Source organism: Eriocheir sinensis, chromosome 54 (genome assembly GCF_024679095.1).
Source record: "Eriocheir sinensis breed Jianghai 21 chromosome 54, ASM2467909v1, whole genome shotgun sequence".
NCBI lineage: Eukaryota > Metazoa > Arthropoda > Malacostraca > Decapoda > Varunidae > Eriocheir > Eriocheir sinensis.
The window spans coordinates 9,604,118-9,674,200 of record NC_066562.1 but is presented as its reverse complement, the minus strand read 5'-3'; the positions used below and the strand labels follow the sequence as shown (position 1 = coordinate 9,674,200).

At 45.1% G+C, this 70,083-nt stretch overlaps 5 protein-coding genes across 9 annotated transcripts in view; 3 read left to right on the top strand and 2 right to left on the bottom strand.

The window, feature by feature from the left end:
* The window catches only part of LOC126983737 (Kruppel-like factor 3), a 25,633-nt gene extending 14,129 nt beyond the window's left edge, over positions 1-11,504 (bottom strand). For 2 of the 3 annotated variants that reach the window (XR_007736211.1, XM_050836801.1), the window contains exon 1: positions 10,847-11,504. Coding sequence is in view for 2 of the 3 variants with exons in the window: in XM_050836801.1 (XP_050692758.1) it covers positions 10,847-10,981 (135 nt within the window). In the remaining variant the exon portion in view is untranslated. The remainder of the gene's footprint in view (positions 1-10,846) is intronic. The other variant, XM_050836802.1, reaches the window with a different exon arrangement.
* A 14,956-nt stretch (positions 11,505-26,460) lies between these two features.
* On the top strand, positions 26,461-34,599 carry LOC126983735 (aladin-like). Its single transcript, XM_050836799.1, has 10 exons — positions 26,461-26,683; positions 27,700-27,830; positions 28,061-28,245; positions 28,599-28,767; positions 29,203-29,362; positions 29,490-29,662; positions 30,234-30,464; positions 32,234-32,362; positions 32,736-32,820; positions 33,839-34,599. Exons 1-10 carry the CDS (start codon positions 26,564-26,566, stop codon positions 34,130-34,132), a joined length of 1,677 nt encoding a protein of 558 aa, XP_050692756.1. The 5' UTR covers positions 26,461-26,563; the 3' UTR covers positions 34,133-34,599.
* On the top strand, positions 29,752-32,174 carry LOC126983736 (uncharacterized). Its single transcript, XM_050836800.1, has 3 exons — positions 29,752-29,812; positions 30,565-30,663; positions 31,056-32,174. Exons 2-3 carry the CDS (start codon positions 30,605-30,607, stop codon positions 31,954-31,956), a joined length of 960 nt encoding a protein of 319 aa, XP_050692757.1. The 5' UTR covers positions 29,752-29,812; positions 30,565-30,604; the 3' UTR covers positions 31,957-32,174.
* Positions 34,600-42,172: 7,573 nt separating the features above from the next.
* Positions 42,173-58,638, top strand: LOC126983734 (thymidine phosphorylase-like). Of its 3 annotated transcripts, none has more exons than XR_007736209.1 (11): positions 42,173-42,259; positions 47,916-48,599; positions 49,212-49,292; positions 50,014-50,199; positions 51,257-51,415; positions 53,037-53,318; positions 54,425-54,546; positions 55,738-55,840; positions 56,487-56,602; positions 57,564-57,832; positions 57,903-58,638. XR_007736209.1 is itself a non-coding variant. In XM_050836798.1 (11 exons), the coding sequence occupies exons 2-10, from the start codon at positions 48,320-48,322 to the stop codon at positions 57,723-57,725; spliced, it is 1,491 nt and encodes a 496-aa protein (XP_050692755.1). In that variant the 5' UTR covers positions 42,173-42,259; positions 47,916-48,319; the 3' UTR covers positions 57,726-57,727; positions 57,833-58,638. The 3 variants fall into 3 exon arrangements, 2 of the variants coding, with proteins under 2 accessions (XP_050692755.1, XP_050692754.1); XM_050836798.1 differs by having other exon boundaries at positions 57,564-57,727; positions 57,833-58,638; XM_050836797.1 differs by having other exon boundaries at positions 57,564-58,638.
* Positions 58,639-61,376: 2,738 nt separating this feature from the next.
* LOC126983470 (uncharacterized) overlaps positions 61,377-70,083 on the bottom strand; it is a 51,333-nt gene continuing 42,626 nt past the window's right edge. Inside the window, 2 exon segments of the mRNA XM_050836169.1 lie at positions 61,377-66,945; positions 69,730-69,863. Coding sequence (XP_050692126.1) covers positions 64,531-66,945; positions 69,730-69,863 — 2,549 coding nt within the window. The 3' untranslated portion in view covers positions 61,377-64,530.

Here is a 70,083-nt window from a genome sequence, read left to right as displayed (position 1 = left end):
AAAGGAGGCAGAGAGAGAGAGAGAGAGAGTGTGGAGGAGAAGAGTTTGTAAGGAGAAGGAGAACGATGTGAAACGAAATCTACGACGAAGAAATAAGGATAAAAATCTTTCCTATTATTTTCTTTTGTAATGTTATAGGTCGCGTTGGTCACTACTCTTCTTCGCTGTCCGTTGTAGGAAAGGTTGACGCTATTAATAGAACGTTAGTCAATAAGTGGACATTTCGATTACGCGCTCTCTCTCTCTCTCTCTCTCTCTCTCTCTCTCTCTCTCTCTCTCTCTCTCTCTCTCTCCTTGACCCTAATTACTTGTACGCGTGGCAACACCTGTAATTAGCAAGCCACGTGACCTCATCCCCCCCACACCACCCCCACCCCCACACACATACTGAAGTCAGGTCACAGGTCAGGTCATCTTGGGTCACCTGAGTTATTGCAGGTTGGAAGGTGCTTAGGTGGATAGATAGATAGATAGATAGATAGAGGAAGACGTAGATAGATAGACAGACAGATAGATAGAGGAAGATGTAGATTTAAGAAAGATGAAGAAAAGAAAAAGAAAGGAATATAGAGAAAGAAAAGATAAAGAAGCAAAACGAAGAAAGGAAAGATATGGAAAAGAAGAAAAAGAGAGAATAAAAAGAAAAAAATAATAAAAAAATAGAATAGAAAATAAAATAAAAATAGAATAGAATAGAAAATATAATAGAATAAAATAGAAATAAATGATAATAAATTAAATAATAAAATAATTGATAAAATAAATAGAATAGAAAAAATAGAAAAGGTAGAATAAAAAAAGAAAAAGACAGAATATAAAGAAAAGATAAAAAAAAAGTAAAACGAAGAAAGGATATGTGAAAAAAAGATAAAGAAAGTTTGGAATAAGGAAAAGATGAATAAGAAAAGATACACAATATACTTAAAATAATGACAATAATAATACAGTATAATCTATTCATACACACACACACACACACACACACACACACACACACACACACACACACACACACGTTAGGCAAGGTATACATTCGTCCGTGATAAGTACGCAGTGAACAAGTGTTAACAGCACAAAAACTGCGCTAGATCGCCGTCGCATGACCCTCCAACACCCCCCCAACAATCTATAGTATGCAACTAGGGGTCTAAAATGGAGAAAAGTAAAGATGGCGCCACTATAAACACTTGTCTGCGCCACAACGGTCTGGGGACGACCATTAGGTCCTACTATGAAGGGCTACCGGCGCCACAGGCCAAGACGCAAAAAAGACCTGACTTTGTTTATAATGCCATGTTGTAGAGTTCATCAGGACTAAGAAATGCTATTATACAATGTCATGTCCACAATGGGTAAGCCAGGAAAACATCTTGAAGAGAACGAGAGCAGCGATAAAAAGACAGATATACAGACAAACATATACAGTGATGTTAGTGATAGTTTTACACGACTCCTGCATCTTGAACATAAGAACACAGGGAGACTGCAGGAGGCCCTATGTCCTACACAGGGCAGCTCCAGATTCCCCCCACTGCCACCTGTCGTCCTCGTCCATGTAGCTATCCAGTCTACTCTTAAAACAAGCTATCGTCCCTGCACTCGCTATGTGATTGCTTAGTCTATTCCATTCCCCCACCACTCTAGAGGAAAAACACCAATGAAAACTCGGTTACTCTTCACTGTGACCTTAAAAATAGTCGTAGTGGGAGCCTGAGACGTTGATGATATCTAGATTCATCACATAAGCGTACGGAACCACGAACACGGACCACGGACGAACGAACACCTTACCTTACCTGCAACCACGGACTCACTAACCAGCACTAATATCTCGGGCAATGCTCCACGTACCAATAAATTGAACAGATCATCATCGTCCTCGAATATCCACATTGTATCCATAGCAGCAGTAGTGGTGGTGGCGGGAACTGTATCCCACTGACTAACTGACTGATTGACTGACTGAAGACTGACTGATTCACCTCTGACCTGGCTCCTCTTTCCTCCTCCTCCTCCTCGCTACCCACAATCCACTCAGCCAATCATGTGTGCTCCTCGTCGCTAGAAGACATTTGATTGGTCGACGTGAATTGGCGGGGATTTTAAAGTGTGTGTGTTTGTGTTGGGGGGTGGAGGGGTTGTTTGTGGGGGGAGGGAATGAGTGTGTGGGGGAGTACTGTGTGTGTGTGTGTGTGTGTGTGTGTGTGTGTGTGTGTGTGTGTGTGTGTGTGTGTGTGTGTGTGTGTGTGTGTGTGTGTGTTTTGACATATAAAATTTCCGTTCTTTCTCTGTTTTCTCTCGTTGCATACTTTTCCTTTATTCTCTCCTCCTCCTCCTCCTCCTCCTCCTCCTCCTACTACTACTACTACTACTACTACTACTACTACTACTACTACTACTACTACTACTACTACTACTACTACTACTACTACTACTTCCTCCACCTTTCTATTTCTTTACTATCTTATTCATTATTCTATTTACTATTTTATTTGGTTGGTGTTTTTCATTTCTTCTTCATTTACTCGTCCATTTCTTCATTCTTTTCACCCACATTCATTCCTCCTTCATTCCTTCGTTAAGACTCTTTCCTTCCTTCATTTATCCATATTCCTCATCCATTCATCCGTTCAACTGCTACATCCGTTCCCTTGGTGGTTGGAACGTTAGGTTAAGTCTCAGGGGATGTAGGACCGCTGTGGACCCTTGTGTGTACGTGGGGACACCTGGGGGAGGTAAACTGTGGGAACCCTGAACGCATATGAACAGGTCAGGTTAGGTCAGGTCAGGTTAGGTTAGGTTAGGTTAGGTTACGTTAGGTTAGGTTAGGTTAGGTTAGACGTGAAGTTTTTTTGGCTGGGGTCGAAATTTTAAACCTACAGGCACTTCATCACATTTACAACATTTTTTATCATATTTACTCCTATAATAATCCTCTCTTTTACCATCGCTATCTTTCTTTTCTCTCTCTTTTTCCCTCGCACTTTTTCTTTTTGACATCATCTTATTTTCGTCTTAAGCACACAAGTTTGACAATGCTTTCGTAGGAGTTGTTTGTAAGTAAGGCAAAGGACGAAGGAATTTGAATAGAAGTAATGTTAGTATGGGAGGCTTCGGCTAATATGAAGTAGATGATAATAAATGAAGCTAACGTTTGTAAATAAGGTATATGATGACGATGAAGAAATTTTAATAGAAGTAATGTTAGAATGGGAAGCTCCGGTTAATATTAAGACAACAGACGGTACGGTAATGAAGTAGATGTTAATAAATGAAGCTAGCGTTTGTAAATAAGGTAGATGATGATGAAGGAATTTAAATAGAAGTAATGTTAGTATTGGGAGGCTTGGGTTGATATTAAGATGGTACGGTAATGAAGTCAACGGTCCCTGAAGTAATTTGAAGGTATGCACTGAAGAGATTAATAATTAAGAGACGGGATTAAGTGTTGCCAGGTCCGTGTGGTGCCTCAGCGAACAGGTGGGAACAAAATGACTCACTGAGGGAAATACTTGAGCCGATTGAGCTTAAAAGTAAACAATGACAAAAAAAGTGCGACTGGAACTGGTGACAACGAGAAAACTGTTTATTATTATTATTATTATTATTATTATTATTATTATTATTATTATTATTATTATTATTACTATAGATATACGTTGAAGATGAATAGAGATGTGAATGAAGAAATGACTGGAGAAAGAAATGAAAGAAGAAACGTAATAATAATGAAATGAATGAATGAATAAGACAGGAATGAAAATAATAGAACATGAATGAAGAAAGGAGAATATGCAAAAAAGAATGAAGGAGGAGAGGAATGAAAAAAATACATGAAGTAAGAAAGGAAGGAAGGACGAGAGAAAGGAATGAAGGGAGGAGAGAAAGAAAGAAAGAAAAGGAAGTGTGGAAAGAAGGAAGGAAGGAGGAGAGAAAGGAATGAAGGAGAGGAGAGAAAGGAAGGAAGAAAGGGAAGAGGAAGGAAGGAAGGAAGGAAGAAAGGAGGAAAGGAAGGAAGAAAAAGGAAGTGGAGAGAAGGAAGGAAGGAGGAGAGAAAGGAATCAATGAAGGAGAGGAAGGAAGGAAAAAAAGGGAAGCAGAAAGAAGGAAGGAAAGAGAAATGAATGAATGAATGAATGAATGAAAAGGTCAAAAAATTACTCAGGGGATTGGAAGGGTTTTAAATACGACAGGTCATCTGCCTTCCTCCACAAATCCCTTCTTTTTCCTCCTCCCTCCTTCCCTTCATCTCCCCCTCCTCTTCACTAAGCCCTTAATTCTCCTCCTCTTCTTCCTCTTTCTCTTCTCTTCTTTTATCGTCTCCTCCTCCTCCTCCTCCTCCTTCCCCAGTTCTCCTCCATTCTCCCTCCTTCCTCTTTCTTCTCTTCTCGTTATTCTTCTCTCCTTCCTCTTCTTCTTCTTTTCTCATATCGTCTTTTTTCTTTCTCCTCCTCCTCTTTCTTCCCTTTCCCTCCTCTTCTCCTCTCTGTTCCTCTCTTTTCCCTCCTTCTTTCCTTCATCTTCTTCTCCTCCTCCTCCTCTTCTTCCAGGTAGCCATAAGCCTCTCTTCCTCCTCCTCCTCCTCTTCTTCCAGGTAGCCATAAGCCTCTCTTCCTCCTCCTCCTCCTCCTCCTCCGCGCACGTGTTTTCCCTAAGGAGTGGATGAATGGGTGGGCGGGGTCATCAAGGGAGCACCTGCGCGATACCTGACCAGTGACCTGACCCACTGACCTAGTTTCCAAACCCCGACGGGCAATTTCAACACTTTTTCTACCAGGGGACAAATACATCTATCTGCTTCAATTCTTCTCGGCTCTACAGTGTTCTCTTCAATCCTTCAATCCTCTCCCTATTACATTATTATTTCCTCCTCCTCCTCCTCCTCCTTCTCTTGTATTCCCAGCATCTCTCCCTTCTGTCTCCTCCGTCTCTCCTTCCTCACTTTCTTCCTCCTCCTCCTCCTCCTCTTCCTTCTTCTCCCCCTGTCACCGTCTTCCTTCTATCCCTTCTTCTTCCTCTCCAAAAAATGACTAGACAAAATTAAGCTGAACTAAAATCACGAAACGTCTTAAAACTAAACGAAAATAAAACTACACGAGCAAGATGGCGCCACTTTAAAACACTTCCCCGCGACTGACCTAAACAAGAACCCGTCTGGAAAGTCTACCGTCGCTGAACGTTTTTTTTTTTATATATAACAAGGGAGACAGCTCAAGGGCACACACAAAAAGGAAACAATAAAAAAAAGCCCGCTACTCGCTGCTCCTGTAGTGAAAAAAGGATGAATGAAGAAATAAAGGTAAACTATGAAGAATATATAGACTCAGGTGGGCCAATCTTCCTCAATCCTTCCTACCTGAGCAGACTACAACCGTGGCCCCCAAAATCACACCTCCACGGCTCATTCATTGCCTCTGCCCGCCTGACCGCTAACCCCCCCCCCTTTCCTTCCCTCCCCACCCCCCTTCCCCTTCCCCCTCGTATCCTCACTCCCTCTCCCCTTCCTCCCTCTTCTTCACTTCCTCCCCCTCCCCACCAGTCTTACACTTCCCCTCTCGTATCCTCACTCCCTCTCCCCTTCCTCCTCCTCCTCCTCCTTCCCCTCCCCACCAGCCTTTCCCTTCCCCCCTCGTACCCTCTCTCCTACCCTTGCCTCCTCTCCCTTCCTCTTCCTTCCCCTTTCTTTCCCCCCATCCTAAGACTTGCCCCCTCGTACCCTCATTCCTTCCCTTGTTTCCTCCCCCTTCTTCACTTCCTTCCCCTTCCTTCCCCACCAGCCTTCCCCTTCCTCCCTCCTACCCTTCCCCCTCTTCCCTTCATACCCCTTCTTCATTTCCTTCCCCACCAGCCTTACCCTTCCTCCCTTCTATTCTCCCTCCTTCCTTTGCCCCTCTCCCCTTCCTCCCTTCTATGCGCCCTCCTTCCCTTGCCCCTCGCCCCTTCCTCCCCCCTCTTCACTTCCTTTTTATTCTTGTCTCCTTCCTTTCTCACTCCTTCCCTCCCTCCTTCCCTCTCCCTTTCCTTCTCCCCCATCCTAAGCGTTGCCCATACCCATTCTCCCTCCTTCCCTACCTTCCTTTGATCCCTCTCCCCTTCCTTCTCCCCTACCCTTGCCCCCCCTTCCTTCGTCACCCTTTCCCTGCCTAACCCTTGCCCCCTCTCCCACTTCCTCCCCACCTCCTTCTCCCCTTCCCTCCCCCCCCAGCCTACCTGCGCCATGAATGAGCCCACCTGACCCGCATTAACGAGTACAGGTATGGGCAGGTTCATTCATTCACTGTCTGTCTGTCTGTCTGTCTCTCCCTGGTTGATATTCGTCCTGTCTCCCTTCCTTCTTCCTCCCCCTCCTTCCTTTCTCTTCCTCTCCCCCCTTTTCCCTTCCTACTTCGCTGGCTGATTGACTTTTCTCCTTCCTTTTCCTTTGTCCCTTCCTTCTTTCATCTACTTGTCTACCTGTTCATCTACTGTTTATTTCTCGTCTTCCTCCTCCTCCTCCTCTTTATCACCCTTATCCTTCTCTTTTCTTTTCTATTATCTCTCTTTTCTATTCTGTCTCTTCCTCCTCTTCCTTCCTTCTATTATGGATTTTGATTTCTTCTCCTCCTCTTCCTTTTCCTCCTCCTTTTCATTCTTCTTTCCTAAGTCACTGTTTTCCTTCGGTCTCCCTCCTTCCTCTCCTCCTCCTCCTCATCATCTTCCTTCTCCTCCTCCTCTCCTATGTCACTGTTTTCCTTCGGTCTCCCTCCTTCCTCTCCTCCTCCCCCTCATCATCTTCCTTCTCCTCCTCCTTTCCTATGTCACTGTTTTCCTTCGGTCTCCCTCCTTCCTCTCCTCCTCCTCCTCCTCATCTTCCTTCTCCTCCTCCTTTTCATTCTTCTTCCCTACGTCACTGTTCTCCTTCGGTCTCCCTCCTTCCTCTCCTCCTCCTCATCATCATCTTCCTTCTCCTCCTCCTTTCCTATGTCACTGTTTTCCTTCGGTCTCCCTCCTTCCTCTCCTCCTTCTCATCATCATCTTCCTTCTCCTCCTCTCCCTATGTCACTGTTTTCCTTCGGTCTCCTCCTTCCTCCTCCTCCTCCTCATCATCTTCCTTCTCGTCCTCCTCCTATGTCACTGTTTTCCTTCGGTCTCCCTCCTTCCTCTCCTCCTCCTCCTCATCATCTTCCTTCTCCTCCTCCTCTCCTATGTCACTGTTTTACTTCGGTCTCCCTCCTTCCTCTCCTCCTCCTCCTCCTCCTCATCTTCCTTCCCCTCCTTTTCATTCTTCTTCCCTACGTCACTGTCTTCCTTCGGTCTCCCTTCTTCCTCTCCTCCTCCTCCTCCTCCTTTTCATTCTTCTTCCCTAAGTCACTGTTTCCCTTCGGTCTCCCTTCTTCCTCTCCTCCTCCTTTTCATTCTTCTTCCCTAAGTCACTGTTTTCCTTCGGTCTCCCCTTCTTCCTCTTCTCCTCCTCCTCCTCCTTTTCTTTCTCAACTTTGCTACTCTCTTCCTCTTGTCTCTCCTCCTCCCCCTCTTCCTTTTCCTCACCTCTGCTACCGTCTTCCGTCTGTCTCACCTCCTCCTCCTCCTCCTCCTCCTCTCTTCTGCTAATATTTGTTCCTCCTTCGTTCTTTAGGAATTTGCATTTTTATTACTTTTCTCTTTATCCTTGACTTTTCTTCTTCTTCTTCTTCTCTTCCTCCTCCTCCTCCTCCTTTGCTTCTGGTGTCTGCTTTGATAAATATTTGAATAGTATTAACTGACTCTCTCTCTCTCTCTCTCTCTCTCTCTCTCTCTCTCTCTCTCTCTCTCTCTCTCTCTCTCTGCTCATCTCCTCTATCTCTCCTCCTTTTCCTCCACCTCACCTCCTCTCTTCTTCCTCCTTCCTCTCTTCCCTCCTCCTTCTCCCCCTTTCCTCTCTTCCCTCCTCCTTCCCTCCCTCCATCTCTTCTATTCTTCCTGTTATCTTCCTTATTCTCCCTTTCTTTCATTTCCTTCTCGTTCTTTTCTCCCCTTCTCCCCTTCTACCACACGTAGATTACTAGTAGTAGCGGTAGTAAACAGACACCCTCGCCATAGACCGATAGGTCTTCTGGTGTCTGTTCTTCCTATGTATCCCTATGTATTCCTTCCTCTCTCTCTCCCTCTCTCCTGTAACTTTCTCCTCCATTCTTCATTCATCCTTTCTCTCTTCCTTCATTCTTTCTTTCCTTCCTTCCATCATTCATCAAATTTTCTTTAATACTCCCTTCCTTATTTCGTTCGTTTCTTTCATTCCCAAGTTCACCAAGACGACAAAAAAGAAGAAGAAAACAACAACAGCAACAACAATAACAACAACAACAACAACAACAACAACAACAGCACTAATAGGAATTTCCGCTCCACTTGCGTGCTTTTTTTTCTTTTTTTCTTTGCTTTTTTATTCTCCTTCCGGTGATGAGTCGCGTGTCTTCTGTTTGTGTTTGTGTGTGTGTGTGTGTGTGTGTGTGTGTGTGTGTGTGTGTGTGTGTGTGTGTGTGTATGTGTGTGTGTGTGTGCATAACTGACCTAACAAAGACTATGGACTTCGGACACACACACACACACATATGTACTCCATCCTTCCTTCCTTCCTTCTTTATTATTTCTACATTTTCTATTACTTCTTTTTCCTCCCTTCCTTTCTTTCCTCTTTTTCCTTCCTTCCTTTCCTTATTTCTGTATTTCCTTTTTTTTTCTTTTTTTACACATATTTTATTTCCGGACAGAGAGAGAGAGAGAGAGACATCATTATCTATGCATAAGGAGAAGGAAGAGGAAGAAGAGAAGGAGGAAGAAGAGGAGATAATGGAGGAATAAAAGGAGGAAGAGGAGGAGGAGGAGGAGGAGGAGGAGGAGGAGATGAAACAATAAAAGGAGAGGAAATTAAGAGATAGAAGGAGGAGGAGGAGGAGACGTTAATGAAGAGAAGGAGGAGGAGGAGGAGGAGGAGGAGGAGGAGGAAGAAGACTGTAATGACAAGAACAATAACGAGAATAATGATTAAAATAAAGAGAAAGAGAAGAAGAAGAAGGAGGAGGAGGAGGAGAAAGAATACAATAATAATAATAATAATAATAATAATAATAATAATAATAATAATGAGGATAATAACGTTAACAGTGATAAAGAGGAAGAAGAAGAAGAAGAAGAAGAATAAGAAGAAAGAGACAATAACAATAACAGTAATGAGACGGAAGATGAAATTAAGCATGTGACAAACGAAACACAAGGAGGAGGAGGAAGAAGAAGAAGAGGAGGAGGAGGGGGAGGAGGAGGCGAAGCTCAAGTGAATAATACCCCAACACAAAACGAACAAGCGAGGCCACATAGATAGGCGGGAAGGCGACGAGAGGGGGCGGAAGGCAGCGGGCGGGGAGCGAGGAGCGTGGCAGGGAGCGCGATCCTCAGACAGCCGCGGGAAGGTGGTCGCGTGCCTGTCCCAAGAGTCGCGCGCCGGGTATCTCCAAGGGCGGTATTCTCAGACTCACCCAAATCTCACCTCAACTATTTCCAAAGGCCTTAAAGGAGATCAGACGGGTTCTAATGAGTGCTTTTTTAGATTCATGGTACAGAAGAAGGGTCCACCAATCAGAAGGGTCATAAAGCTACCCCTGAAAATGCCCATCACTCCTACGTAAGCCTTGTCAGATATGTGTGTTTGGGGGTTGAGATGTTTAAGAATATGACCCCAAGCCTCTGTTCGCGCGTCACCCAGAATGTAAGAACTGTACTCCATGTGTTTCCTGGTCTTATAGTACCGTATGTAACCACAAGGAAAAAGGAGGAGAGGAGAGGAGAGGAGAGAGGAGAAGAGAAGGAGAAGGAACAAAACGAGGAGGAGGAGGAGGAGGAGGAACATAGGTATAGAAGGAAGATGAACATGACTTAAAAGAAAATAAGATAAAAATGAGGAGAAGAAGGAGGAGGACGGGGAATGGAGATAAAATAGATACTATATTGTTCTCTCTCTCTCTCTCTCTCTCTCTCTCTCTCTCTCTCTCTCTCTCTCTCTCTCTCTCTCTCTCTCTCTCTCTCTCTCTCTCTCTCTCTCTCTCTCTCTCTCTCTCTCTCTCTCTCTCTCTCTGCGGGTTTCTGATGTTAACTCTATGGAAATCTAACGCAGAATTTCACAACGGTTACACACGCCCACTTCACACACACACACACACACACACACACACACACACCTAACGCATTTATAACAAGAGTAAAAATATATGATGATGATAATGATGATGCTAAATAGAAATCAGAGTTCGTATTTGGTATTGGAAAACATTGCAATCCAGTACTTGTTATTTCTCGCATTCAAATCATCGTTACTACATAGAAATCTAAGTATATATTTTCGCATTCTCTTATGAATAAACTCAAGAGAACTCATAAACTTAAAAGAAGAAATACCTATCTACTTGACTCCAAATTAATGTCAGTCTGAATGATTACAGAGGTATTAAAATTTGCTAAGAGATGGGATTTGAAAGAACATTAGTATAACATGGAAGAGGAGGAGGAGGAGGAGGAGGAGGAAGGGTTCAACTCTACAGAAAGAGGAACATTTGGGAGAAAGAGATGAAGGATACCGAAAGAGGGAGGAGGAGGAGGAGTAGGAGGAGAGGAGGAGGAGGAAGAGGAGAGATGCATACATTTCTGAAGGCCACGGCGGTGATGGTGAATTCTTGAGAGGAGGAGGAGGAGGAGGAGGAGGAGGAGGAGGAGGGAGAAGAGAAAAAAATAACACGCATTTACGATAATCAACACACACACACACACACACACACACACACACACACACACACACACACACACACACACACACACACATATACACATGCACACTTACCGAGTCTGAGGCCCAGGGAGGCTGTGTCGTGGGTTCGTGTGGGTCGTTCATGTGGCCGTCGTCGCAGTCTGGTACAATGTGGTCATCGTCACTAATCACCGCTACACGACGCACGCGCTCGATCACGGCCTCCATCTGAGCCCAGCGACACCCTCTGAGCTCGGCCACGCTGCCCCACGGGACTCAATAACGCTGGCCGTCAGAATCCGCGTGAGAGCTTCGAGCCGCCTGGAACGTAGCGTCTCAGCCAGGCCAGAGCAATGCTAGCCGTCAAAATCCCCTCGTGGAGCCTCGTGCCGGCTGTATCGTAGCTTCTCTGAGCTTAACAACGGCGGCGGCAGAGTCCCCGTGTCGCGCGCCGTTCTGAACCGCGGAGGCTCTCTCAGTCGCCTCGTGGGATGTCGTGGCACCTGTCGTACCCTCTCGGGGCCGCGTCCAAGGTGCTGTCACGTTACCCAGAGATCAGCGTGAGGCGACAGGTAGAGGTTGAGGTGCACTTGTCTACGGAGAGGCAGGGAGAAGGGCGCGCTGAAGGGGGTCATGAAACTGCACGAGCGGGCGGGATGGGACAAGTGAGGGCGCGAGCGAGGGAGAGCGTGTGTTCCTCTGGCAAGGCAAACCGACTGACTGGGCACCGTGTTCACCTGCCCGACGTTTTCTATCCCAGCCAACCCTACCCCGCTAACCCGACCCCCGGACCATTTTACCGCCCCCACCACCACACCACACGCCACAACACCACCATACACCACCATACGCCTCCCCTACACCACCACCGCTCACCACCACGAGGAAAACGAGCTGCGGGTGCTGGAAGGGGGTGTTGAAGGGGTGATTAAAGTAGTAGAGAATATTATAAGTTGACGTCCATATTGTTTCCGGTTGAAGGAGGGGCGGGGGTGACAGGGAAGGGGGAGGGGGCAGCAAGGGGGGGTGAGGGTGGGCAACGGGCACGGCATGACCACCCTGATACACGCTGCCCTCCCGCCCCCCTCCTCCCCTCTTCCCCACCGCTCATCTCTCCTCCTCCTCCTCCTCCTCCTCCTCTACTCCGGCATGCAGAAGATCGGTGAGAGAGAGAGAGAGAGAGAGAGAGAGAGAGAGAGAGAGAGAGAGAGAGAGAGAGAGAGAGAGAGAGAGAGAGAGAGAGAGAGAGAGAGCAACGTACAGCTGATCCGTCTTATCATAACGCTGGTAATTTGTCGCACCAGATTAAGGAGATAGTACCCTTGCAAAACACACACACACACACACACACACACACACACACACACACACACACACACATTCTCTCTCTCTCTATCTATCTGTCTATCTATCTATCTTGCGAGTTTTATTGTTGTTGTTGTTGTTGTTGTTGTTGTTGTTGTTGTTTGATTATATTCGTTTTTTTTTTTTTTTTACTTATCTTCCTTCATTCCTTCTCCTTCTCTTCCTTCCTTCCTTCCTTTCTTCCTTTCTTTCTATTATTACGTATTATTTCCATTCCTCATCTTCGTCGTTTACTTATTTCTATTTCTACTTTTTTTTTTTACTTCTCTTCCTTCCTTCCTTCCTTCCTCTTATCTCCCTTCTTTTCTTTCTCTCTTTCTTCCTTCCTTCTTACCTTTTTGCTAATCTTCCTTCCTTCCTTCCTTCCCCTTTTCTCTCTTATTTTCTTTCTCTCTTTCTCCCTTCCTTCTTACCTTTTCACTAATTTTCCTTCCTTCCTTCCTTCCCCATTCTGCTCTTCTTTGTTTTCTTTATCTCTTTCCTCCTTCCTTCTTATCTTTCTTTCTCCTCCACTTTCAAATCAGGACAAATATTCATCTTAACAACAAAAACCACAACCACAACAACAACAACAACAACAACAACAACAACAACAACAACAATGAATTTAACAAAGAATAAATAGGACAGCTTTTTCTTCCTTCCTTCCTTCCTTCCTTCTTTCCTTTCTTCCTTCCTTCCTTCCTTCTTTCCTTTCTTCCTTCCTTCCTTCCTTTCTGTACTTCTTTCCTCCTTACTTTCCTCTTTCAAATCGTTCGTAATTCCTCCTTTCCTTCTTCTCTTCCTTCCTTCCTTCTTCAATTACTAACTAAATAATAGGAAGCGTACGTCCGGGGGCGCATCGCTACACTCACTCTCCGCCTCCATTTCTGACAGTCTTCGCACACACACACACACACACATACACACACACACACACATACACACACACACGCACGGACGAACACACTCACGCTTCGCTCTTTTTTTCTATATATGGCAAAGGTTATAAAAGGTTAGGTTTTAGGAAGCTTATGACAAATTCTCTCTCTCTCTCTCTCTCTCTCTCTCTCTCTCTCTCTCTCTCTCTCTCTCTCTCTCTCTCTCTCTCTCTCTCTCTCTCTCTCTCTCTCTCTCTCTCTCTCTCTCTCTCTCTCTATCTATCTATCTATCTATCTATCTATGGCCTTGGTTCGATCCCCGGTAGAAAAATTAATCATAGGGCCGCCAAGGAAAAGATATAAATTAAAGCAACGTGTCTGTCAAGGCTTCCTTACTCCCTTCCTACAGTGATTCATATAGATCACGAGACATGATGAGGGTAATTGAGTCACTGCGTAAAGCTATCGGTGGGTAAGTCATACGCGGATACGCATTGTACATCCTGAACCAAGAGGACGCAAGACAACCTTTCAACCCAGCCCAACCAACCCAACCCAAGATAGCACATGGCCTAAGACTACCCAAATGCTGTCCTGGTGACCGCCTGTCAACCTGGACTCTGACGACACTCTTTAAAGAGGACACTCTGGGAGGCAGCATGAGCCAGGCAAGACGGCACCACTATACAACACTTGCCCGCGACACCACTTGACCACCAGACCCCTCAGGAAAGTCTGCCGGTGCTATGGGCCCAACGTAAAATATATGTATGTATGAATGTATATACCACTTCTGCTATGGTAATCAGCGTTCGGTCATCGCCGCGGCGGAGACGGTGAGTAACGCGGCAAAACGTTCTAAGGCCGGCTTGGGAAATGTCCAGCGATTAAGTACTCAGCGGGAAGCGGTCCAGGAAGGAAAAACAGATCACTCTGCATTCTGGCCTCCGTGATGGGACTGCGAACGCCTGCACCGGGAACGCCTATGCCCCCCAAAGGGAAAGTGTTGGGGGTGAGGGGTTGTGCGAGGGGGGGTAAGCGTGTGAGGGGTAACACGTAAGGTTGCCAGGGTGTGTGTGCCCAATGCTGAGTGCCTCCCCCCATCTCACACACACACACACACACACACACACACACACACCTAAGAATACCCACATGGAAAAGAGGATCAATGATGAGCTCCGGCGGGCAGCGTGAGTCAAACAAGAAGGCGCCACTATAAACACTTGCCTGCGCCACAACGGGCTGGGGTCGACCATCCAGGACCTACCGAGAAAGTCTACCCCCGCCATTTGCCTATCTTTCCTAACCTAAGTTACTCTATCTAACCTCACCAAACCTACCCTAATCTTACCTAACAATACTTAATCTTATCAAACTTTACCTAAACTTACCTAACCTTGCCTAACACTACCAAATCTTGCCGAACTTTACATTCTCACCTAACCTTACCTTGCATTATCTAACCTTGCCTAACCTTACCTTATATTACCTAACCTTACCTAACCTTACCTTACATTACCTAACCTTGCCTAACCTTACCTTATATTACCTAACACCTTACCTTACCTTACCTAACCTTGCCTAACCTTACCTTATATTACCTAACCATACCTAACCTTACCTTACATTATCTAACCTTACCTAACCTTACCTTACATTACCTAACCTTGCCTAACCTTACCTTACATTACCTAACACCTTACCTTACCTTACCTAACCTCCGTCATCCACGCGTTGATAAGAGGAAGATAAGAAGAAAAGGAACGAAAAAGAAAATGAAAAAAAGAACATGAACGAAGAGAAACAAGGAGACTAATATGATGATGGTGACAATGATGATGATGATGATGATGATGATGATGATGATGATGATGGTGTAGGACTGTAGGTGAAAGTGAGCAGCCATGAAAAACTCTACGGAACTACCAGGCCCACCTCCAATTCCTTCCTTTTAATTACTATGGACCACCACCATCATCATCAACACCACCACCACCACCACCATCACCACCACCACCATCATCATCAACACCACCACCACCACCACCATCACCACCACCACCACCATCATCACCACCCATTTCACGTACATCACCATCACCTAAAATCCCTCCAGTATTTCCACCACCACCACCACCACCGTCACCACCACCACCATCACCATCACCACCACCACCACCATCACCACCACCACCACCACCACCACCACCACCACCACCACCACCACCACCATCACCACCACCACCATCACCATTACCATCACCATCACCACCACCATTACCATCACCACCACCACAACCACCACCATCACCATCACCACCACCACCATCACCATCACCACCGGTAATTTAATACAAGGCTTTCTATAGTAATTTTGGAGTCACACACACACACACACACACACACACACACACACACACACGTGGACACACATACACGCGCGAGAACCCTCCTCCCCCCCCCCCCCTCTCTCTCTCTCTCTCTCTCTCTCTCTCTCTCTCTCTCTCTCTCTCTCTCTCTCTCTCTCTCTCTCTCTCTCTCTCTCTCTCTCTCTCTCTCTCTCTCTCTCTCTCTCTCTCTCTCTCTCTCTCTCTCTCTCTAGGAAAGTTCTATAAAATTACAATAAGAAAAAAAACAAGAGATAAGAACAACTACAAAGATCGAACATTAGGGAAGGAAGGAAACAATTAAATAGAGAAATAACAAAGAAAAAAGTAGAATCGGAAGGAAAAAAGATAAACGAAAATAATCATCTCACTCGGAAAAATGTCTAAGAATTTATCGAACGAGACTATTTCTGGCAATTCTTTTTTTCTTCTTCTTTCCAGTAGTCGTAGTAGCCGAGTGGTGAGTCCGGGGACCGAGGTTCGAGCCCCGCCGATGCACACTTACACTTTCCAACCATCGCCGCGTGTCTGAAGGCTACCCACATGCTGCCCAGACCTTCAATCAACCCTAACTTTTGCGACTTCGGTCAAGAGGAGCAGCGGGGGGCAGCATAGGCCAGGCAGGAGTCGCACATCACAGCTGACACTATAAAAAAAATCCGACCGCGCTACTACCGGAAGGGGCCGTCCAGGAGACCCCTCAAGACAGCCTACCAACGTTACGGGAAAACCAAATAACAACAAGTAGCAGTATTAGTAGTAGAAATAGATAAGAGAGAAGAGAGGAAGAAGAAGAAAAAGAATAGGAGAGAGAAGACGAAGGAATATAAATAGGAGGGAAGAAAGAGGAATGACGAGGAAGAAGAGGAGAGTAACAACATTAGTAGTAGTAGTAGCAGTAGGAGCAGCAGTAGTAGCAGTAGTAGTAGTAGTAGTAGTAGTAGTAGTAGTGTGTGTGTGTGTGTGTGTGTTCTAATTCATCTGGTGTGTTACGCAAAAGAAGAGGAAGATAAGAAAAAAAAGAGAAAAAAAACATGAAAAGAGATAAACAACAAGACTTATACAATAATGATGATGATGATGATGGTGTAGGTGAAAGTATAAACACACACACACACACACACACACACACACACACACTCTCTCTCTCTCTCTCTCTCTCTCTCTCTCTCTCTCTCTCTCTCTCTCTCTCTCTCTCTCCCACGGTCGCCAGCTGGACGCACTTCTTACTCACCCATATTCTGGTGACCTCTTGACCCCCCCTTCCCCCCCTCTTTCCTCCTTCTCCTACGCCATATACATCATCATCTTTTTTGACGCTTCTTGGAAATGTGGCGATGGTGGTGGTGGTGATGATAGTGGTGGTGGTGGTGTTAGTGGTGGTGGTGGTGGTACTATTACTACTACCACTACTACTATAACTACTACTACTACTACTACTACTACTACCACTACTACGTACACACACACACACACACACACACACACACACACACACACAACAAGGAAAATATTACCACCAAAATTAGTCATTTATACAATCTACACACACACACACACACACACACACACACACACACACACACGCGCGCGCCTCCAACTTACAGAGGCTTCCCCACATCCGTTTGGGCGCTAATTATGAGCACTGTGAACCAAAGCAACAAACGAGGGCGGTGGTGGAGGTGGTGGGAAGCCCCGCTATGAATTATTATGACCGCTTTAACCTTCTCCTCACGTGCGCCCGGTGCCAGCGTGTGAAGGGAAGGCGACGTGGGCACCAATCAACGCTTATACCCCACACCACTACCGGACATGAATGAACGTGTGTGAGTGGGGGTGCGGGTGTATGTGAATGGATGAACGTGGGCACCAATCAACGCTTATACCCCACACCACTACCGGACATGAATGAACGTGTGTGAGTGGGGGTGCGGGTGTATGTGAATGGATGAACGTGGGCACCAATCAACGCCAATACCCCACACCACTACCGGACATGAATGAACGTGTGTGAGTGGGGGTGGAGGTGTCAGTGAATGGATGAACGTGGGTACCAATCAACGCTTATACTCCACACCACTACCGGACATGAATGAACGTGTGTGAGTGGGAGTGCGGGTGTATGTGAATGGATGAACGTGGGTACCAATCAACGCCAATACCCCACACCACTACCGGACATGAATGAACGTGTGTGAGTGGGAGTGCGGGTGTATGTGAATGGATGAACGTGGGCACCAATCAACGCTTATACTCCACACCACTACCGGACATGAATGAACGTGTGTGAGTGGGGGTGGAGGTGTCAGTGAATGGATGAACGTGGGTACCAATCAACGCTTATACTCCACGCCACTACCGGACATGAATGAACGTGTGTGAGTGGGAGTGCGGGTGTATGTGAATGGATGAACGTGGGTACCAATCAACGCCTATACTCCACGCCCCTGCCGGACATGAATGAACGTGTGTGAGTGGGGCTGCGGGTGTATGTGAATGGATGAACGTGGGTACCAATCAACGCCTATACTCCACGCCCCTGCCGGACATGAATGAACGTGTGTGAGTGAGTAGGTGTGTGTGAGTGAATAACATAAGAACATAAGAACATAGGGAAACTGCATGAGGCTGAGTGCTGCTAGATAAGGGTCCTGTATTTGTTTATATTTTATGCTTGCTCCTCTGTCCCACATGTTTCTCCTTTAATAATAATAACAATAATAACGGTTTTGTTTCGCCCAGCGGCATATATAAAAAAAACAAAAAAAAACAGGACAAGTAAACGAACAAGATCAACCTAATCAGTTATGTTCCTGCGTTCAAGCAATATGGGCTTAGATAGCTCTTATGTTTGCCGATTTCCGACCCCAAAACTGCCGCCTCGACCATAATAACTGCCTTCACATATACTTATCGTTAAAATGGTTAATTATTTATATTTCTTGGCAATAGTTAAGGATCAGAAACCGGTGAATACGACGCTCTGAGTACGATAATCTGGCATCGTTGAAGACTATACCCGCTGCTGGGGATCGCCTGTCAACCCGAACGGCACTCAGGAAAGAAGATCAAGAGGAGCTCCGGGGGACAGCGTGAACCAAGCAAGATGGCGCCACTCTAAACGACTTCTGCACGGCCCTGAAAGCAACCTACTCAGTCCAAAGCTAACGTATCCTATCCAAAGCTAACCTACTCTGTCTTAAGCTAACCTACTCTGTCCAAAGCTAACCTACTCTGTCCAAAGCTAACTACTCTGTCCAAAGCTAACCTACTCTGTCCAAAGCTAACTACTCTGTCCAAAGCTAACTACTCTGTCCAAAGCTAACTACTCTGTCCAAAGTTAACCTACTCTGTCCAAAGCTAACTACTCTGTCCAAAGCTAACTACTCTGTCCAAAGCTAACTACTCTGTCCAAAGTTAACCTACTCTGTCCAAAGCTAACTACTCTGTCCAAAGCTAACTACTCTGTCCAAAGTTAACCTACTCTGTCCAAAGCTAACTACTCTGTCCAAAGCTAACTACTCTGTCCAAAGCTAACTACTCTGTCCAAAGCTAACCTACTCTGTCCAAAGCTAACTACTCTGTCCAAAGCTAACCTACTCTGTCCAAAGCTAACTACTCTGTCCAAAGCCTACATACCCTGTCCAAAGCCAACCTACTCTGTCCAAAGTTAACTACTCTGTCCAAAGCCTACATACCCTGTCCAAAGCCAACCTACTCTGTCCAAAGCTAACTACTCTGTCCAAAGCCTACATACCCTGTCCAAAGCCAACCTACTCTGTCCAAAGCTAACCTACTCTGTCCAAAGCCTACATACCCTGTCCAAAGCCAACCTACTCTGTCCAAAGCTAACCTACTCTGTCCAAAGCTAACCTACTCTGTCCTAAGCTAACCTACTCTGTCCTAAGCTAACATACTCTGCCCTAAGCTAACCTACTCTGTCCTAAGCTAACCTACTCTGTCCTAAGTTAACCCACTCTGTCCAAAGCTAACTACTCTGTCCTAAGCTAACCTACCCTGTCTTAAGCTAACCTACTCTGTCCAAAGCTAACCTACTCTGTCCAAAGCTAACCTACTCTGTCCAAAGCTAACCTACTCTGTCCTAAGTTAACCTACTCTGTCCAAAGCTAACCTACTCTGTCCTAAGTTAACCTACTCTGTCCAAAGCTAACCTACTCTGTCCTAAGTTAACCTACTCTGTCCAAAGCTAACCTACTCTGTCCAAAGCTAACCTACTCTGTCCAAAGCTAACCTACTCTGTCCTAAGCTAACATACTCTGTCCAATGATAACCTACTCTGTCCAAAGCTAACCTACTCTGTCCAAAGCTAACCTACTCTGTCCAAAGCTAACCTACTCTGTCCAAAGCTAACCTACTCTGTCCAAAGCTAACCTACTCTGTCCAAAGCTAACCTACTCTGTCCTAAGTTAACCTACTCTGTCCAAAGCTAACCTACTCTGTCCAAAGCTAACCTACTCTGTCCAAAGCTAACCTACTCTGTCCAAAGCTAACATACTCTGTCCTAAGCTAGCTACTCTGTCCAAAGCTAACCTACTCTGTCCAAAGCTAACATACTCTGTCCTAAGCTAACTACTCTGTCCAAAGCTAACTACTCTGTCCAAAGCTAACCTACTCTGTCCTAAGTTAACCTACTCTGTCCAAAGCTAACTACTCTGTCCTAAGCTAACTACTCTGTCCAAAGCTAACCTACTCTCTCCAAAGCTAACATACTCTGTCCTAAGCTAACTACTCTGTCCTAAGCTAACTACTCTGTCCAAAGCTAACCTACTCTGTCCTAAGTTAACCTACTCTGTCCAAAGCTAACCTACTCTGTCCTAAGTTAACCTACTCTGTCCAAAGCTAACATACTCTGTCCTAAGCTAACTACTCTGTCCAAAGCTAACTACTCTGTCCAAAGCTAACCTACTCTGTCCAAAGCTAACCTACTCTGTCCAAAGTTAACCTACTCTGTCCTAAGCTAACCTACCCTTCTTAAGCTAACCTACTCTGTCCAAAGCTAACTACTCTGTCCTAAGCTAACCTACTCTGTCCAAAGCTAACTAGAGAAGCTAAACAACATTCCTTTCGCGACGCAGAGGTGCCGACAACAGCTCTCAGGCACCTTAGCTAAACCGGACTCTCTCTCTATCTATCTATCTGTCTATCTCTCATCACTTAAAAGGAACATGTACAAATCACAATTTTTCCTAACACTTGACTTCATCACGTCATCGCCACGTCGCACGCACACACACACATACACACACACACACACACACACACACACACACACACACACACACACACACACACAGGATTTTTTTCTTGCCCTTGAGGCGTAAACAATGAAGGTCTATATTTTCTTCTCATTTAACCTTACCTAACATTACCAGTCCTTACTAACCTCACCTGTACTTACCTAACACTACCAAACCTTGTATAACTTTGCCATCTCAAATATATACAAAATAAACTTTCAGATGGAATAAATTATTACACACACACACACACACACACACACACACACACACACACACACACACACACACACACACACACACACACACAGAGATTGACTCACCTTTCCCAATCTTACCTAAGCGGTCAGTCATTCACTCACTTAGCCTGGGAACACTGTGACTTTTAACGCCTCATCCCCCTCCTCCTCCTCCCCCTCTTCCCCCTCCTTCTCCTCCTCCTCCTGCATCTTCTCTACAGGGGCTAACATGATAGATAGAGGCGCACGTGAGCGGAAATGAATGACATGTACGCTTCCTGTGTGTGTGTGTGTGTGTGTGTGTGTGTGTATGTGTGTGTGTGTGTGACGTGATGGTGACGTGTATAGTGACGTCTTTATATGTGTCAGTGTGAGGTCATCTCTGTGTGTGTGTGTGTGTGTGTGTGTGTGTGTGTGTGTGTGTGTGTAAGAAAAAGACAAGCAATAAGAAAGCGTAAATGCATGGATAAATAGATAGATAAATATATAGAAAAAAGAGGAAAGAAAAAGAAAGAAAGGATACAAAGGAAAACAAAGAGAGAGAAGGAAAGATAAGATAAGAAAGAAAGAGAAAAAAAAAGACTGCTACCAGAACCTTATCACCCTTATCAGAGTTCTCCACCCACCCATCGCTAAGTGTCCTATCAAATTTAAACCCATTGATAAGAATCCTACAGAGCCTTACTAATATCTCCCACAAGTTCATCAGGCACTTAAAGCCATTGCCACGAGTCTTATCGCCCTTATCAGAATTCTTCATCCACCATTGCTAAGTGTCCTACGAAACTTAACCCATTGATAAGAGTCCTACAGAGTCTTATTAACATCTCCCTCAAGTTCATCAGGCACTTAAAGCTATTGCCATGAGTCCTATCAAGCTTAGACCCAGTATAGTCCAACCCTTTCAAATAGTGCGATTGGGTGTTCGATTCCGCGGGTTATTTCCTCCCCTTTTCTCTGCCACACGGTCCCAGCATCTATCCCTTCCTCTCATATGTTAGCTATAGGTGACAGTAGCTATAGGTAAGAGTAGCGGGCTTTTTTTTATTATTGTTTCTTTTTTTTTGCCCTTGAGCTGTTTCCTCTGCTGTAAAAAAAAAGAATAGCTAACACCAATATGATAACGAAACTGACCTATCTTTCGACCTTTCTTCCCTGAATTGACCTTTCTTTTGGCCGGTCATTACATTTATCTGTGTGGGAATAGCGATTAGCGGGCTTTTTTTTTTAATTATTGTTTCCTTTAGTTTGCCCTTGAGCTGTTTCTTTGGCTGTGAAAAAAAAAAAAAAATCCGACTTTTGTGGGAGCGGTGAGTAGCGAGCTTTTTTTTTCATTTTGGTTTCCTTTAGTTTGCCCTTGAGCTATTTCTTTGGCTGTAAAAAAAACTCCTCGCCTTTTTTTGTGGGAGCAGTGAATAGCGGGCTTTTTTTTTCATTATTGTTTCCTTTAGTTTGCCCTTGAGCTGTTTCCTCTGCTGTAAAAATAAAAAAAAGGAATATCTAACAGTACACTCAACACTCATGCCCTTTTTAATGATGTCACCCTTCTTGCATGAGTCACCCCACGACGTACCCTCCTCCTCGCCTATCCCTCCCCCCCTCGCCCCCACAGCTCGCTACACCGTTTTCCCGTTGCGTGGGGTCAATTTGTGTGTCTACGTGCGCGGCTTATCCGTGTTTGTTTATTTAATCTTCTCCTTGTCTGCTAACGTTTCCTGCATCTGGCCCGCCCTGCTCTGAAGAATGTCTATGGCATTTTCCTGGAACGGTGACGAAAAGAAAGGAAGAGAGAGAGAGAGAGAGAGAGAGAGAGAGAGAGAGAGAGAGAGTTATTATGACCATGGCCCATAAAACTACCCATGGAAATACTAACACAACCTCTACGAAAACCTTGTCAAACTATCATTAGGCTCATTAAACTACCCATGGTAATACTAACACAACCTCTACGAAAGCCTTGTTAAACTATCACTAGGCTCATAACACTACCCATGGAAATACCAGCACACCTACGAAAGCCTTGTCAAACTATCATTAGGCTCATTAAACTACCCATGGCAATACTAACACAACTTCTACCAAAGCCTTGTCAAACTATCACTGGGCTCATAACACTACTCATGGAAATACCAACACAACTTCTACGAAAGCCTTGTCAAAGTATCACTAGGGTCATTAAACTTCCCATGGAAATACTAACAATCTCTATGAAATCCTTGTCAAACTATCACTAATCTCATAACACTACCCATGGAAACACTAACACAACCTCTACCAAGGCCTTGTCAAACTATCACTAGGCTCATAACACTACCTATGGAAATACTAACACAACCTCTACCAAGGCCTTGTCAAACTATCACTATGCTCATAACACTACCCATGGCAATACTAACACAACAACCTCTACCAAAGCCTTGTCAAACTATCACTAGGCTCATAACACTACCTATGGAAATACTAACACAACCTCTACCAAGGCCTTGTCAAACTATCACTATGCTCATAACACTACCCATGGCAATACTAACACAACAACCTCTACCAAAGCCTTGTCAAACTATCACTATGCTCATAACACTACCCACGGCAATACTAACACAACAACCTCTACCAAAGCCTTGTCAAACTATCACTAGGCTCATAACACTACCCATGGAAATACTAACACAACAACCTCTACCAAAGCCTTGTCAAACTATCACTAGGCTCATAACACTACCCATGGCAATACTAACACAACCTCTACCAAAGCCTTGTCAAACCATCACTAGGCTCATAACACTACCCATGGAAATACTAACACAACCTCTACCAAAGCCTTGTCAAACTATCACTAGGCTCATAACACTACCCATGGAAATACTAACACAACAACCTCTACCAAAGCCTTGTCAAACTATCACTAGGCTCATAACACTACCCATGGCAATACTAACACAACAACCTCTACCAAGGCCTTGTCAAACCATCACTAGGCTCATAACACTACCCACGGCAATACTAACACAACAACCTCTACCAAGGCCTTGTCAAACCATCACTAGGCTCATAACACTACCCATGGCAATACTAACACAGCCTCTACCAAAGCCTTATTTGTTTTCTACTGTTGCACCCGCCTTGTTCTTTCTTATTTCTTCTTCACTGCTGACCGTGAATCCATATTATTAATGAAGTGCATAGCGTCAGAGCAGCTGCCTGACCTCATCACTGACCACAGTTGACCTCCACTGACACGCTGAGGGTATACCTACCGCCCGGGTCACGCGCGAGGTCTGACACTAAAGTTACCCCTTGAACTAGAGAAAATGGAACATATATTTAAGGGTAGACTTAAAAAAAGGTAAAAGTAGTGTCAAGTCTTCCACTGGGCTTCCCTGAATGTTAATACCAATAGAAGTGCAGCGACTTGCCTGATGGGCGAGCCTCCGATAAGTCACTCTGCGATTGACTCCTTCAAAAATAAGCTCGACCGTCACTTCCTTCAACTTAATATCAACTAGAGTAGAAATGCAACGTTTTGGAGTCTTCTGATTAATGTAAAATCACTTAGGTTTAAGGACAGACCACCAAGTCTGGACCATGGGGTCTGTGTGGTCTGATTTTCTATGTAAATCTATGTAAATCTATGTAAATCCCGTCTCGCTGGTCGTGGGTTCGATCCCCGGCGCCGGCAAACCTTTCCTTGTCTGGATGAACTTCTCGTGTGTTTCATTGTGGTCGCGTTGGAGTGTAGAAAAGTGTAAATCCTTGGTGTTTCACAATGACAGCAGTTTTACTTGTGTTTCTTGTTTATCTGGCCGGGCGTGGTTTCCCCTGCAGTCACCCCTTGCCTGGAGAAAACGGGACGTACTGTAAACAAACAAACAGTAGGCCTAACCATTTGAAAAGTAACCCGTGACACGCCAGGCCTCGTCAATAGACCGACTTGTTCGGCTCGGATGTCGTCAGCAGAAAGAGTCGGTCTATCGGCGCTCGGTAGGCCGCCATTGACAAAGGCCCGTGCTCCCCCTGTAGGCCTAGGGAGGAAGCAACTTTTTTTTTTTTTTGGTATTGATTGATTGATAGTTTATTGTTGCAGGTGATTGATTGATAGTTTACTGTTGCAGGTGATTGATTGATAGTTTATTGTTGCAGGTGATTGATTGATAGTTTATTGTTGCAGGTGATTGATTGATAGTTTATTGTTGCAGGTGATTGATTGATAGTTTATTGTTGCAGGTGATTGATTGATAGTTTATTGTTGCAGGTGATTGATTGATAGTTTATTGTTGCAGGTGATTGATTGATAGTTTATTGTTGCAGGTGATTGATTGATAGTTTATTGTTGCAGGTGATTGATTGATAGTTTATTGTTGCAGGTGATTGATTGATAGTTTATTGTTGCAGGTGATTGACTGATAGTTTATTGTTGCAGGTGATTGATTGATAGTTTATTGTTGCAGGTGATTGATTGATAGTTTATTGTTGCAGGTGATTGATTGATAGTTTATTGTTGCAGGTGATCGATTGATAGTTTATTGTTGCAGGTGATTGATTGATAGTTTATTGTTGCAGGTGATTGATTGATAGTTTATTGTTGCAGGTGATTGATTGATAGTTTATTGTTGCAGGTGATTGATTGATAGTTTATTGTTGCAGGTGATTGATTGATAGTTTATTGTTGCAGGTGATTGATTGATAGTTTATTGTTGCAGGTGATTGATTGATAGTTTATTGTTGCAGGTGATTGACTGATAGTTTATTGTTGCAGGTGATTGATTGATAGTTTATTGTTGCAGGTGATTGATTGATAGTTTATTGTTGCAGGTGATTGATTGATAGTTTATTGTTGCAGGTGATTGATTGATAGTTTATTGTTGCAGGTGATTGATTGATAGTTTATTGTTGCAGGTGATTGACTGATAGTTTATTGTTGCAGGTGATTGATTGATAGTTTATTGTTGCAGGTGATTGACTGATAGTTTATTGTTGCAGGTGATTGATTGATAGTTTATTGTTGCAGGTGATTGACTGATAGTTTATTGTTGCAGGTGATTGATTGATAGTTTATTGTTGCAGGTGATTGATTGATAGTTTATTGTTGCAGGTGATTGATTGATAGTTTATTGTTGCAGGTGATTGATTGATAGTTTATTGTTGCAGGTAAACAACAAGGGAGAAGGGAGGAACATATGCCATCCCAACCCCAGGCAGGACAGAGTGTGATTATACAACTATTAGTACATGTGTAGGGAGCACCATGAAACTAAAAAGACACAATGGTAGGAATATTTCGTTGGGGATATAACCTTTGAGCAACGAACAACAGCATATCATGTTCCTCATTAACCCGGAAGCAGCGGGGATCATGCTTCTTAATGATACCTCTAAGCGAGAAAAAAATGAGAAAAAAATTATCACTCACACAAACCATTTCATAATATATATCGAAGCATTTGTGATCAGTTTATGTATCATCTATTTTGGGGGGTTTAAATCATGGCACAAATTTGGCCTGTCGCTGCTACACGGTAAAGCCACAAATTTGGCCCGTCGCTGCTACCGGGTTAATAACAGTGTCCCAAATGGTGGACCGTGGAGGAGGAACAGAGGAAACCGGGCCGTTGTGGAGGAGGTCGTGTTGGTGCAGTAACCGACGTCAACATCAGTCCTCTTGGCGCGGGAGCTTCATCTTCTGCCGTCACGTGCTGCCATGATCTCCCTGGACCACCTGCCGCCCCCGCCGCCCCTGGGCCAGGTGACGGCCTACGAGAACGACGGGCGGCTGTGTGCGCGTGGCGGCCCCGAGGCGACCACCACCGCCAGGAAATGGGTGAGGGGGCTTATTTTGTCCTGTGTTTGGGACCTCCTCTTCTTCATCCTGTCTTCCTCATCTTCTCTTTCTCCTCTTCTTCTTTTCTTCTTCTTCTTCCTTTGGGCTGTATCGCTTCGTGGGTCCTCCTCTTCTACTTCTTCTTCTTCCTTTGGGCTGTATCGCTTCGTGGGTCCTCCTCTTCTACTTCTTCTTCCTTTGGGCTGTATCGCTCGTGGGTCCTCTTCTACTTCTTCTTTTCCTTTGGGCTGTATCGCTTCGTGGGTCCTCCTCTTCTTCTTCTTCTTCCTTTGGGCTGTATCGCTTCGTGGGTCCTCCTCTTCTACTTCTTCTTCTTCCTTTGGGCTGTATCGCTTCGTGGGTCCTCCTCTTCTACTTCTTCTTCTTCCTTTGGGCTGTATCGCTTCGTGGGTCCTCCTCTTCTACTTCTTCTTTTCCTTTGGGCTGTATCGCTTCGTGGGTCCTCCTCTTCTACTTCTTCTTCTTCCTTTGGGCTGTATCGCTTCGTGGGTCCTCCTCTTCTACTTCTTCTTCTTCCTTTGGGCTGTATCGCTTCGTGGGTCCTCCTCTTCTACTTCTTCTTCTTCCTTTGGGCTGTATCGCTTCGTGGGTCCTCCTCTTCTACTTCTTCCTCTTCTTCATATTCTCTTTCTCCTCTTCTTCTTTTCTTCTTCTTCTTCCTTTGGGCTGTATTTCTTCGTTGGTCCTCCTCCTCTTCATCCTCTCCTTTTTCTTCATCCTCTTCTTCATCTTCTCTTTCTCCTCTTCTTTTCTTCTTCCTTTGATCTGTATTTCTTCTGTGTCTCCTCCTCCTCTTGATCCTCTCCTCTTCTTCCTTTGTCCTGTATTACTTCGTGAGTCCTCCTCCTCCTCTTAGTCCTCTCCTCTTCTTTTTCTTCTTCCTTTAACTTGTGTCATCTCATAGGTCCTCCTCCTCTTGATCCTCTCCTCTTCATCCTTTATCCTGCATCACCTCATAGCTCCTCTTGATCCTCTTCTTCTCCGCCTCCCCCCAGCTTGGCGAGGAGCGATACATTGAGGTGGCGGTGGGGCAGGAGCCGGTGAGGAGTGCCCACAGCAAGCAGGAGGCGCGGGATGCCTTCTACGCCCACAAGGAGACACCCTGGCAGCGGATCATGTGTGCCTAGTGAGTATTGAGCGTTCGTAATAATAATAATGATAATAGTTAGTATGAGGATAATAATGTGTGTGTTACGGAGCGGTGAGTAGCGGGCTTTTTTTTTTTCTCTGCACTCTTTCTGTTGCCCTTGAGCTGTCTCCTTTGCTGTAAAATAAATAAATAAATAAAATAAATAATAATAATGTTACCAGTCACCCATAACCCTATACTGACCCCCTCCCCCCCCCCCCCTACAGTTACGAGGAAGGGTGGGGTGCGGCACTTCAAGAGGCCGTGCGGTGTGAGGCTGGTGGAGGGCGGCTGCAGCGGGCGGTGGTCCTGGTGGCAGCTGTGGGTGTGAAGGTGGCCGGCCTCCTCACCCGCCTCCAGGCCCTCCTTCCCTCACCCGCCAAGTCACCCGCTGTGTCCGCTGCACCGCTGGGTGAGTAGAGGAAGAGGAGGATGGGTGAGGAGGTGAATGGCCTTCCCCTGTAGGCCTACCTTATTTTTTTTTATCTGTTTGTGATATTTTGATTTTTGTGTTCTACCACATTCAATATTTCTTCCATTGTTTGTTTTCCTTTGGTTTCGTGTTCTGCCGAGATAAAATTCTACCTTAGTTTAGTTTTCCCTTAAATTTTATCCTCTGCCACTTTCATTGCTACTTCATTTATTTGTCCTCTTTTGATTTCATATTCTACTGTGTTGAAATTCTACATTAGTTTATTTTTCCTCTTGTTTCGTATCCTAACCTACCCTAACCTAACCTAACTTACCCTCATTCTTCCCTCACAGTCCAGCGCGGGGGCGGGGGCAGCATCACCAGTGTGTGTTGGCACCCGCACACCAACACACTGGCGGCGGTGGTCTGCGATGACACGGTGCGGCTGTTCATGGCAGGACACAGTGTTGCGCCCTTCCTGAAACACCGGCACCAGCGCGGTTTGACACAGGTTGCGTGGATGTGAGTGTTGCTGCCCTTGCCTTCCCTCTCTCCTGTGCATTCATTCTTTTGTTATATGTTTTCCCTTCACTTAGTCCCCTCCTCCTCCTCCTCCTCCTCCTCCTTCTTCTTCTCCTCTTTCTTATTTCTTCCTTAATTTTATCTTCTTTTCCTCCTCTAAAATCTCCTCTTCCTCTTTGTCTTTATCTCCTTTTACTTATCTTACTCCTCCTCCTCCTCCTCCTTACTCCTTTCTTAACTTTATCTTCTTTTTCCTCCTCTAAAATTTCCTCTTCTTCCTCTTTGTCTTTATCTTCATTTACTTATTTTACAACTCCTCCGCTTCCTCCTCCTCCTCCAACCCAGCTCCTTCTCCTCCTCCTCACCAGACCCTTCTCTTCTCTTCCTTCACTCCCCTTTTACCTCCAAACTCACCCCCTTCTCCCGCCCACCCAGGCCCTTGTCGGCAGGTGTGCTGGCCATCGGGTGTGAGTCAGGTGTGCAGCTGTGGGTGCTGGACCCCAACACGGTGGTGGGGCGCCCCTCGGGGTCCTGCGCCACCCTCCTCACCCACCCTGCCGTGACCCCTGTGGCCGCCCTCACCTGGCACCCCAAGGTAAGGTGTGTGAGTATGTCTGTTTATGTGTGTGTGTGTGTGTGTGTGTGTGTGTGTGTGTGTGTGTGTTCTTTATTTGAGTTATATTATTAATGTTTTTTCCTCTCCTTCTTTCTCCACACCCCAGGGTAACCTCCTGGCCTGCGTGGGGGGTGGAGGGGCGCGCGTGGTGGTGTGGGATGTGTGGCGGGAGGTGGCGGTGGTGGTGCACGGAGGGGGCGCAGGGGGGGCCGCCACTCAGGTGCTGTGGTCCCCCGATGGCTCCAGGCTGCTGGTGACCTACGCTGGCAAGACCATGAGGTGAGGGGGGTAGGGGGAGGGAAGGGCGGGACGGGAGTCGGAGGGGAGGGGAGGGACAGTAAGGTAGGCAGAGTAGTTTTCACTTAACCCGTCCGCTGCGATTGGCACGGATTTCGCCTTCACTGGTAGCCTGGTAACATACACTCCCAGGTCTTTCTCTGCCTCTGTGGTGGATAGTGGAGTGGTTCCCATGTGGTATTGGTGTGCTGGATATCCCTTCACTGGTAGCCTGGTAACATACACTCCCAGGTCTTTCTCTGCCTCTGTGGTGGATAGTGAAGTGTTTCCCATGTGGTATTGGCGTGCTGGATATCCCTTCACTGGTAGCCTTGTCACACACACTCCCATGCCTTTCTCTGCCTCTGTGGTGGATAGTGAAGTGTGGTATTGGTGTGCTGGATATCCCCTCCCAAGGTGCAGGACTTTACATTTTTCTTCATTGAATTGTAGCAGCCACTTTTTGTTCCATTCCTGTAGCTTAGTGAGGTCTTCTGGTAGGGCATCCACAGCCAAGGGGTTAAATCAAGGTACTTCATCACCACCCTCACCGCCTCACCACTACCCCATACAGAATCTTCGAGACCCAGCGCTGGACCTACGAGCAGTGGAGCCTCGAGTCACCCGTGCAGTCAGCCGTGTGGTCAGGTCAAGGCCACGTGCTACTCTTCGTGACCCAGGCCGACCCAACCCTCTACTGCCTGACCTTCGTGCCGGGAGAGGGGGTCGGGGGCACACAGGTGGCTGCCCAGGTGGCTGACCTCACGCAGATTATTGTGACCTGCAAGGATGGTGAGGAGATGAGGTGAGTGCTGTCCATGGAAATACGTTTGAAGATTTAACCCGTCCGCTGTGATTGGCACGGATTTCGCCCTCACTGGTAGCCTGGTAACATGTACTCCCAGGTCTTTCTCTGCCTCTGTGGTGGATAGTGGAGTGTTTCCCATGTGGTATTGGTGTGCTGGATATCCCTTCACTGGTAGCCTGGTAACATACACTCCCAGGTCTTTCTCTGCCTCTGTGGTGGATAGTGGAGTGTTTCCCATGCGGTATTGGTGTGCTGGATATCCCTTCACTGGTAGCCTGGTAACATACACTCCCAGGTCTTTCTCTGCCTCTGTGGTGGATAGTGGAGTGTTTCCCATGCGGTATTGGTGTGCTGGATATCCCTTCACTGGTAGCCTAGTAACATACACTCCCAGGTCTTTCTCTGCCTCCGTGGTGGATAGTGGAGTGTTTCCCATGCGGTATTGGTGTGCTGGATATCCCTTCACTGGTAGCCTGGTAACACTCCCAGGTCTTTCTCTGCCTCTGTGGTGGATAGTGGAGTGTTTCCGATGTGGTATTGGTGTGCTGGATATCCCTTCACTGGTAGCCTGGTAACATACACTTCCAGGTCTTTCTCTGCCTCTGTGGTGGATAGTGGAGTGTTTCCCATGGGGTATTGGTGTGCTGGATATCCCTTCACTGGTAGCCTGGCAACATGTACTCCCAGGTCTTTCTCTGCCTCTGTGGTGGATAGTGGAGTGTTTCCCATGCGGTATTGGTGTGCTGGATATCCCTTCACTGGTAGCCTGGTAACATACACTCCCAGGTCTTTCTCTGCATCTGTGGTGGATAGTGGAGTGTTTCCCATGCGGTATTGGTGTGCTGGATATCCCTTCACTGGTAGCCTGGTAACATACACTCCCAGGTCTTTCTCTGCATCTGTGGTGGATAGTGGAGTGTTTCCCATGCGGTATTGGTGTGCTGGATATCCCTTCACTGGTAGCCTGGTAACATGTACTCCCAGGTCTTTCTCTGCCTCCGTGGTGGATAGTGGAGTGTTTCCCATGCGGTATTGGTGTGCTGGATATCCCTTCACTGGTAGCCTGGTAACATACACTCCCAGGTCTTTCTCTGCCTCTGTGGTGGATAGTGGAGTGTTTCCCATGTGGTATTGGTGTGCTGGATATCCCTTCACTGGTAGCCTGGTAACATACACTCCCAGGTCTTTCTCTGCCTCCGTGGTGGATAGTGGAGTGTTTCCCATGCGGTATTGGTGTGCTGGATATCCCTTCACTGGTAGCCTGGTAACATACACTCCCAGGTCTTTCTCTGCCTCTGTGGTGGATAGTGGAGTGTTTCCCATGTGGTATTGGTGTGCTGGATATCCCTTCACTGGTAGCCTGGTAACATACACTCCCAGGTCTTTCTCTGCCTCTGTGGTGGATAGTGGAGTGTTTCCCATGTGGTATTGGTGTGCTGGATATCCCCTCCGAAGATGCATGACTACATTTTTCTTCATTGAATTGTAGCAGCCACTTTTTGTTCCACTCCTGTAGCTTGGTGAGGTCTTCTTGTAGGGAATCCACAGCCAAGGGGTTAAAATGGAGATTAGACAAGGTGGAGAACAGATACTGAATAGCCGGATCATCTCAAAAGCTGCCATGTGTCCGGACTAACTGACCTCATGTGTCCTCAATGTTTCTTATGTGTCCCTGTGTCCTTATTGTGGAGGTGGAAGACTAGCTGAAATATTTTATGAATCACCACCAGTACTCATAATCCTCACCTCCTCCTCCTCCCTGGCAGTGTGGGCGGGGCGGTGCGTCAGCTGGCCTGGGACCCGAGGAGCGAAAGGCTTGCGGTGGTGTTCAGGGATACCGAGTGTGTGGCCCTGCTGCACACACACCCCTACCCCTCCTTGCACCTGGCTCCGGGGTACGTGTGTGTGTGTGTGTGTGTGTGTGTGTGTGTGTGTGTGTGTAACTATATCTCTTCTGTCTGCTGTTCTCTCCCTTTTTTTTTCTTCACACTCCCTGTTTCCCTACCACACACTTCCTCCCTCCATCACACTCTTCCTCTTTCCCTCCCTCTCTTCCTCTTTCCCTCCCTCACACTCTTCCTCTTTCCCTCCCTTCCTTCTTCCCTCACACATTTTCTTCCTCTTTCCCTCCCTCACTCCCCATCCTCACACACTTCCTCTTTCCCTCCCTCACACACTCCCTCTCCCTCACTCCCTTCCTTACACACTTCCTTCCTCCTTCCCTCTCTCCCTCACTCCCTCCCTCACACTCTCTCGTCACCCTTGCAGAGGCTTCATCAGAGGCGAGGCGTTCCAGGTGCCAGTGAGCGTCAACTTCCAGCAGAACTTGTCCACTGGTGCTGTGTTGAGTGTGGTGAGTGGCCCTGTGGTTGACTGACTGACTGACTGACTGGATGGCTGACTGACTGGTTTACTGACTGGCTGGATGGCTGACTGACTGACTGACTGACTAACATACATACTCAGAAGTTAGATTTTTTATACCAGTTTTATAAGTTAAGTTTAAGGATGGAGGTGGCAGGGAAAGAAGGAAGGAAGGAAGAGAAGGAGGAGGGTAAGATGTTAGAAGGAAGGAAGGAAGGAAAGAAAAAAGGCAACAGGTTTGAAGGAAGGGAAGGAAGAGAAGGAAAGTGAAAGACATATAAGAAGGAAGGAAGGAAGGGAAGAAATATAAGGAGGAGAGTAAGATGTTAGAAGGGAGGAAGGAAGGAAGGAAAGAAAAAAGGCAATAGGTTTGAAGGAAGGGAAGGAAGAGAAGGAGAGTGAAAGACATGTAAGAAGGAAGGAAGGAAGGAAGGGAAGGAGAAGGAGGAAGAAAGGAAAGAAGGAAGGCAACAGTTTTGAAGGAAAGGAAGAAAAAGAAGGAGGAAGAAAGGAAAGAAGGAAGGTAACAGTTTTGAAGGAAAGGAAGAAAGAGAAGGAGGAAGAAAGGAAAGAAGGAAGGCAACAGTTTTGAAGGAAAGGAAGAAAGAGAAGGAGGAAGAAAGGAAAGAAGGAAGGCAACAGTTTTGAAGGAAAGGAAGAAAAAGAAGGAGGAAGAAAGGAAAGAAGGAAGGCAACAGTTTTGAAGGAAAGGAAGAAAGAGAAGGAGGAAGAAAGGAAAGAAGGAAGGCAACAGTTTTGAAGGAAAGGAAGAAAGAGAAGGAGGAAGAAAGGAAAGAAGGAAGGTAACAGTTTTGAAGGAAAGGAAGAAAGAGAAGGAGGAAGAAAGGAAAGAAGGAAGGCAACAGTTTTGAAGGAAAGGAAGAAAGAGAAGGAGGAAGAAAGGAAAGAAGGAAGGTAACAGTTTTGAAGGAAAGGAAGAAAGAGAAGGAGGAAGAAACCAAAATAAGATAACAGGTAAATGAACACACCTCACCCCTTAATTACAGGTGTGGACAAGTGGACAGGTGAGCCACATCCCCATGCGCTACTCCTCCCGGGACGAGCCACACCCTGCCACCACCCCTGCCAACACCTCCACCACCACCTCGCCTCTGCACCACCACCACCACCACCACCTCCAGCACCACCACCACCACCAGTTAGCTTCCACCTTCACCTCCCTCCCACACTCTGGCTACTTCTCTGAGATCTCCCCCGCCTCTCCTCCCTTCACATCTCCCCCCTTCACATCCCCCATCACCTCCCCCATCCTTGCTAGGCAGTTTGCGTCCCCCCAGTAAACAAAGAGGCGGAAAGACAGACAGACAGATAAATAGATAAATAGATAGGTTAGTTTAGTTGATGAATAGATGCAAAGGTAGGATAGGGTAGTTGAAATAGATAAAATTGATAGATAGATAGAAAGATACTGGATTGCAAATTACTACAATGTCTATTCTTTGATATTGATAAAGAAAAAAAATACTTAAGGTTTGTAATATGTAACTTTCTTCCTGTTTAAGTAATAGTAAAATAAGTTTGATATTTCCATTATTATTATTATTATTATTATTATTATTATTATTATTATTTTTATTGGTATTGTTTTTGTTCTTATAATTGGTTCCTATCTTATTATGTCTTACTATTATTATTTTTTTTTCCTTATTAGATTTTGTGAATGTGATAATGTAGGCCTATTCTCTCTCTCTCTCTCTCTCTCTCTCTCTCTCTCTCTCTCTCTCTCTCTCTCTCTCTCTCTCTCTCTCTCTCTCTCTCTCTCATATATATATAGAAGGGTGGAAACTTTTGTAAGCATTGTCAAAAAAAATATTAATAAACTAACTAATCTTTTATCTTATTTTCATTCCCTTTAATTAACCTTTCCATTCTTATTAGTCTATCTATCTATCTATCTATCTATCTATCTCAGTCACAGCAATAAGCAAGTAGATATAAATAACACTTCAAGATCACTTATATATACATGACATTGATCAGACCTAGCTTTCGGCCACTCCTCTAACTCTTGATAGGAGCAGCGAGTAGCGGGCTTTTTTTTCCACTTGTTACCCTTTTTCATCCCCTTGAACTGACTGACTCATATGCAGTAAAAAAAATAAATAAATAAATAAATAAAAATCTGCAATATGTTTTTCCTGCAAGATACGTTTTCCTCAGTAAGCGTAATTATGCTGCACTAGATTCTAAAACTGTAATTCCTGTACCACTTGATATAGAGACAGATGTTGCAGACTCGTAATTGCAGGGAGGATATATTTTGTGACTCGCGACCTCTCACTCCTCTTTCTCCTGCACAACTTTCTTTATTTTATTTTACAGCTAAAGAAACATCTCAAGGGCAACAAAAAATAGGTGTAAAAAATAAAAAAGCCCGCTAATCGCTGTTCCCACAAAGACAAAAGTAGCGACCGGCCAAAAGAGAGGTCAATTTCGGGAGACGGAAAATGCAGACTCGTAATTTCAGGGAGAATACATGTTATGAATCACCTCCGCTTCCTCTTCCTCCACTTCTTTCTCCTCCTCCTCCTCCTCTTCCTGCTCCTCCTTCGTTGATGTGACCATGGACCTTGGAGGAAGTGCAGAATTAAAGGCCACAGTGGGATTTTGGAGCAGCGATATTTTCTCTCCTTTTTTTATGTTACGGGGAAGACAAGAACTGTATCCTTAGCTGTAATAAATAAATAAAAAATAGAAAATGAGCGGCCAAAAGATAGGTCAATTTCAGGAGACGGAAAATGCAGACTCGTAATTTCAGGGAGAATATATGTTATGAATCACCTCCGCTTCCTCTTCCTCCACTTTCTCATTCTTCCTCCTCCACTTCCTGCTCCTCCTTCGTTGATGTGACCATGGACCTTGGAGGAAGTGCAGAATTAAAGGCCACAGTGGGTTTTTGGAGCAGTGATTTTTTCTCTCCTTTTTTTATGTTACGGGGAAGACAAAAGAACTGTATCCTTAGCTGTAAAAAAATAAATAAATAAATAAATAAATAAAAAATGAGCGGTCAAAAGATACGTCAATTTCGGGAGACGGAAAATGCAGACTCGTAATTTCAGGGAGAATATATTTTACGAATCACCTCCGCTTCCTCTTCCTCCACTTCTTTCTCCTCCTCCTCCTCCTCCTCTGCCTGCTCCTCCTTCGTTGATGTGACCGTGGACCTTGGAGGAAGTGCAGAATTAAAGGCCACAGTGGGTTTTTGGAGCAGTGATTTTTTCTCTCTTTTTTTTTATGTTACGGGGAAGACAAAAGAACTGTCTCCTTAGCTGTAAAAAGTTAAATAAATAAATAAAAAATAGAAAATGAGCGGCTAAAAGATAGGTCAATTTCGGGAGACGGAAAATGCAGACTCGTAATTACTGGGAGAATATATTTTACGAATCACCTCCGCTTCCTCTTCCTCCACTCTCTCCTCCTCCTGCTCCTCCTCCGTTGATGTGACCATGGACCTCGGAGGAAGTGCAGAAATAAAGGCCACAGTGGGTTTTTGGAGCAGTGATATTTTCTCTCCTTTTTTTATGTTACGGGAAAGGAGGGAGATCAAGGGGCGGCGCTTAAGATACACAAGTTCCGTAGCGCGCAGTGAAACCAGGCAGCCGGGTACCGTAGAGTGTGTTGACGCGGACCTTTGGAGAGAGGGGAGTGAGGGTGTGATTATATTCTCATTTTTACTGGTTTATTCTTACTTTGCTGACTTACTATTACTTTATACTGGTTTAATTTTACTTTTCACTGGTTTAATTTTACTTTACTGGTTTAATTTTACTTTTTACTGGTTTAATTTTACTTTTCACTGGTTTAATTTTACTTTACTGGTTTAATGTTACTTTTCACTGGTTTAATTTTACTTTACTGGTTTAATTTTACTTTTCACTGGTTTAATTTTACTTTACTGGTTTAATTTTATTTTTCACTGGTTTAATTTTACTTTACTGGTTTAATTTTAGTTTTCACTGGTTTAATTTTACTTTTCACTGGTTTAATTTTACTTTACTGGTTTAATTTTAGTTTTCACTGGTTTAATTTTACTTTACTGGTTTAATTTTACTTTTCACTGGTTTAATTTTACTTTACTGGTTTAATTTTACTTTTCACTGGTTTAATTTTACTTTACTGGTTTAATTTTACTTTTCACTGGTTTAATTTTACTTTACTGGTTTAATTTTACTTTTCATTGGTTTAATTTTACTTTTCACTGGTTTAATTTTACTTTTCACTGGTTTGATGTTACTTTTTACTGGTTTAATTTTACTTTTCACTGGTTTAATTTTACTTTACTGGTTTAATTTTACTTTTCACTGGCTTAATTTTACTTTACTGGTTTAATTTTACTTTTTACTGGTTTAATTTTACTTTTCACTGGTTTAATTTTACTTTACTGGTTTACTTTTACTTTTCACTGGTTTAATTTTACTTTACTGGTTTAATTTTACTTTTCACTGGTTTAATTTTACTTTACTGGTTTAATTTTACTTTTCACTGGTTTAATTTTACTTTACTGGTTTAATTTTACTTTTTTTCTGTTTTTTCTCATACTTTTCCTGGGTTACTTTCCTGACTTTCCCCCTTTTCTGGTTTACTCTTTCCTAACCTAACCTAACCTAACGTGACCTGCCCCGTTCAAAAGTGCGCCTCTCATACCAAGAGAAAAATAAACAAAAACAACCGGGTACCACAAAATGACCATAAACACCCAAGTAGGTCGTATAATAAGTCCTGATTATGCACAGTTATTAAAGTAGGCTACAACATTGCGTAAGGGTTTAATCAATTGCGAGTGGAACTTGTTAGCGATATAGACGCGGCGAGATACTGGAGCGATAGCCTTGTGTTGTGTGTGTGTGTGTGTAAATAATGAGTCAGTGAATGGATGAATAAGTAGATGAATGGGTATAGAGGGAATGCATCGGCGAGCACTTATTTATCTGTTTATGTAGGCCTATGTATTTCTCTTTCATCATCATCATCATCATCATCATCATCATTGGCTCTCACGCGCCAGTTTCGTGTCTCCGTGCGAACGTTTCCTGTTTCGACGGACTAAGAACTGAAGGAAAAGAAGGAAAACAGGTAGAAGGAGAGAGAGAGAGAGAGAGAGAGAGAGAGAGAGAGAGAGAGAGAGAGAGAAGATTTTTGTGAATGATTCTTAGATGCCCGAGAGTAAGCTGATCAGACGATATCATATTGAGATCTAGGTTTCATTTTCTGCATTTTTTTATAGTTTTTCTGAATTCTTCCATTTTCGAGACATTTCGTGAAAAGCTTCGGTCATTCTTGGCAGCAACTTCTCCGGCATTTTATCTGTTTATAAAGTCCACATTACTACGACCTTCCCGGGGGCATCGTGGTGCAGTGGTTAGCACACTCGGCTCACAATCGAGAGAGCCCGGGTTCGATTCCCGGGCGGAGTGGAAAAATTTGGGCGGCTTTCCCGATACCCTGCGCCCCTGTCCACCCAGCAGTGAATGGGTACCAGGTATTAATCGGAGGTTGTGTCCCGTCTCCTGGGGTCTGTTCCCTTCTCCTGTAATTCCTTCCCTTTCTGTCTCTCTCCGGCACATGACCACAGATGTTGCGCCGACTAAACGAAACTTTCCAACTTTACCCAGCAGTGAATGGGTACCAGGTATTAATCGGGGGTTGTGTCCCGTCTCCTGGGGTCTGTTACCTTCTCCTATAATTCCTTCCCCCTCCTGTCTCTCTCCGGCATATGACCACAGATGTTGCGCCGACTAAACGAAACTTTCCAACTTTACCCAGCAGTGAATGGGTACCAGGTATTAATCGGGGGTTGTGTCCCGTCTCCTGGGGTCTGTTCCCTTCTCCTATAATTCCTTCCCTTTCTGTCTCTCTCCGGCATATGACCACAGATGTTGCGCCGACTAAACGAAGCTTTCCAACTTTACCCAGCAGTGAATGGGTTACCAGGTATTAATCGGGGGTTGTGTCCCGTCTCCTGGGGTCTGTTCCCTTCTCCTATAATTCCTTCCCCCTCCTGTCTCTCTCCGGCATATGACCACAGATGCTGCGCCGACTGAACGAAACTTTCCAACTCTCCCGGGGACTTCTCACTTATCGGCGCCGACCTGAGTCACGGTATTTTCACGCGGGGGTCGCTGAAACACCTCCGTCAGGGCCAAGTGTTCGGGGTATATAATTGCCGACGACTGCCTTGGAATAAGTGCTTTGGTTACAAGTGTGTGCAGGGCAGGACGGAATATTTATTGGCATGAGTCAGCGCCCAGCCCGGTCACCTCCACCTATAATTTCTCCCCTCTTTACCCTCCCCTCCCCATCTTCCTTCCCCTTCACCTATAATTTCTCCCCTCTTTACCCTCCCCTCCCCACCTTCCTTCCCCTTCACCTATAATTTCTCCCCTCTTTACCCTCCCCTCCCCACCTTCCTTCCCCTTCACCTATAATTTCTCCCCTCTTTACCCTCCCCTCCCCACCTTCCTTCCCCTCCACCTATAATTTCTCCCCTCTTTACCCTCCCCTCCCCACCTTCCTTCCCCTTCACCTATAATTTATCCCCTCTTTACCCTCCCCTCCCCTCCCCACCTTCCTTCCCCTTCACCTATAATTTCTCCCCTCTTACCCTCCCTCCCCACCTTCCTTCCCTCCACCTCTAATTTCTCCCCTCTTTACCCTCCCCTCCCCACCTTACTTCCCCTCCCCAACTTACGTCCCCTCACAGCCCCTCTCCACGACCCCCTCCCCATCATCCTTCCCCTCGCAGCCCCCACTCCCCCTTCTCTCCCCAGCTTGAGACGCCACACTTCTGTTCATCCCCCTCCCTCCCTTTCAACAACCCGCCGCCCCTTCCTCCTGAGGCTGAAGCTTAACGCCCATTCCCACACATGTGCAGGAATGAACCCATATTTAAGAGCGATAACGAGAATGTATTAACTATCGTTTGCTTAATGGTGTGGCGCGAGTTGGTGACGGGAAGTGCTGCCTCCCACCACTTGTGCCGAGGTCGCGGAGTGAGGTGAGACAGAGAAAACTGGGGATGGGTGGAGAGAGAGAGGAAGGAGGGAAGAACGCAGGGAGAGTGAAGGGAATATGCTGGAAGAAGGAAAATGGAAGGAATCAGAAGAGGAAAAGGGGAAGATGAAGAGGGGAAGAAGGAAGGGAAGATGAAGAAGGGAAGATGAAGAGGGGAGAGAGGGGTTCGATAGGGCAGACTGAACAGAAAACAAGGATATTGAACACTAATGCTATGGACTAAAGGGGCTTGGATCTCAGTGGCGGAGTGACGCAGACCAAATAAACAAGGATATTCAACACTAATGACTATGGACTAAAGGGGTTTGGATCTCAGTGGCGGAGTGACGCAGACCAAATAAACAAGGATATTCAACACTAATGATATGGACTAAAGGGGTTTGGATCTCAGTGGTGGAGTGACGCAGACCAAATAAACAAGAATATTCAACACTAATGACTATGGACTAAAGGGGTTTGGATCTCAGTGGCGGAGTGACGCAGACCAAATAAACAAGAATATTCAACACTAATGACTATGGACTAAAGGGGTTTGGATCTCGCTAGCGCAATAACAAAGATTCAAACTCCAACTATATGGGCAATTGGCTCGGAATGGAAAGGGTAACTGCGTGGAGGCTTGCTCGAAGGGACCGTCCTGGGTGGAGACAGCGGGTGAGTGAAGCAACACGCCCCCTGGTATATTTTTTTTTACAAGGGAGACAGCTCAAGGGCACACAAAAAGGAAACAGTAATAAAAAAAGTCCGCTCTCACAGTTAGTTAGTTTGTTTGAGTGAGTCTTCCATGCTCGTTACTCATCTTTTTGGAGAATATGCTTTGCTTTACTTTATACTTGCAGTAAGTGTAATGTCATATTTTTGTAAGGAAAGGAAAATGTATGTAGGAGTCAAAAGTGTGGGCGGATAAGTGTTAAGTGTTAAGTGAGAGCCCGCAGTGACCGTTAGCTTTCTCACCGTCAGAACACTTTAGGGGCTATTACACTGGGCAAATTTTCCGTGGATCTTAAGTCAAACCACGATTTCCGCTGGCGTGGTTCTCATATTTCCCTGGTTTTCTGACGTGTCCACGATCTTCCAAAGCTACGGTAGATTTCACTGAAGGACGACGGTATTACTCATCATCATCATCATCAGCAATAACAAGAAACAATTGAGAACCACGTTAGCGGAAATCGTGGTTTGACTGAAGATCCACGGAAAATATGCCCAGAGTAATAGCTCCTTTATTTGGCCATACGTTTGACTCCATACATTTTCATTTCCTTACAAAAATCTGGCATTACATAAGTTGTGCAGCGACTCTGGTCCCTGTCACTGGAGGGGGTTCAGGAGGCGACGAAACCAAACCATTCCGCCCTGCATGGCCTGCTTGGCGCGACACTGATGGGAGGCTGCTATGGGTCTCGCCCAGAGTGAGGGGTGCTGGACTGCCCTGACCTGACTACCGGGGGCGCTGAGTTCGGGGAAGGTTAACATAAGAACATAGGGAGACTGCAAGAGACCGAATGTCCTACACAGGGCAGCTCCAGATTCCCCCCCATTGCCACCTGTCATCCTCGTCCATGTAGCTATCCAGTCTACTCTTAAAACAAGCTATCGTCCCTGCATTAACTATGTGATTGCTGAGTCTATTCCATTCCCCCACCACCCTACATATTACTAACCCAATGCCTGTCTATTTCCCTCCTAATTCTATAGTTTTCTAATTTAAATCCATTCCTGCGTGTTCTATCCTGCTGGCTAATTCGCAGTACTTTACTTATATCGCCTTTGTTGTAACCCTTGACCCATTTGAATACTTCTATCAGATCTCCCCGCACTCTTCGTCTTTCTAGTGAATGTAAGTTTAGATGTTACTGTCTATCTTGATATGGGAGGTTCCTCAGCCCCTGAATCATCTTGGTCATCCTCCTCTGAACTGATTCTACCAAGTTGATGTCCATTCTGTAGTGTGGGCACCAAAACTGGACAGCATAATCTAAGTGTGGCCTAACTAACGCTAAATAGAGTCTGAGGGTTATACGAAACGCAGCTCTGCAACAATTACATTAATCACAACAATTTGCCGCGGGGTGACACGGCACGGGCCATCGGTCACCTGGAAGGAAGGTTAAGGAAGGAAAGGGAGACCAGGAAGGAAGGGCGAAGACGGAAAAGGGTGTGTAAATAGGAAGGGAAGTAGTATTAGGTAAGAGTGGGGAGGGGAGGCTGAGGGAGGGAGAGATAGGGAGGCGGGGGTATAACGGAGGGAGGGAGGGGGGGCACGGGGGGCAGGGGCGCAGGTGGGTATATAACACGCTCAGGGTTGTCATTGCGAGGCAGTGGTGGCAGAGTCCGGTCTTGGAGAGTGACTTCCACGGCCCGGTGTCTGGCTCGTCCTCCTCCTCCTCTTCTTCGTACGTAGGCAAGTTAACTCATTCTAATTCTCCTTTTCCTCTTTCACTGGATTTTCTCTTTCTTGCTCTCCTCTTCGCGCGCAAGCATCTTACATCCCCTACTTTCTCTTCCTAGTTCCCCTCTTCCTCGTCGTTCTTCTCGTTCTCCCGTCAATGTTAATGGTAAGACGAATGATCAGACTACCACTAGGGCCATAAAACTACCACCTGCGATGCTCGAGACTCCCGCGAAGCCTTGTCAAATATATTAGCTTCGGCGGCATGGGTTCAGACCAGGGCGCCAGTCAGTCAGTCAGTCAGTCACCCTTGCCGTCGTGAATCAGTGAGCCGCAGTGGCCGAGGTAGGTATATAGATAGATAGATATATAGATATTGACCACAAATGTACATAAAACCAAAACATCATACATAAATCGGAAGTTATTTAAGAATGTTAATTTCGTTAATATGACAACATTTCCAGTTTGTAGTCCACATTCAGTACGTAAGTCAAATCTTTATATAATCACTAAAACATACAGAGATCTGGTGTCGTTACTGGCTTAAAAATAGTTAAAAAAATATCAAAACTTTATACACGGGAAGAGTAGTGACCGGGAGAGCAAGGACCCGTGGATGCTTTCTGCTCTCAACAACCATTCCCAAAGGCCACAATAGGGATGAGACGGGTTCCCATGAGAGTCCCTTCACGTTCACGGTTCAGAAGACTTGTCAAACTATCCCCAGGCTCATGAAGCTACCCATGGAAATACTAGCATAACCCCTATATACGAAAGCCTTACCAGATGTGGGTGTGTGTGCCGGGAAAATCTTGAAGGTGGGATGCTGGGTATATCAGAGGAAGGATGCTGGGGATGGTATGGACATGTATGGAGATGAAGAGATGACGAGTATATCAAGAGGTAAAGAGGAAGGACAAGGAGGAGATTCATGGATGCTGTGAGGAGGGGCATGGGGGAGCGGCAGAGGACAGGAGGAGATGGAAACGGGCGGTCCGCTATGGTACTCTCTAACGGGAACAAGCGAAACATCTGGGGCGGCGTTGAATCCTGAATGACTTGTCTGTAGTGAACGTTTTTAGACAAGTGTGCGTGTGTGTGTGTGTGTGTGTGGTGTGTGTGTGTGTGTGTGTGTAGTCAACCGTTACTGTGATAAAAAGTAGTCTCGTTGGTGGCGTGGACGAGATAAGTTTATATTATTAGACTGAAAGAGTAAATACGTGTCTGCCTTCTTGTGCTCACACCTAACGCCCGCATCTGCAAAGTAACGGTGGATTTTAATCAGAGGTAGTTTTCATTTCCTATATTTTTATTTTTACCTTTTTTTAATTTCCTTTACTTTCCCTTTGAATTTTTATATCCCTTACTTGCAATTCGACTTCTTTTTAATTTCCTTTACTTTCCCTTTGAATTTTTATATCCTTTACTTTTAATTCGACTTCTTTTTAATTTCCTTTACTTTCCCTTTGAATTTTTATATCCTTTACTTTCCCTTTGAATTTTTATATCCTTTACTTTTAATTCGACTTCTTTTTAATTTCCTTTACTTTCCCTTTGAATTTTTATATCCTTTACTTTTAATTCGACTTCTTTTTAATTTCCTTTACTTTCCCTTTGAATTTTTATATCCTTTACTTTTGATTCGACTTCTTTTTAATTTCCTTTACTTTCCCTTTGAATTTTTATATCTCTTACTTGCAATTCGACTTCTTTTTAATTTCCTTTACTTTCCCTTTAAATTTTTATATCCCTTACTTTTCCTTTGAATTTTTATATCCCTTACTTTTAATTCGACTTCTTTTTAATTTCCTTTACTTTCCCTTTAAATTTTTATATCCTTTACTTTCCTTTTGAATTTTTATATCCCTTACTTTTAATTCGACTTCTTTTTAATTTCCTTTACTTTCCCTTTAAATTTTTATATCCTTTACTTTCAATTCGACTTCTTTTCTTTCCTCGCCTTTTATTCAGTATGATTTATCTTTCATTTTTTCTCTCTTCTTTTTACTTTCAATTTTGGTTTTTTTTCCTTTACTTTCCCTTGAACTTTTTATATCCTTTATTTTCAAACTGACTTTTTTTTTCCTCGCCTTTTATTCATTGATAATACTAGAAGGCGAAGCGTGTGTGCGTGTGTGTGTGTGTGGGGGGGGGGGGGGGGGTGCTGGTGACGATCTTAGAGGAACGGTGTGTAATGCAATGGAAAAGTCAGGAACATACTTAAGCTGCGCGTGGTCTCGGTGCTCATCTCCGTCACAATGCCCCTTAAGACCTGTGGGGGCCAGTGTGACATCCTGGCTACCGCAGTTTACCTTCCCCAGGTGTCCCCAGGTAGACATTTATCCACCAGCCCGAAAAGAAGGATGAACAGCTGGGTGGGTCTGGATGCGAACTCGGACCCACTGACTCTTGGCTGGGCACGGTAACCATTGCACCACGGAGACGCAAACTGTGTGGCGCCGTATAAAAAAAGAAAAGAATAAACGAACAAAAAACTACGAACATCACAGAGTTATTAAGAGGTTGGCAATGCGTTTTGACTTCCCTAATAGAAGCGTTTAAGTCGTAGGAAGGGACACGAAATAGAGAAAGGCGACGAAGGAAAGAAAAAATAAAATAAAACAAGAAAAACTAACATAGGAAAAAAGATGAAATAGGGAAAGACGACGAAGGAAAGAAAACAAGAAAAAAAAAAGAAAGAAAAATTAACATAAGAAGAAAAATGAAATAGGGAAAGGCGACGAAGAAAAAACAACAACAACAACAAGAAAGAAAATTGCAGTAAAAGTTAATACGTCAGAGAGAGAGAGAGAGAGAGAGAGAGAGAGAGAGAGAGAGAGAGAGAGAGAGAGAGAGAGAGAGAGAGAGAGAGAGAGAGAGAGAGAGTTTGTAAGATTGGATGTGATTGCTATGTTGGGTACATTATCTGGGGGGTGGGGGAGCAAGGGGAAGGGAGGGAGGGGGGGTGTGTGTCTGTGTCTCAAGTAGCAAGGTCAGGGCCAGAAGTTAGTTAGTTTATTTATTTATTTTATTTTGAGTTTTTTACTTTTATTGTTTTTGTCGATATTGATTTTGAGGATTACTACTACTACTACTACTACTACTACTACTACTACCACTACCACTACTACTGCTACTACTGCTATTACTACTACTACTACTACTACTACGAGAGAGAGAGAGAGAGAGAGAGAGAGAGAGAGAGAGAGAGAGAGAGAGAGAGAGAGAGAGAGAGAGAGAGAGAGAGAGAGAGAGAGAGAGAGAGAGAGAGTTTACACAGTTCTTTCCACACTCTGTCACTCGATATCAATATTTCCATTTCGCAGCCACTGTTTAATCTCCTTCCTCCTCCTCAGTTTCTCAAGATGTCAGTATTTCCTTTCCTTTATCCGCCCTGTCAATTTGTGGTTCTTTATTTATTTTACATTTTTTTTTATTTTCTTTAATTTCCCTTTGATTTTTTTTTTATCCTTTATTTTCAAACCGACATCTTTTCTTTCCTCGCCTTTCATTCAGTGACTTCTTCTTCATTCTTTCACTCTTTCCTTTACTTTCAACTTTGGGTTTCCTCTTTTTCTCACATTTTTACAACTTCCTTTCTCTCTCTCAAGTGGAGTCGACGAGAGTGAAGTCTTCGGTGAGGTGCAGAGAGTCGATAACACGGGACTGACCTTGAGGTAGTCTGTCGGCAACGCAATCTTCTATTTTTTCCCTTCATTTAGTTCGCTTATCTCAAGTGGAGTCAACGAGGACGAATCATTTGAGGAGAAAGATACATTCTGTCTCTTGAGGAGGCGTCTGAACAACATCAACTTATTTCACGACGTCGACACTTATGCACAGTGAGGTGATGGCGCTGTTCTGGGCGGCTGCTGATGTCGATTGCCTCTAACCGGGAAGCAGCGACGGGCCAAATTTGTGGCTTTACCGTGTACCAGCGATGGGCCAAATTTGCGGCTTTACCGTGTACCAGCGATGGGCCAAATTTGCGGCTTTACCGTGTACCAGCGATGGGCCAAATTTGTGGCTTTACCGTGTACCAGCGATGGGCCAAATTTACGGCTTTACCGTGTACCAGCGACGGGCCAAATTTGCGGCTTTACCGTGTACCAGCGATGGGCCAAATTTCTGCCTTGATATAAACCCCCCAAAATAGATGATGCATAAACTGATCACACATGCGTTGATATATATTATGAAATGGTTTCCGTGAGTGATGATTCTTTCTCATTATTTTACTTAGAGGGGCCTTTAACCTAACCTAACCTAACCTAACCTAACCTAACCTTTAACCTAACCTAACCTAACCTAACCTAACCTAACCTAACCTAACCTAACCTAACCTAAGAAACATGACCCCCGCAGCTACTGGGTTAACATGCTTACTGTGCGAGGTGGGTACGAGGGGGAAAGGGTACAGCCTGGCCCGCTAACGGAGACTTACATAACCTGAGCCCCTCCCCTTTTTTTACAGTAAAGGAATCAGCTCAAGGGAAGAAAAGGGAAGACACTGAAAAAATCCCGCTAATCACTGCTCCTATATAAAACAGTAAAGAGGAGGGGTGGAAAGAGAGGTCAATTTCGGGAGGATTACATTGGATTACATAAGGGTTCATAGACGGGTTTCAGGGGTTTAAATCTCGTGCTATATATATAAAAAAAAGCGTCCATCATATATTTACTGTGCAATATTAACCTTTTTTTATTTTCCTCTTTCTCCTTTTATTCTTTATCTTTTGTTTTCTTTATTCTCATTCTTTCCTTCTTTATTCCTGCTATTCCTTTTCTTTATCCTTTCTTTCCTTTACTTTGTTTTCTCTGTGTTCTGTCCTCCGTTTCACTTTGGCTTATGACATCAGCTATTTCTAAAGGTCAAAGAGGGGGTCAGTCGGGGTCTAATGAGTGTTTCTTTAGGTTCACGGTACAGAGGAAGGGTCAAACTACCACCAGGGTCATACAACTACTCCTGGAAATGCCCACAACTCCTACGAAAGCCTTGTCAAATATGTGTTTCTTTAGGTTCATGGTACAGAGGAAGCGCCAAACTACCACCAGGGTCATACAACTACTCCTGGAAATGCCCACAACTCCTACGAAAGCCTTATCAAATATGTGTTTCTTTAGGTTCATGGTACAGAGGAAGCGTCAAACTATCACCAGGGTCATACAACTACTCCTGGAAATGCCCACAACTCCTACGAAAGCCTTGTCAAATATGTGTTTCTTTAGGTTCATGGTACAGAGGAAGGGTCAAACTACCACTAGGGTCATACAACTACTACTGGAAATGCCCACAACTCCTACGAAAGCATTGTTAAATATGTGTTTCTTTAGGTTCATGGTACAGAGGAAGGGTCAAACTACCACCAGGGTCATACAACTACTCCTGGAAATGCCCACAACTCCTACGAAAGCCTTGTCAAATATGTGTTCTTGGGCGGCGAAATGTCTTATAAAACGCCCGTAAATCTCGGACTATTTATTAAAAAAAGCGTTCATATATTTACCGTGGAATGTTAAGGGTTTTGGATCCAATGCCATTTCGGGGGATCACACAGCCAGATTTGGTTCTTCATTGATGTTATTTTGTATTGACTTAGATTTCAACCTTTGCTGCGTCTATTAATCATTGCTGTATCTTTTTCTTCCTTACACAGTGAAGGAACCTCTCGACTACTGACTGCTGTGAGGGAAGCGACGAAGACAGAAGAAGAAGAAGAAGAAGAAGAAGAAAAAGGAGAAAACTCACACCGGTACAAACAACAAGCAAAACATTAGAACCACCAACTGATTAAAAAACAAAACAACATCGACACAGCTAAGAGGAAGGTGACGAAGACAGAAGGAGAAGTTGAGGAAGAGGAAGAAAAAGAAGAGAAAGTAGTAGAAGACGAGGTGGAGGAAGAGAAAGCTGCAGAGAAAGGTCAACAACAACAACAAAAAAAACATTAGTACCAGAGAAAAACAAAACAAAACGGACATTAACCGATAAAACCAAAATACTGCAACCACCACCACCACTACCAACAACAACAATAACCAAAAACAAAAGAACTTAACAATGCCACCAAATAAGGACAAAGTTGGGGGCGTCAGTGTTTCCAACGGGACCGACATCACAACCAACAACAATAACACCGAGCCGGGTATCGAACAGGAGGTCACCCCGACACTGGACACTCCACCAGAAAAAGGAAAGCCTAAAGAAGCCGCAGGAACCAAGGAGATGATGGTCGGGGACTTGCTGGAGGTGAAATTAAGCGGCGGGAAGTGGACGGAAGAAGAAATTGAGTTCCTGGTTGAAAAGATCACAGATTACTCCCTCGATGACGTCCAACTGGGTGAGAGAGAGAGAGAGAGAGAGAGAGAGAGAGAGAGAGAGAGAGAGAGAGAGAGAGAGAGAGAGAGAGAGAGAGAGAGAGAGAGAGAGAGAGAGAGAGAGAGAGAGAGAGAGAGAGATGGTAACAAAGTACATCCTGGTTACACTCAATAGGACGCAGGTGTCGGGAAAGGCCTAACCCTCGCATTGTTAAACGTTCGGGGCTCTTGCTACGAACGTTTTTCAAGGTCAGAGGAGAGCTACGTCTACTTCTCTTTCTGCCCTATGTCCCTAACCTGTGTACCTCTCTCTCCATTTCTTCCCTATTATTTAACACATCTGTACCTTTTTCTATCTCTAACATCTTTGTATTCTGTTCCACCTGTATCTCTATTTCCTTAACACCGCCGTCTCATCTATCTCTAAGGCTGAACTCTTCGCTCAAACTTTCCGTAACAACTCCACTCTGGACGATTCTGGGCATATTCCTCTTACTCATTCCCACTCTGACTCTTAACTTTTTTTTCCCCAAGGGTGTGTACCTGTCGCCTGTAGCCTACCTCTCCCTTTCTTCCCCATATCCCTGCCGTGCGCACCTGTGTCCCCGAATTAACACCTGCCGCCCCTTCGTCAGGTACCATGCTGGCGGCCGTCAAAGTGCGGGGCATGGAGCGTGAGGAGGTGGTCGCTCTCACCAGGTGCATGCGGGACTCAGGTAAGCTACTAATTGCCTCGTTACCTGCCGTGAAGAACCTCATTACTCTTGCATCCTTTCAATCTGTATTTTTTCTTCTGTTCCCGTCGTATCTAATTTATTCCCTCCCTTACATGTTCCTTCTCTTGTTTCTCGCCCATATTCTTCCCTATCCCCCTTTTTCTATCTTTTCTTCCTTCTCTTCCTGTTTCCTGCTGTCTTGTTCTCTTTCTCTTTCCCTCATATGTTCCTCCTCCTATTTCTCGCCCATATTCCTCCCTGTCCCCCTTCTTCCATCTTCTCTTCCTGTTTCCTGCTGTCTTGTTCTCTTTCTTTTTCCCTCTCGTCTTCTTTTTCGTTATTTTTTCACTTGATTTCTCGTTTTCTTCTTCCCATTGTTACGTAGTTTCAGCCGTATATATATATCACTAATTATTTCCACCTTCTTCACATTGCGTATTTTCACTGTTCATCTTCACTACTTGTTCTGTGGCCTATACTTTCACTACTATTGCTAATTTCTCTGTCTCTGTCTCTCTTTCTCCGTCTTTCTCTGTCTGTCTCTTTATCTGTATCTTTCTGTGTCTCTTTGTCTCTCGCTTCCTCCTTTCCTTCCCTTTTTTCTGCCTATTCTTCACTTCTATACCGACATCACTTCTTCTTTGTCTCTGCTTTTCTGTATTTCTCTGTCTCCGTCTCTGCCTCTTTTTCTACCGTCCTGTTCACGCTCTCGTCTCCCCAGGCCAGGTGCTGTCGTGGCCTGGGGAGTGGCGTATGATGGACAAACACAGCACTGGGGGCGTGGGCGACAAGGTATCCCTGCCCCTGGCCCCCGCCCTCGCCGCCCTGGGCCTACACGTACCTATGATCAGCGGCAGGGGGCTGGGGCACACGGGGGGGACGCTGGACAAACTGGAGAGCATACCCGGTGAGTGTTACCTGGGGAGGGGGTGTTGAGTGGTGGTGTGGGGGTGGGGGTGCCAAGGGAGGGGGGTTTGTGGGGTGTAAGGTTGTGTTTGGGTGTGTTGGAATGGAGAGGTTTTGTGTGTGGGCGTGTGTGTGTGTGTGTGTGTGTGTGGTAGGGGGTGGTTGTATATCCTACGCATGGTGTAAAAAGAGAGAGAGAGAGAGAGAGAGAGAGAGAGAGAGAGAGAGAGAGAGAGAGAGAGAGAGAGAGAGAGAGAGAGAGAGAGAGAGAGAGAGAGAGAGAGAGAGAGAGAGAGAAATACTCTTAAGATATCTATTACCCAACCCGTCCATCCATCCATTTCTCTCATCTTCTTAACCCTTTTCTCCTCTCTCTCCTCTCTCGTTCACTTCATTTCCTCCTTCACAGCGTCTCAGGTGTCTGGGGGACTGCTGGGCAGGCTAGTTAAGTCATCATATTGTTTCCTCTCTTCATGCTTCGCGTCTTATAGCAATAACAATAGAGTGTGAACGTGTGTGTGTTTAAGTGTTGAGGGTGACCGAGTGGAGAGAGTGTGTGTTAGCATCCCAAGACGCTAACAAGCAATGAGTGGACAGAGAGAGAGTGTGTGTGTAAGTTTCCCAAGACGCTAATAAACAATGAGTGGAGAGAGAGTGTGTGTGTGTTAGCATCCCAAGACGCTAACGAGCAATGAGTGGAGAGAGAGTGTGTGTGTGTTAGCATCCCAAGACGCTAACGAGCAATAAGTGGAGAGAGAGTGTGTGTGTGTTAGCATCCCAAGACGCTAACGAGCAATAAGTGGAGAGAGAGAGTGTGTGTGTGTGTGTGTGTGTGTGTGTGTGTGTGTGTGTGTGCGTGTGTGTGTGTGTAAGCATCCCAAGTGTGAGTGTGAGAAGAGAGAGTGTTTTTCTTTTTTTTAATCAAGGGGGTACAGTAAAAACAAGTTGGTGATTGGAGAAATATACAGTTGGGGGAAAAGACAGAAGGAGGGTACAGCTGTATGGCGCATAAGGTCGTTAATTCCTCCTCCTCCCCCCCTTCCCCCCCTCCCCCATAGGCTACCGCGTGCCCCTCACCCAGCAGGAGATGGCGGCGGCGCTGCGGGAGGCGGGCTGCTGCATCGTGGGTCAGACGGCGGACATCACCCCCGCGGACCGACGGATGTACGCAGCCAGGGACGTGACTTCCACCGTCAACTCCCTCCCGCTCATCGTGTGTACGTATGGGGGGCACACACACACACACACACACACACACGGACGGATCCTACTACTACTACTACTACTACTACTATTACCACTACTACTACTACTACTACTACTACTACTACTACTACTACTACTACTACTACTACTACTACTATATTGTGTGTAGGTTTACGACTTTCTTCCTGTAAACAGTTTCCTCATATTTTCTGTTCTTCCCCCGTTGACTCCAAATCCCTTCTGCAAGAGTTAGCCAGCCTCCTGACTCTCTCACCCCTTTCGCTGGTAAACTCTGCATCAGCAAAAAGGAAAAATAAATAAAAAAAAAGCAGAGGAAAAACACGGAAAAAGTAAAAAGAGCTCAATGTATAGACTTGAGAAAAAGATCAAAGAAGGAAAAAGAGTGTAATGCGTTGATTTAAGAATTGGGCAAAGTTTTAAAGTTCATATTGTTTGGAAGGGAGGGGGCGACTGCTGGGGGGGGGGGGTAGAGGGGGCGGAGGAGGTGGAATTATCAGAACAGACCTTCAGCCTTCTCCTTTTTTCTCTTCTTCTTTACTTTTTTGTAACCTTTGAAATTAAGCGAAATTACATGTTGCTTACGGCAGCTCAGGTGTGTGTGCCGGGGTGGGGGGTGGGGGGGGATGAGGGGGGCGAGGGGGGGCGTATGGTTATAGGTCCACATACCTGTCTGTCAGTTTTGTCTTAGCCTTGCCAAGCTATTTGTTGTTGGTCTTGGTTTTCGTGTAGTAGTAGTAGTAGTAGTAGTAGTAGTAGTAGTAGTAGTAGTAGTAGTAATAGTAGTAGTAGTAGTCGTAGTAGTGGTAGTAGTAGTAGTAGTAGTAGTAGTAGTAGTAGTAATAGTAGTAGTAGTAGTAGTAGTAGTAGTAGTAGTAGTAGTAGTAGTAGTAGTAGTGGTAATAGTAATAGTAGTGATGGTTGTTATATTCTTTCTACCTTTTCTGTTTTTCTTCCACTTCCTTCTCTTTTTTCTTCCCTTTCTTCTTATTTAATTTTTCCTCCTCCTCCTCCTCCTCCTCCTCCTTCTCCTACTCGTCAGAAACAGCATTCCAGACCTTCCCCACACGCACCCAAACCTGCACCTAAGACGCAACGGTTTAGAATAGAAAGAAAAAAAGAAGCACACTCGTTTACTTCTCGTTTACCTTGTTCTTCTCGTTCCTGGAGGGCCCCGGTTCGAGTCCCGCCCACCGCCACAAACCGACAATTTTCAGTCATCACCGAGAGGCCTTAGACTGCCCCCATGCTGTCCTGAAGACCGCCTATTAACCCGGACTCTAGATTAACTCCACAGAGGATCAAAGATGAGCTCCGGGGGTCAGCATCAGCCAAGCAAACTATAAGGCGCCACTATAAAAAACTTGTCTGCGCCATAATGGAATTGGGCCGACCATCAGGCACCATCAAACAGGCTAAGGTACCCGTGCCATAGGCGGAACGTAAAAAGCTACTACTACTACTACTACTACTACTACTACTATTACTACTACTACTACTACTTCTACTACTACTACTGTTTTTCCTCCTGTTCTTCCTTCTTATCCCTCTTCTCCTCTTCCTCTTGCCATCCTTCCTTTACTCCTCACACCCTCTCCCCCTTCCCCCCAACAGCCTCCATCCTGTCCAAGAAGGCAGCGGCCGGCGTGGACACCCTCGTACTGGACATCAAGTTCGGCCGCTCGGCGTTCATGCAGACCCTGGACGAGGCGCGGGAGCTGGCGGAGGCGATGGTGGGGGTGTCTGCCGGCCTGGGGCTCACCACCGTCGCCCTGGCTACAGAGATGTCCAGCCCCATTGGGAGGAGTGTGGGGAACGCTCTGGAGGTGATTGAGGCGCTGGAGTGTTTGAGGGGCGCGGGGCCGGCCGACTTAAGGGAGCTGGTTGTGCATTTGGGTGAGTGTGGGGTGTGTGTGTGGGGGGTGAGGGGGAGTAAGGGAGGATATGAGGGAGGAGTGATGAGAGTGAGGGAGGTAATGGAGGGGGGAGTGATAGGAGTGAGGGAGGTAAGGGGGGTGGGAGTGATGGGGGGTGAGGGAGGTAATGGAGGGGGGAGTGATAGGAGTGAGGGAGGTAATGGAGGGGTGGGAGTGATGAGGGGTGAGAGGGAGGTAATGGGGGTGGGAGTGATGGTGGGGTGAGGGAGGTAATGGAGGAGGGAGTGAGGGAGGTAAGGGGTGGAAGTGATGGGGAGAGAGGGGGATGGTGAGGAGGGGGTGAGGGGGGGTGCTGGGCCATATATATTTGTTTCAGTTAATTTATTTCTTATTTCACACATATTTACTAACTTGCTGTTCATCTTTTCTTCCTCTTTTCCTCCTTTCCTTCTATTTCTCTCCTCCCTTTCCCTTTTCTTTCCTCTTCTTCCTTTCCTCCTTTTCCTCCTTCCCTTCTATTACTCTCCTCATTTTCCCTTTTCTTTCCTCTTCTTCCTTCCCTCCTTTTCCTCCTTCCCTTCTATTTCTCTCCTCACTTTCCCTTTTCTTTCCTCTTCTTCCTTTCCTCCTTTTCCTCCTTCCCTTCTATTTCTCTCCTCATTTTCCCTTTTCTTTCCTCTTCTTCCTTCCCTCCTTTTCCTCCTCCCCTTCTACTTCTATCCTCACTTTCCCTTTTCTTTCCTCTTATTCCTTTCCTCCTTTTCCTCCTTCCCTTCTATTACTCTCCTCATTTTCCCTTTTCTTTCCTCTTCTTCCTTCCCTCCTTTTCCTCCTTCCCTTCTACTTCTCTCCTCACTTTCCCTTTTCTTTCCTCTTCTTCCTTCCCTTCTTCTGCCATTCTTCCCGTTTGCTTCTTTCCTCTCATTCCCTCTCTCTCTACCTCCTTTTTTCTTCCTCCTCACCTAACCTTTCTCTCTTCTCTCCTCTCTTTATCTCACTCCTATCCTCTCTTTTCTCTCCTTCCCTCCCTCTCCTCTCCATCCTTCCTCCCTCTTCTGTCTCTCTCTCATCATCCTCCCTTCCCCATTCCCTCCTCCCCGCCTTCCCCCTCCCCCCACACGGCAGGAGGGGAGCTGGTGGTGGCGGCGGGCTTGGCGGTGGACGCGGAGGGGGGGCGCCGCGCCGTGGAGAGGGCGTTGGACGACGGTTCAGCGCTGGCGGCCTTCAGGAAGATGATTCAGATGCAGGTATGTTGTTGTTGTTGTGGTGGTGGTGGTGGTGGTGGTGGTGGTGGTGTTAGGAGGAGGAGGAGAAGAGGAGAAGGAGGAGTAGATTTAATAGTATTTTTTTCTTCCTTCTACACTATCTTCTACTTATCATTTACTTGCATGATCATTATATCTTTTTATCTATTATCTTTTTCTGTTCATTATCTAGCAACTCCTTCTCGGCCCCCCTGCACACGACTTTTTGTATTTTCGCTCACCACTGTGCTGTCCAAATCGCTTATGCAAGAGTTAACCAGTATCATTCTTTCATCCCTTTGGCTGATAAACCCTGGAACAGCCTTTCTTCGTCTGTATTTCCTGCTGCCTACGACTTAAACTCTCTCAAATGGGGAGTATCAAGGCACCTCTCCATCCTAAGTTAATCTCTCGTCTGGCCACTCAGCGGAAGAGATGAAAGAATGAAGGTGCTGGATAACTCTTGCATAAGGGATTTGGACAGTACAGGGATGAGTAGAGTAGAGTCGACTGCAGCAGGAAAATATCGACAAAAGACAGATAGAGAGGCAACATGGCGGCGGAATTTAAGAGTTAGTTTATTTATTCATCTATATATTTACACTATTTTACATATATTTATTTTATTTTATTTACTTTATTCCTTATTTCTTTATTCATATATTTATTCAGTGTGTTCCCCTTTGCTCCTCAGGGCGTGTAGGGGGCTTCATGGTGCAGTGGTTAGCACACTCGGCTCACAACCGAGAGAGCCCGGGTTCGATTCCCGGGCGGAGTGGAAAAATTTGGGCGGCTTTTCCGGTACCCTACGCCCCTGTCCACCCAGCAGTGAATGGGTACCAGGTATTAATCGGGGGATGTGTCCCGTCTCCTGGGATTTGTTCCCTTCTCCTATAATTCCTTCCCTTTCTGTCTCTCTCCGGCATGGTTGGTATCGTCAAATGCTCCCACCCCTCACACCTACTATTTCCAAAGTCCAAAAAGGAGGTTAGTCGAGTTCTAACGAGTGTTCTTTTAGGTTCACGGTACAGAAGAAGGCTCAGACTACCTCCAGGGTCATAAAAGTACCCCTGGAAATCCCCTAAACTCCCACGAAAGACTAGTAAATTACGTGTTCTTGGGCACAGAAATGTTTAAAAATATGGCCCATGACCTCAGATGTTGCGCCGACTAAACGAAACTTTATTTCCTCAGGGCGTGACTGCCGAGCTGGCCACGGCACTCTGCGGCCCCAACCCAGACTACTCCGTGCTGCCCCGCGCCGCGCACACCACGCCCCTGCACGCCCGCACGGCAGGTGAGGCGCGCACACACACACACACACACACACGTTAAACTGGTCTGATCCTGTGTGTGTCTCTGTGTGTGTGTGTGTGTGTGTGTGTGTGTGTGTGTGTGTGTTTATCGGTCAAGTGTTGAGTGGGTGGGTGGAGGTTATATCAAGTGTTGCATAATTACAGGTAAAACGAGGTATAGCTAGAGTAAAGGTGAGAGGGGAGGAAGAACAGGTGGGAAGGGAGGAGGAGGAGGAGGAGGAGGAGGGGGATGGGGTCTGGAGGAGAAGGGAAGATAAGGTCAGAGATGGGAAGGAAGGAGAAGGAAAGGAAGAAGAGATGAAAGATAAAGAGAGAGAGAGAGAGAGAGAGAGAGAGAGAGAGAGAGAGAGAGAGAGAGAGAGAGAGAGAGAGAGAGAGAGAGGAGGAGGGAGAGAGAGAGAGGGAGAAGAGGAGGGAAGAAGAAGGAGGAAGGAGGAAGAAGAGTGGAGGAGGAGGGGAGGAGGGGAGGTAGGTAAGTCTGATGACCTAATGAGAACAGGTGAGGTATAACGTAACACACACACACACACACACACACACACACACACACACACACACACACCAGAACACACCTATAATCACCACCTTTTTCTCACGGTAATTCCTCCCATCGCCCCTCCCCAACAGGTGTGGTGAGCAGTATCGATGGGATGGCCCTGGCGTACGTTAGCTTGAGTCTGGGCGCCGGCAGGAAGCGATCAAGTGACCCCATCAACCATGCCGTGGGGGTGATGCTGAAGAAGGTGAGTGCGTGGGGGGTAGGGGTGTGGGGGTGGGGGGGCGTGGGGGGGTGTGGGGGGTGGGGGGGCGCTTGTGTGTGTTTATAAATAGACCAGTCGATAGATAAACAGGTAAGGTGATTGCTCGATTAATTAGGAAGAGTAGAAATTTGTATATCAGGTTAATAACAGGATTCACGATTATTATTATTATTATTATTATTATTATTATTATTATTATTATTATTATTATTATTATTATTATTATTATTATTATTATTATTATTATTATTATTATTATTATTATTATTATTATTATTATTATTATTATCAGTAGTAGCAGTAGTAGTATCACAGTGGATGTTGTTGTTGTTGTTGTTGTTTTTGTTGATGTTGTTTGTACTATCTTATCACCCTACCCTCGTACTCTAATATTTTTCTCATAGATCTTAAACACGTAATCAAAGCTTCCCTCAACTCTATCTTATCTCCCTCTCTCTCTCTCTCTCTTCTCCACGGCCATAACTCCCTTTCGTTCCCGGTATCAGAGTACTTGTCCCGTTTTGATGCTCGGCTGTCTGTCATGTTTTTGCGCCTGTTTGTGTTTTGTGTTCGAGTTGACCTACATGACTGGCTGACTGTGTGACTGACTGTGTGACTGACTGACTGAATTAATATGAGTGACTAACTAGATTGACTAACTAATTGACTGACTGACTGTGTGATTGACTGACTGATTGACTGACTGACTGACTGACTGGCTGACTGACTGAATGGTTGGCTGACACACACACACACACACACACACACACACACACACACACACACACACACACACAACAATACCGTCCTACATATTCCTTCATACCAATACATTAACATATATACTTCGACACAAACAAACAAAAAAACATAATCAACAACGAAAATCTAATATAACAGCCCTCCCATAACTCCCTCCTCCTTCTCCCCCTCCCTATACCAGTGCGTGGGTGAGCGTGTGGGCGTGGGTGAGGCGTGGGCGGAGCTTCACCACGACAAGCCACTCAGCAAGGCTCTCGTCAGCCAGGCCCAGAACGCGTTGGTGCTGGACGAGAATGGCGAAGTCTTCCCTGCACCTTCCCGCATCGCCGCTCGTTTTTCTTAAGAGTCCCGTTTTCTGTAATCTCTTGGTGTTTATAGTATTTCCGTTTTCTGTAATCTCTTCGTTTTCTTAGTTTTCCCGTTTTCTGTAATTTCTCGGTTTTCTAAGAGGTCCCGTTTTCTGTAATCTCTTCGTTTTCTTAGTTTTCCCGTTCTCTGTAATTTCTCGGTTTTCTTAGAGGTCTCGTTTTCTATAATCTCTTGTTTTTTTAAGTTTTCCCGTTTTCTGTAATCTCGGTTTTCTTAGTATTGCCGTTTTCTGTTTGCTCTTCGTTTTGTTAGTGTTCCCGTTTTCTGTTATCTCTTCGTTTTCTTAGTATTCCCGTTTTCTGTTAGCTCTTGGTTTTCTTAGTGGTTCCGTTTTCTATAATCTCATGGTGTTTCTAGTATTCCCGTTTTCTGTAATCTTGTGTTTTTCAGTCTTTTTAACGGCATCATAAAGGAGTTTCTGTGTTTTATGTTATCTTTTTCATGTATATCATTGTTTGCATGTCATGAGGCTTTTTGATGTGTCTAAACGCTGTTATCTGATCATTAGAAGCTATATAAGAATTTTTTGTCCCTTTCTCTTCTCTTTCCCTTATTTTTCCCTTGTATTCTGATATTATATGATCTGGAGAGTTACTTTAGATCTATTTTCGCGTTAGATAATGAAGATTTGCTTTTATTTGTTCATTCTGGAAGTTTTTCTCGTAAATATTGCTGGTAGTCGTTGTTTATCCTGGGTGAATGTAGTGTGTTTGTTTCCCAGGTGGATCAAGACAATAATAGGCTTGCTTCCCCTTATAAGCAGGTAATATTGCGTCATTTACATAGTTATTATCAGAGCCATAGAATAGAAGAGCTTGGCCATATTCATCACAGGCGCCATGTTGCTGCCAAAAGAACCATTAATACACCATACCTTAATAAAGAGCCTAGTTTGTTTAATTTATCCTAAGTTGATTATTTTTCTTAGAGTGAATAATAAAGTCTTGACGTATAGAAAAAGCATAAGTAAATAATCTGCAATAGCAAAATAAGAAGAAAAAGACATTATACAGGAGAGAGAGAGAGAGACTCACACCACAGCCCGAATGTAATAACCAAATACAAAACATAAATAAACAGTACCAACATGAAACAAAACTTACAATCCTTTACTAATAACAAAAACGCGGGAAAAGGAGATAGCGAAACGATAATATATGAAAACAGGCAAGTACCGAACCCTTCAGTGAGCCAACGTTACCAGATTGTCGTACTCAGCCTCCTATGTTTGCCGAATTCCGACCCAAAAACTGCCTCCTCGACCCATATAACTGCCTTCATATATAATTAGCGCTAAAATGGTTAATTATTGGTGTTTTTTGGCAATAACTATGGCTCAGAAATCGGTAAATATGAGGCTCTGAGTACGATAGTCTGGCAACGGTACCTCGACTTGGTGTTCCGTTCACGGCGTTCAGTCTCGAGAAGGTTGTTGTGGTGCGCGGCGGGGGTGGCGGCGCGGGAGGGCAGACTTTACCCTTATTTAACCGTATTTCGTGGACTTCCCGGCCGTTTCCAGCAATGAGGGGTGAGTGTGCTGGAGTGTTGAGCTTTGTGTGTGTGTGGTGAGGGGTGAGCAAGGATTATATAGTCTCCTTGGGGGTGTAAACACGGGCCCGTAATTTTGGCAGATTTGGGGGGACTTCGGAGGGGATTATTATTATTTTTTTTATTTATAAATGAAGCACTTGTTGGGCCATTTTGAATTCGGACTAGAGAGTTGGTGCATTCAGACTACAAAATTGGTGCATTCAGACTAAGCAGTTGGTGCATTCAGACTAAGCAGTTGGTGCATTCAGACTAAGCAGTTGGTGCATTCAGACTAAAAAATTGGTGCATTCAGACTACAAAGTTGGTGCATTCAGACTAAGCAGTTGGTGCATTCAGACTAAGCAGTTGGTGCATTCAGACTAAGCAGTTGGTGCATTAAGACTAAGCAGTTGGTGCATTCAGACTAAGCAGTTGGTGCATTCAGACTAAGCAGTTGGTGCATTCAGACTAAGCAGTTGGTGCATTCAGACTACAAAGTTGGTGCATTCAGACTAGGCAGGTGGTGCATTCGGTCTGGTGCTGTACGGCCGTGACATTTCAGTTAGCATTCTGCCCTTGGTGCGTGAGGTACGTTTGTGTTTTTCCCGTGCTTAATTCCAGAACTATTCCCAATTGTCTGGAATTCCGGACAACGATAGTAATTATGACATATCAAGTGTTATGTTTTCCTGTAAAATGACCTTCTGAGTGTGTAATGCAACAAGAACAAAGAGAAGCACTGTTTGAGGTGCCCCGGGGGACAACACGGAAGAGCAAGTACCTGTGCAGGGGTGCAAAGAAAGCTTACGTGGCCGTCACCTGCACCTGTACTACAACACATGCTGCTTGAGGTGAGTGGAGGTAGATGTAATTATTTCATTATCATGATATTTTATTATTTGTTTGCTATAATTCATTATTCATTAGTATTTTCCATATCTCTCACTGATGTGTACATCTTCAACATCCTTTGTACTTACATTTCTAATGCTCAACATTTATTTAGTTTTGTATTATTTTATTTTTTGAGGGGGGGAGGAGGGAGGGTAGATTTTATTGTACATGAGTCTGCTCCGTACAACAGGTGGGATGCCCAAGAGGGAGGCGATGAGGACACAGAGGAGGACGATGTGTAGTGCTGCCCGGCAGGACGTGTCAACCGTCCGTTCCCCTTCTGCCCACTAAACCCTTGAGTCAGTTTGTATATTTACATATTTGTTCATTTATTGTTTTTTGCTGCTGTGCTGATGCTCAGATGCCCCAATGGGTTGTATTCACTCCAGATATACCATATCTTACCATTACAGGGCTGAGTCACAGGCAGAACCAATGATAATGGGTGAGAGAACAACATTTTCTATTTAGTATTCAACATTCATATATTCACATTATTTTTTTTGCTGTTCTGTTGTTCAGATGCCATAACTGGCTGTATTCACTCCAAGAATAAAACATCTCACCATTACAGGCCCCATCAATGAGAATAGGAGAGGGAACATCATTATTTTTTATTTTGTATTCATTCTAAAACACAGCCTATATTTTTCAGCTTGTCCTACAGCAACCTGAGCGGCATAAGGGCTTCTGAGGCTGGAACATTTTTGGGGGACGTGTGAACTCCACGTGTGGCACAACTCAACACAGTCAGCCAACACGGTGCCTGCCAGTGGTGCCTTCATTAGAGAAAGGTAGCATTTTTTGAAAGTTTCACGCTTTTTTTTCATAATGTTATTTTTGGGTAATATGTAAAGTTTATAGGTCATAGAATTAAGAATGTATTCTAGTTTAAGTAAAAGTTTTGTAATTAAACTTTGTACCATTCCTATATGTGTTTTCAAGCCCGCAAAGTTTGTCTGGAATTCCGGACATCAATAGTAACCATGTTAGTCCGACAATGATGGTAATCTAGGGTTAAGGGAAGGTGATTAGGCCTTTTTCTTCACTTTTAAGTACTTGCACCTTCATATTATGGTTGAGGGACATGTATTTCGTCCCTTAACTATAATATGGAGGCATAATATTGTATTATGGAGGCGTGGAGTCAATCTCCACAATTACCAGCATCAGGATATAATTGTCAATGAAACACAGGGGATACAAAACACAGCGTTCTATTTCCTGGCTACAAAAAGGCACATGATCGCCTCCTGCACGAAAACATTGACAGCTGTGCGGCATTTGTGGCTTTATCAAAACTTAAAGTGACAAATATCAACAACCAGACAGCGGGTTGATTCCCACTGACAGTATTGACACGAGGGTAACATAGGAACAAAGTTTAGTACACACACACACACACACACACACTCTCTCTCTCTCTCTCTCTCTCTCTCTCTCTCTCTCTCTCTCTCTCTCTCTAACGCAACTATATGTAACTAAACACTATCATAGGTAAATACATGACTGAAATAACTTATAGATCATCCATTTTACAGCATAATAACAAAAGTGTGTCTTTATATAACATGGTAGGAGGAAAACACTATGAACTGAAAAAATAAAATATAGAACCTTGTCGAGGAAAAACATTAAGCTACTGCAAACACAAAAAACAGCTCACTAACATTAAGAAGTAAAAAAGGAGATGTACATATATAAAACAGGGAGGAAGGGGCATCTTTGGGTAGGGAGGGGGTGGGGGTGGGGGGTGGTTAGTGAAGGGAAGGGAAGGGGCAAGTAGGGGGGGTGAGGGGCATAGGTAGTTAAGGGAAGAGAAGGGATGTGGGGTGATGGGCAAGTTGTGTGTGTTGGGTGGGTAGCGAAGGGAAGGGACAGGGGGGTGGGACAGACTATGTGTGGGTTGGGTAGTGAAGGAAGGGAAGGGGCAAGGATGGGGATTGAGGGGTAAGTTGTGTGTGTTGTGTGGGTAGTGAAGGGAACGGAAGGGGTAGGGATGGGTAAGAAGGAAGGGAATAGGAGGGAAGGGGCAGGGATGAGTAGGAAGGAGGAAGGGAAGAGCAGGAAGTGATGGGGATATGAGGGAAGGGGCAGGGATGAATAGGAAGGAGTAAGGGAAGGGCAGGAAGGAATAGGGAATAGGAGGGATGGGTAAGAAGGAAGGGAATAGCAGGGATGGGTAAGAAGGAAGAGAAGAGCAGGTAGAGATAGGGAATAGGAGGGAAGGGGCAGGAAGGGAGGGGTAAGAAGGAAAGGAAGAGCAGGAAGGGAGGGGGATAGGAGGGAAGGGGCAGACAGTGTGTATGGTCATAGTGGGTGGGGCATGGATGGGTTGTAGGTAGTGGCCATAGAATACAGTGTACACAGTACATATTATTAGTATGTAGTTTTGTGCAACTACAAAATATTATAAGCCTGGTATGTACAGGAGGAGGAAGAAGAAGAAGAAGAAGAAGAAGAAGAAGAAGAAGAAGAAGAAGAAGAAGAAGTAAAGAGAGGAAAAATAAAGAGGAGGAGGAGAAGGAAAAAAAAAGAGGAAAAATAAGGAGGAGGAGAATGAAGAAAAAGCAAAGAGAGGAAAAATTAAGAGGAGGAGGAGGAGGAAGAAACAAAAAGAGGAGGAGGAGAAGGAGAAGGAAGAAACAAAAAGAGGAGGCGGCGGAGGAGGAGAAGGAAGAAAAAAAAAAAGAGGAGGAGAAGGAAGAAACAAAGAGGAGGAGGAGGAGGAGGAGGAGGAAAGCATTAAGGAACACTTTTTGGTCACCTACACAATCTTGGAACACAAACAGACTGGCGGAAATTGGCAGAGAAACAGACACACACAAGTAAGACGACCCTGAACAGATGCAGTCAGGCGTCGGAACACTGCAACACACACACACACACACACACACACACACACACACACACATGCACACACACACATTAATTACCCCTATAAAAAAAGTTATGCCTGGCTAACGACTCAAGACATGGATATAAACCACACATGCGCTCCTATAATTAAGACCGAGGATTAACTTACTTTCTCTTACAATATTTAGAGTAGTTTGAATTAGTACAATCTCTCAGACTATCAAATGGAGGTGCAAATTACCTTAAGGATTTACAGTAACATTATCAGATCAAAATTCCCTGACCTTAAAAAAATTTGGACGATATTAAGTCTGTGTGTGTGTGTGTGTGTGTGTGTGTGTGTGTTTCTCTCTCTCTCTCTCTCTCTCTCTCTCTCTCTCTCTCTCTCTCTCTCTCTCTCTCTCAGCACCACCATCGCCACATTCATCATTGCCTTTATTCAGTTAATTATTTATTTATATATATATTTTTTTTCTGGTTAACTTCACAACCAGTCATCATTATCAGTCTATATTTTCACTTTTTTTCCTTCATTCTTTCTTTTTTCTTTCATTCTTTGTCTCCTACGTTTCCTTTTTTTTCTTTTTCTCTCTTTATTTTTTACTTCATTTTATTTTTCTATCTCTCCCTGTTGTTCGTTTCTAATTCATTTTATCATTATTTTCTTTTTTATCCCGTTCAAATATTCCTTTTTTTTAGTCATATTTGCTTTTCACAATTATTTCACTGATCTCTTTTCCTCTCCTTTCCTTTCATCTATCAACATTAGTCACTATTTTTCTTTCACACATTTTGGTCGCTTCTTTTTCCATCAGTTTTCATTATTTTCACACCACATTTCCTTCTTCAGTTTCCAAAGCCTATCTGTATTTCCTCCTTCCTGTGACTCAACCTGGTAGCTGCTGGGATCATGTTTCTTAAAGGCCCTTCCCTCTAAGCGCGAAAAATGAGAAAAAATCATCACTCACACAAACCATTTCATAATATATATCAACACATCTGTGATCAGTTTATGCATCATCTATTTTTTGGGGTTTATATCATGGCAAAAATTTGGCCCGTTGCTGGTACACGGTAAAACCGCAAATTTGGACTGTCGCTGGTACATGGTAAAGCCACAAATTTGGCCCGTTGCTGGTACATGGTAAAGCCACAAATTTGGCCTGTCACTGGTACATGGTAAAGCCACAAATTTGGCCTGTCACTGGTACATGGTAAAGCCACAAATTTGGCCTGTTGCTGGTACACGGTAAAGCCACAAATTTGGCCCGTCACTGCTACATGGTAAAGCCACAAATTTGGCCTGTCACTGGTACATGGTAAAGCCACAAATTTGGCCTGTCACTGGTACATGGTAAAGCCACAAATTTGGCCTGTCACTGGTACATGGTAACGCCACAAATTTTGCCCGTCGCTGGTACACGGTTAAACTCCTTCAATGCTTCCTCTCCTTACCCTCATTTCTCATTCTTATTTTCTACTCCTTAGCTTTTCATCTATCCCTTCTTATTCTTCTTTCCACCTCCTTTTCTTCTCCTCTTTCTGTCCCCTTTCCCTCTCTCCCTTGTGGATCTCCCGGACTTCCTCTTCCCTGCACTGTGGCGGATTGGATTCCTTTTAGTGCTTGGCTTAAATGGGTTTCGATCCTCTGTTGCTCCTGCATTGTGACCTTCAGTGGTGTTGGTGGTGGTGTTGGTGGTGATATCTACTTCTGTGGTGTCTGAAGATGTTGATTTTGGTGGTGTTGAAACATTGCTAGGGGTGTTTGTTTCCTTGATGTTGTTGTTGTTTCCGCCTCGCGCCCGCTCAGCCTTACCAGCAAGGAACCTCTCCCAAGGCACAGCGGGCGTAGCGTTGGCGAAGGTGACGTGCCCCGGGGATTGAAAGTCCTTCCGGAACCTCTGTATGGTTGCATGGGCTTCCTGGAGGATCTTGCGGAAGTTCCTCACAATCTCGTCCTCGCTCACATCGCTGTAGGCCTTAGAGGAGGAGGAGGAAGAGGAGGAAGAGTTTTTTGTGTCATCTTCGTCCTTATGCTCATCGTTGTGGATCTTCAAAGAGGAGGAAGAAGAGGAGGAAGATGTTTTTTCAATACTCTCATCCTTATCTTCCTCACTTAAAATCTTCCTGTCGTGCATTTCTCGATTTCCGTTCTCCCGACACATAATTCTGCACGGCGGGTTTTCATACGTTCCATCATTCTGTTTGCGCATGGAGACTGCTTCCGTGCTGCCCTCCTGGTCCTGTACTGCATCTTCACCAGCGTCAGTATCCCCCTCTGTCCTGGTAGTCTTCACTGAACCCTCGACTCCATCAATGTCCAACGTTATCTTTGATGAGACACCTGCAGTCGTACCTTCTTCACGAGAGCTAATGTGAGGGGTTGTCTCAGCCATGGTAGTGTCCTCCATGGCTGTGTCTATATCCAAGGGGCTGAAGTGAGGGCTTGTTTCAGTGTTTGTAGTGACCTCCGTGACCTTATCTGCTTCCAAAGGGGTGAAGTGAGGGCCTGTTCCAGCATTAGTAGTGACCTCCATGACCTTATCTGTTTCCAAAGGGGTGAAGTGAGGCCTCATTTCACTGTTAGTCATGTCACGATCCCCAACCATCGCCTCCCACTTCTCCTCCCACTCACTGCCACTTCCCTCATCCAGGTGATTTGAACTTGGCACCTCTGTTTCCCCTAGGGCCGGGTGAGGGGGGGTACGGGGCTGTGAGGCGGGGGCGAGGGAGGGTGTGCGCAGTGTTGGGATGAGGGGGTGATTGGGTGAGGCAGGGGAAGCATCCTCGGCCAGTGTAAGTACGTTCATTGCGGTCTCTCTCTCATCCTCGTAATCACCAGATGTTTGTTTTCCTTGCCTGTGATCTTGGGTTGCTACACCGGTGAGGGAGGTGGTGTTACTGCTGGTGTTAGTGGTAGTGTTAGTCTTGGTGTTGGTGGTATTTGAAGCCTTCAAGAACGTTTTAGAATCCATGGTTATGCTTTCGATACCTGTGGCAGAACTTGGGGTGTCATTATTGTCCTTGCTCAGGCTTGTGGTGTGTAAAGCAGGAGTGTGTGTGTCCCTGGTGATGGTAGAGGTGGTGGTGTGTCTGGTACTAATGGAGGTGGGGGTGTGGCTATCTCTGGTGTCCTTAGTATTGGTGATAGGCTTTGCTCTGGTAGAGAAATTAGCGATGGTGGTGGCGGAGGTTTGTCTTGCTGATATCGGGTTGTCCATAACGGAAGAGAAGGAGGAGGAGGAGGAGGAGGAGGAGGTAGTGGTGATGTCCCCTGTGCTGGTGGTGTGTCTAAGGGCGGTTGACTTATTCCTTCCCTTGGTGGTAGTCTCAGGAGTGGTGGTTTGCCCTACAGAGCTTGGGGTACCCTTTCCATTGTTTGTATCAGTTTTATGAGAATGAGGAGTATGAGTGATCCCAGTGGTGTGTCTTATAGCAGCTACCTTATCTATTCTGTCAGTAGGTATATCAGGAGTGTAAGTGTTCCTGGTATTAGTGGTTCGTCTTGCAGTGGTCATCTTATCCCATCCATCCGTAAAAGTATCAGGAGAGTAAGTGTTCCTAGTATGACCGGTTCGTCTAGCAGCTAACTTATCCCTTCCATTCAGAGTATCAGTGTTACGAGCGTTCCCAAGACTGGTGTGAGTTCCGGCAATGCTGAGTGTGTGGTGTGCGGCGCTGGTGTTCCCGGTGTTGGCAGTGATAGCGCTGGTGTCCCCGTCAGGCGAGGAGGGGTCTTCATCCCTAGTAGTGGTGTCCCTGTGGCTGGCAGTGGTGGCTTTAGGGTCCGGGGTCAGGGCATGTGGTGTGGCCCGGCCCGTGTGGCTCTGGGGGCGTGCGTTCCGACTAGATTGCTGTGTGGTGCTGTGTGATGCGCCGCTATAGGCACCCCTTGCGAGATGATGTGTCACCTGCAACATAGGGAAGGGTGTTAGGTGGGGATATGTAGGTGGTGGGCAGACTTTGGTGAATAGAAAGACCCTCAGACGTTAATCTATTCTTTGCTAAATGGAAAGTTCAGGTCCCTCCACTGTGGGTAATCTAGCTTAATTTACAATCCAAGACTTTGCTACGTAAGATAAGAGACTTTGATGCATAGAAAGGCCCTCTGACGTTAATCCAGACTCTGCTAAAAGGAGAGTTCAGGTCCCTCCACTGTGGATAATCTAGCTTGCTTTACTCTCTAAGACTTTGCTATGTAAGATTAGAGACTTTGGTACATAAAAAGGCCCTCTGAGGTTGATCTATACTTTGCTAAATGGAGAGTTCAGGTCCCTCCACTGTGGATAATCTAGCTTGCTTTTCTCTCTAAGACTTTGCTATGTATGATTAGAGACTTTGGTACATAAAAAGGCCCTCTGAGGTTGATCTATACTTTGCTAAATGGAGAGTTCAGGTCCGTCTGCTGTGGTTAATCTAGCTTCCTTTACTAAGACTATGCTACGTAAGAGTTGAAGGCTCTCCACAAAGTTTGATTTAGGTAGTTTTAAGCAAGTTTCAGTTAAGTCTACGCAAACTCAAGAGGTAAATGGAGTGGAGAAGTTGTATTAGAGCATCCAATCTTGCTGGCAGTATATCACAACACAAGACAGGGTGGGCAGTGCAGTGGGTCATGGTAACACTGGTGGGTTAACACTACTATACAGTGCAGTGATGGGGCCTGTACAGTGGGTCATGGTAACACTGTACAGAAGGTCATGGTAACACTGTACAGAAGGTCATGGTAACACTGGTGGGTCGTGTACAGTGGGTCATGGTAACACTGGTAGGTTAACCATACAGTAGAGTGGATTGATGGGGCCTGTACAATGTTAGACAGGACCACCTTATCTGGTACACACACACGCAGCCATGGTACACTCAGCTACGGTACACACACTCAGCCATGGTACACACACTCAGCCATGGTACGCACACTCAGCTACCGTACACACACTCACAGCCATGGTACACTCAGCTACGGTACAAATGCAGAAATATGTTTGGTGCAGGGGGTGGTACAATCGTATGCATTAATTACCATGTTAAAGTAATGTCAGTCCACACACACACACACACACACACACACACACACACACAGGCTATATACACAACACTAGTTACCAAGAAAGGTTAAACTATGAAAAAGCCTGCAACATTTTCTCTTTCCCTTCCAATGATGTCGATAATAACTTGTGCGATTATCGGAAATGTTTGAGGCAGTGAATCATACTTATAGACAAAAATAGGGTAGGCAAATTGGGCTTCAAGGAGAATATAGGCCAGAACTGGTTTACAAATAGGGCCATGGGTAAAGGTATACACTTGCTACTCATGGCCTCAGCGCTCATCTCCATTACACTGGCCCTTGAGCTGTGGACGAATGGAGCAAATTTAGCAGTTTCCGTAATTGGTAGAAATACGGTGCAAACTTTAAATGGAGGTTAGGCAGACGTATGGGCCAGAACTGGTGTACAAATAGGGCCATGGGTAAACGTATACGCTAGCTGCTCATGGCCTCAGCGCTCATCTCCATCACACTGGCCCTTGAGCCGTGGACGAATGGAACAAATTTAGCAGTTTCCGTCATTGGTACAAATACGATGAAAGTTTTAAATGGAGGTTAGGCAGACGCATGGGCCAGAACTGGTGTACAAATAAGGCCATGGGTAAAGGTATACGCTAGCTGCTCATGGCCTCAGCGCTCATCTCCATCACACTGGCCCTTGAGACGTGGGTGAGATGAACGAATTTAGCAGTTTCCGTCGTTGGTACAAATACGGTGCAAACTTTAAATGGAGATTAGGCAGACGCATGGGCCGAGGTGAGAGGTGGCGAGGAGCTGGTTCAAAGGAGGTGTCATGTGTAGGTCAACCAGCTGGCCTCTCTTATAGTCTCCTGATATTCTTATGCATTGAGGAGATGGTATTAGTAGTGATTGTTGGGGTGATTACAGTGTTGGTAGCAGTGGTGGTAGAAGTAGTTGTGAGAGAAGAAGGAGGAGGAGGAGGAGGAGGCAGAGGAGAAAGGAAAGTAAAAAAAATATGTAAAAGAGGAAGTTGAGGAACATTAGTAGTGGGAGGAGGAGGAGGAAGAGGAGGCTGAGAAGGAAGGAAAATAAAAAAAAATGAAGAAAAAGAGGAAGTGGAGGAACATTAGTAGTGGGAGGAGGAGGAGGAGGAGGAGGAAGCAGAGGAGAAAGGAAAGTAAAAAAGATGAAAAAGAAGAAGTGGAGGAACATTAGTAGTGGGAGGAGGAGGCTGAGAAGGAAGGAAAATAAAAAAAAATGAAGAAAAAGAGGAAGTGGAGGAACATTAGTAGTGGGAGGAGGAGGAGGAGGAGGAAGGAAAAGAAAAAAAGATGAGGAAAAAATAGAAATAGAAGAGAGAAGCAATAGGTGTTGTAGTAGTATAAGTAGTAGTAGTAGTAGTAGTAGTAGTAGTGTCCATGTTACGGCAAGACATCGCAAACAGTCAATGTACAGGTCAATCAGGTTAATCAGTTACTGTACAGGAAGCAAAAAATTGACCAGGTAATTGGGTTAATCATCCACTGTATACAGGTGACCAGATACGTAATTAGGTTATTAAGTCGTACAGGTGAAAAAAGGGTTGACCAGGTGAGGGGGTTAATCAGTCACTGTATAGAGGTCAAAGGTCACCAGGTAAATACAGGTTAATTATGCAGTGCCTCGTGCAGCATTGCTAGTCACGAACATTTGAGGTGAGCGGGCGGGTGTGGGTGGGTCCCGGGGGGTGGGCTTGGGTGTGGGCGTGACCCGACTGGTATGCCCACGACCCATCTTGGCGTCGGGAAATTTTGTACTCATCGCCATCATCAGGAACGGTGACTGCAACGAGGATATGGCAACAGTGTGGGGTGGGGTAGGGTGGGGTGATGCTGGTGTTGGCGACAGTGTTGGGTCTGGTGTGTGTGTGTGTGTGGTGTTTGAAGTTGACTTGTTATCAGTGGAAAGAAAAACATCACAAAAAAACAATCATAAGTAAAAGGAAGTAAAGGGGATAAGGAGCTTTCATAATTAGAGGATTGAATGGTGCGGAAAATACATT

What these genes read in the sequence shown, in the direction of transcription:
- LOC126983734 (XM_050836798.1), top strand. Translation starts at nt 48,320, where the DNA reads ATGCCACCAAATAAGGACAAAGTTGGGGGCGTCAGTGTTTCCAACGGG. An exon ending in CAGGTGCATGCGGGACTCAG is followed by an intron (nt 49,293 to 50,013) that starts GTAAGCTACTAA and finishes TCGTCTCCCCAG; the next exon opens with GCCAGGTGCTGTCGTGGCCT. An exon ending in TGGGGGTGATGCTGAAGAAG is followed by an intron (nt 56,603 to 57,563) that starts GTGAGTGCGTGG and finishes TCCCTATACCAG; the next exon opens with TGCGTGGGTGAGCGTGTGGG.
- LOC126983736 (XM_050836800.1), top strand. Translation starts at nt 30,605, where the DNA reads ATGTGGTATTGGTGTGCTGGATATCCCTTCACTGGTAGCCTGGTAACA. An exon ending in CTGGTAACATACACTCCCAG is followed by an intron (nt 30,664 to 31,055) that starts GTCTTTCTCTGC and finishes ATACACTTCCAG; the next exon opens with GTCTTTCTCTGCCTCTGTGG.
- LOC126983735 (XM_050836799.1), top strand. Translation starts at nt 26,564, where the DNA reads ATGATCTCCCTGGACCACCTGCCGCCCCCGCCGCCCCTGGGCCAGGTG. An exon ending in CCACCACCGCCAGGAAATGG is followed by an intron (nt 26,684 to 27,699) that starts GTGAGGGGGCTT and finishes GCCTCCCCCCAG; the next exon opens with CTTGGCGAGGAGCGATACAT. An exon ending in TCCTTGCACCTGGCTCCGGG is followed by an intron (nt 32,363 to 32,735) that starts GTACGTGTGTGT and finishes TCACCCTTGCAG; the next exon opens with AGGCTTCATCAGAGGCGAGG.